This window comes from Hydra viridissima, unplaced genomic scaffold (genome assembly GCF_058129835.1).
Source record: "Hydra viridissima isolate aposymbiotic clone 2 unplaced genomic scaffold, HvirCarnegie_v1 scaffold_5, whole genome shotgun sequence".
In the NCBI taxonomy this organism is placed as follows: domain Eukaryota; kingdom Metazoa; phylum Cnidaria; class Hydrozoa; order Anthoathecata; family Hydridae; genus Hydra; species Hydra viridissima.
Genome location: NW_028324304.1, coordinates 3,324,508 through 3,389,068, shown reverse-complemented (window position 1 = coordinate 3,389,068; position 64,561 = coordinate 3,324,508). Strand labels below are relative to the sequence as shown.

Sequence of the window (64,561 nt, the reverse complement as noted above, 5' to 3'; positions counted from 1 at the left end):
TTATTAGGTAAAGAAAATATTTATATTTATCAACCATTGTTTAGATTTTACCAAATTCAAGGAATGGCAGGATGTATAGAAGCAATTGGTGGAACACATAACCCTATAATAATTCCTTGTGGAGAAAGTGCAGAAATATATCGAAACAAAAATGGATTTTCTTCTTTGAATTGCCAGGTCATTGCAGGTGCTTCAAAAGAAATTTTATCTGCTTGTGTTCAATGGCCTGGAAGTGTTTAGGATTCATGTGTTTTTGCTAACTCAGCTATTAAACAAGTTTTAGAAGCTCGCCAACATTTTCATGTTTTAGGTGATTCTGGCTATCTTTGTAAACAATATTTAATGACACCTTTTTTTAACCCAAAAATGAAAATAAAATCAAATACAGTGACAGCTTGAGAAGTACACAGATATTGAATGTTGTTGTTGAATATTGTTTTGGCATATCAAAACAACAATACCCTTGTCTTAACAATCCCTTAGGAACAAAACTGCAAAATTCCATAGATACAATAGTATCCTGTTTTGTGCTTTACAACATTGTTCTTCTACAAAATGATTGTTTTGAAGGCAATTAAATGCAAAATACCAATAAAGAATATGATGCTGAAACATTCACTAAAGATATTTTTGCAGAATCAAAGTAAAAGTCAAATTTCAAGCTGATTTTTTTTTAAAAAAATTTGTGTCTGAATATGGATATAGGGTCTATTAACAAAAAGATTATTTTCAAATATTTTTACTACATATTATTTCAAAAGAATTGCATTTTATATTTCAAAGTAAAATTATATATGAAAAAAACTATTTTACTAAAAAATAAAGTGATAAATTAAAACTTTCCAAAAGAATTTTGGATCTGATATTGCTTGAAAGTAATAATCCTCACATAGAATAATTCTGTTTTGTTGCTTTTTTAAAACCTTGTGAAACTTTTAACTATGAAAATTTTTACAAACCTCTGTTTATATTGTTACTTTTTCTGGAGTGAGTATTTTTTTTATATCATCTAATTTCTATTTGTTTTTGCATTAGTTCTTTATTAAGATCATGAACTTAATTATATTGCTTTTTTGCATTTTTTTTTATTAAGAGATTTTTCTTTAACGTTAAATTTTGTTCTTTTTCATGTGTTAATGTGCAAGATACTATCAATGGTTTCTTAAAAATTTTCTTTTCTGTTTTTTATAAGTGGCCCAATAATTTCAGAAAACCTGTCTCCATATGTGATCTCTATTGACTTACATATGTAAATGTACTGGAATACTTACATATGTAAATGGTATATATGTGTGTAGTTATACATTTTTGTAGATGTATATATATATATATATATATATATATATATATATATATATATATATATATATATATATATATATATATATATATATATATATATATATATATATATATATATATATATATATATATATATATATATATAGAGAGAGAGAGAGAGAGAGAGAGAGAGAGAGAGAGAGAGAGTGGTGGCCGAAAGTCTTGGAACAAAACATTTAACGACCAAAAAAATTTATTTTTGATCTAAAGTATAAATTTTGAAGGTTTGAAGTATATTTTTAAAGAGAATGTTGTTTAAAAAAATACTGAGAACTTATTTATTTTTTTATTTATTTTACTGTTATCGTTTATTATTTTTGGTATAAAAATTTATCAGCTATATTATGCCAAAACTTTCATCTAAAAAAAGAGGAATTATTGCCGCATTATATGAACAAGGTTTAGTTCAAAGAGAAATATCGCAAAAGCTTGGTTGTTCATTATCAACTGTAAGTAGAACTTTAAAAATGCATAAAGAAGAGCCCCAATTAAATTTTACTTCAAAGATGAGATCAGGCAGGCACAGAGCAACCACCTCAAGAACTGACAAACTTATTGGCCGGATCAGCCATGCAAATCCACGGCCAACTGCACATTAGTTTTCAAAAGAAATTTTTATTGAGAAAAAAGTAAGTGACCGAACAGTTAGAAGAAGGCTTTTGGTTGATTTCAAAATGAAGGCATGCAAGCCAGCAAAAAAACGTTTTTAACATTAAAAAACCTAAAAGATTGAAAAACATTTTGTCAGCGCTACAAAAATTGGACTGGAGAAAATTGGTCTAAAGTTCTTTTTTCTGATGAAACATGTATTAAACAATTTAATGTTACAAACAACTTTGTAAGAAGACCAAAAAACTGTAGATATATGCCAAAGTATACAGTTAGCAGTGTCAAGGCTCCTGTGTATTGTATGGTTTGGGGTGCTATTTTTGCCAAAGGACGTGGGCCATTATGGAAAATGCTCAAGAATACCACAATAAATAGCAAAGTCTATTTGGATGTTATGAAGGAGAGGTTGCCACCTTTCATGCAGATCTTGAACTGCACTTATTTCCAACAGGATGGTGCACCATGCCACACAGAGAAAATTGTAAAGAAGTGGTTTGCTGATGAAGGAATTCAAACCCTTTGAAATTGGCCTGCGTCATCACCAGATCTTAATGTTATTGAAAATTGTTGGCATATTATGAAAGTAAAAGTTGCTGCCAAAAAGCCTAGATCCTATAATGATTTAGTTGAAGCAATCAAATCAGTGTGGAGCCATGAAATTACACCAGACTATTGTACAAAACTTGTTAACAGCATGCCAAAACGTATCCAAATGGTAATTGGCAATAACTATGCTTCCATTAAATATTGAACTTTAATCATGTATGTGCATGTACCTATCATCTTTGAAATTGTTATAAACACTTATTTTATTGAAAAAAATAAAAAAATGTACTAATAAATTGTTTTTCACACAAATATATTGATTTCAGAACATAAAATATGTTGTTCCAAGACTTTTGGCCACCACTGTATATATATATATATATACTACTGTGATCAAAAAGTAAGGTGAATTTTTAATTTAAACTTCCCGCCTTATTCGAATCGTCCAATCTTTTTTATTTTTAAGTTGGTAGGAATGTCATTAACATTTGCGCCAAATTACATGTCAAACTCATAATTATTTTTTTTTGTTTACGCTTGTTTCTGAAGTACCAAAAGTGCATTCGGCGATTTTCACGATGTCTAATTTTGTTGAGCAAAGAAGTGCTATTAAATTTTGTTTGCGGAATGATATTTCTGCTGCTGAAACGTATCGAATGTTGCAAAAGGCCTTCGGTGAAGAGACTATGTCTCAAAAAAATGTTTACAAGTGGTACAAAGACTTCAAAGAAGGCCGAGAACGTGTTGATGACTTGGAACGCTCCGGACGACCATCGACTTCGATTGATGATCGCCACATCAACAAAATCAAAGAATTGGTGCTTGCAAATCGTCGGTTAACCATTCGAGACCTTGTTGACATGGTTGGAATATCATTTGGGTCGGTGCAAGCGATTTTGAAGGATCATTTGGGCCTCAGAAGACTCAAATCACGTTTGGTGCCGAAATTTCTCAATTTCTTTGAAAAAGAGCGTCGCGTTAAAACGTGTGAAGCAATGCTTTCTGACTATCAAGACGTCTACAAACAAATTATTACTGGCGATGAGACTTGGGTCTACGCATACAACCCTGAAACAACCGACCAATCGAGTGAATACCGTGAAAAAGGCGAGCCGAGACCGAAGCAACCACGTCAAAGTCGCTCAAAAATCAAGATCATGTTGACTTTTTTCTTTGATTATTGTGGTGTCGTGCACTACGAATTCCTTCCAACTGGCCAAACTGTCAACAAGGAATATTATTTAAGCGTTATGCGACGTTTGCGTGAAGCTATTCGCAAAAAGAGACCGAAATTATGGGCCAATAACTCTTGGATTTTGCACCACGATAATGCGCCTTCGCACACAGCACTGGTTCTTCGTGAGTTTTTCGCCAAAAACTCTACCCATGTTGCTCCACAACCACTGTATTCGCCCGACATAGCACCGTGTGACTTCTGGCTGTTCCCAAATCTCAAGAGACCACTCCGGGGAAATCGTTTTGAGTCCATTGAAGAGATCCAACGTGAATCGGCACGCGCATTGAAGGCTATCCCTACCGAGGACTTTTCGGCATGCTTTGAAGACTGGAAAAAACGTTGGCAAAAGTGCATTGGGGCCGGGGGGGGATTATTTTGAGGGGGACGATACAGATTTGGAAGAATAAATAAAGATTTTTCATTTTATAAAAAAATTTACCTTACTTTTTGATCACAGTAGTATACATATATATATATATATATATATATATATATATATATATATATATGTATATATATATATATATATATATATATGTATATATATGTATGTATATATATATATATATATATATATATATATATATATATATATATATATATATATATATATATATATATATGTATAGATAGATAGATAGATAGATAGACAGATACATAGATAGATAGATAGATAGATAGATAGTACGTACGTACTTGCATACATACATACATACATACATACATACATACATACATACATACATACATACATACATACATACATACATACATACATACATACATACATACATACATACATACATACATACATACATACATACATACATACTTACATACACATATACACACATACAAAGTATTATGCTGTATTAGCATTGAGAAAACTAATTTTGTTTAAAATAGTTTTCTCAGTATTTGTAAAAGAAACAATAATATTTTCATTGAAATATTAGATAATGTACATTCTAATATAGTATCATCCCCAAAAGGCGTCAAAAAAGATTTTGTATTTTCTAGAACATTTCCATTTATTTTTATTCAAATGAATTCTGTAAAAATCGAGAAATCAAGAGATATTGTCTTGATCACTTAATTGGTACATATGACCAACCGTTGTTTACCTACAACTTAGGATTTGGAACTGAAAGTGCCAAGATGAATTTATTTTTCTGATGAAAAATACATAGCAAGACCGTTTTTTTTTTTTATTATTATTAACTTTTTATTTAATCGTATCTTATACAAATATCATTAAACGGAATTTGTTTCAGTAAAAGGTTTTTCCTGTAAAAAAAAATCCATTACCGTAATAGACCTTTTCATAAAGCATTCCGTGAAAACGAGGCAGTGTTTGTAACAACCAAAACGAATCAACGATATTTAAAAATGGCAATATCATCTGGGTTGCAATGTGCTTCATATTAATGTTTTTCATATAGCTATGATTTTGTAGATGGATTTAGAGTTCCAACAAGTATTAGTTTTTTCACATTTCCAGCCGAAACTGGAGATAAGGATATTTGGTGCAACTTGATAAAAAGACAAGATAATATAGATAATTTCAAAATAACAAAATATACTCGATTATGTCAAAAGCATTTCTGACAAGAAATGATCCATAGAACCCCTGGTGGTACACGGAAAAGGTGCTAGGCCGATATTGCACTCATAGAATAACTTTTCAGTAGCTGATACATCTAGAAAACCACCAAGTTTCAGTCAATATTTAAAGAAAATATGCAGGCCTCAACTTCAAAATGTCGATGACGATTCGTCTGCATCAACATTATTGTTACCGCCGCTAAATGAAGTAAATTCCTCTTTATGAACATCATTTTTAATGCTAGTAATAGAAGTAGATTCTTCTTTATTGCTCATATATGAACTGGAAAAGGAGAACCACATATTAAAGATTGATTTAGAAAGGAGTAATGAATTTCTAGGTGTACGTTGTATTTGTTTCACTGATCATATTATGGAAAATGATGAAAGTTGTAATCATTATACTGGTTTTCCATCATTAACATTTTAAAAGTTGTTTTAGAATTTTTAGACCCTGGTGAAAATGGAAGAAACATAATTTTATACAACAACCGAAAAACAAAAATAAGTTCGTCCACCAGACATCCAAGAGCATAAAAGCCACTTGATGCATTTATTTTAACATGGTCTCAAATACTGTAAATACATGGATAAATTTTATGTATTGGCTTGGATCAGTCTGCATATGGCCTAGTATGGAGCAAGTTACTAAAACAATGCTGCAATCAATGAAGGAAAAGTTCCCAACTGTGAAGTGTATCATTGATTGTGTAGAGTTTAAGGTGGAAACACCATCTAAATTATTTATGCACAAAATTATGTATTCAGATTACAAAAGTCACACAGCAGTTAAAGTTTTAGTAGGAATTGCATCTGGGGGAGGATTTAGATTTATTTCAAATGCCTACCCAGGGAGTATTTCTGATAAAGAAATTGTTATTAAAAGTGGATTTTTAAGTCAAGCATTATGGAATCCAGGTGAAAGTGTAATGAGTGACCATGGCTTTACATAAGCAGAATACCTCAGACTACTTGGTGCTAATCTTGTTTTACCATCATTTTTAAGGGGTAGAGAACAATTTACTATTGAGTAAACAGTTTTAAGTCAACAAATTGCAGATGAAAAAATCCATGTGGAGAGAATTATACATAGGTTAAAGTGTTATCATATATTTGATTATGTTATCCCTATGAGTATAATGGGTTCTTTAAATCAAATTGTTTCAGTAGCTGCTTTATTGTCAAATTTTCAAGATCCAATTATCAACAATTAAACTGAACAGCTAAGCTAATTTAAAAGCATTTAAAATTGTCACAGTTAAGTAAATCAAATATCTTTAACTCATATAACTCATATACTTTATTAAAGTCTAATATATATATATATATATATATATATATATATATATATATATATATATATATATATATATATATATATATATATATATACACACGCTACCGGCAATTAATTTGAGACCAGTGATGAGAAAACAGTAATTCTAGTAAAAATCAATCAAATCTATCAGTTATATTATCTCAGTGAATGAAGAAGCTACAAATTAGTTCATGAAATATACTTTATTTAGTTTTCTTCACAAATATTTCTAAACAAATAGAAAACTTAACAAACATGAAAAAGTTAAATTACAAGCTCTTTATTATTTCGCACAAGTTTCAAACTTTGCGTTCATCAAAATAACCACCACGTTTCTTCATTACTGCTTTACATATTCTTGGCATACGAAAGAATAATTTGTTTAAAGTTTCCATGGTAACAACTTTCCAATCCTTTTGCAGTAACTCCCATAAGTGTTCCTCAGATTTTAATTGGAATTTCTTCACATACCGGTCAATTTCATCCCAAAGAAGTTTAATGGGATTGATGTCTGGTGATTGCGCCGGCCAGTCTATAAAAGTAAGGGTTTTTTCTTGTACTAGTTGATTCAGATAATTTGTACAAAATTTAGATTTGTGCTTTGAGTCATTATCTTGCATAAAAACAGGCTGGCGTCGAACTACCATTCGATGAGCAGATGGAACGGCATGATTCTCCAAAATTTCTCTGTATTGCTCCTTTTTCATAATTCTACGAACTCTGATCAAATCTCCTATTTTGTGATCTACAAAACAACCCCATACCATTATTGAACCTCCTTCATGGTTAACAGTAGGCACAATGCACTGCAGAATGTAACGTTCATTCTGGTGTCGGCGTACAAATATTTTTCTCTTGTTGCTTAATAATTCAAACTTGGACTCATTGCTGCATACTACTGCTCTCCATTGACTTATTATCCAGTTGGCATGTTTGCGAGCCCATTGTAGTCGTTTTACCTTATTTGCTTTCCTTAGCAAAGGTTTGGCAGCTACACGCCCTCAAAGTCCAGCTTTCATCAATCGGTTTCTTATTGTCCCGACACAAACAAGTTTTTCAGCAGTTACATGTTATTCTCTCATTATTTGTGGAGCTGTTAATTTTCTGTTTGACATAGATAATCTCGTAATACGACGATCACCATGTTCATCTATCTTTCTAGGCTGTCCAGGTCGTGGTAAGTCACAATATTGACCAATTTCCTTCAAACGCTTGATTTTATTGTGAACTCCTGTCGTTGATATTTTTATTCTTTTTGTAATTTTTCTTTCTGAAACACCTTCTTCATCAAGTAAAACAATGCGAACTCTCTGTTCAAAGCTTAATTCTCGATCTGGAGCCATTTTAGTACAACAAAATAGAAACTAAAAAAAAATAAACAGCTCAAACAATACAATATTTGTATATTCATTTGCAAGTCATAATATACAATATTGGATCTACATAAAGTATCTACAAGAAACTACCAATGAGAAAAATTATATTTTCAATATCAATTACAAGTCATTAATCAAAATTAAGTAACAGTTAAAAATAATACTTGTATTGTCTTTTATGCTGGAAGAACTCAGCACATACACTTTTGTATACTTTTGTACATAAGCAAGTTTTTGGGTGCAAAAATGCCCATATCTTATTCTATCCGAATATTTATTGTGCTCTATTTATTTTTTATCCAAAAATAAAGAAGTGCAATTTTTTATAATCAGATATATTTATTTTTGAAATGTAAATACCGTTTTTAACCACTGGTCTCAAATTAATTGCCGGTAGTGTATATATACACATATATATAGGAAGTATAAGAGAGCTGACATGTAAAGTAAAGGGAAGAAACGTAAAGATGCTGCATACTACCTTTAGAGCGATTTTGCTAAGAATTTAGAAAAAAGAGAGTGTTTTTTACTTAATGTTACTTTAATAATTACCTTTTTATTTTGACTATATTAGTGTACTTTATTTTATATTTAAGTTTATCTTATATCTATTAAGAAATTTAAAAAAAAACATAAAAAACGAAAAAATTATTCCATAACTGCCTTAAGAAGAAAAGGAAAGAATCCAAAAATGGAGGGCTAACCTTAGGCAACAACATTAATACTATACATAAAGTGCCTCTCAAGAAAAGGAAAGAATCCAGAAATGGAGGGTTAACCTTAGACAATAACATAGTAAATGAAAATTAAATTTTAGAAACTAAATAGAGAAAACACCACCACTTATCACCTCTAAACCCTACAACATTTTTGGTAACAGATAAGTTTGTTTTGATTGTTACAAACACTGCCTCGCTTTGAGAAAACTCCATTCTCCGTCGCAGATATTTATGAAAAGGTCTATTGGTTGCGAAGTGTATTTTCCGATAAACGCGCTAAATTCAACGCCTCGACTATTTTTCAAGTTCGACTTTCTCAAGCGCGAACTTGAAATTTTCAAGTCTCATTTACGCATTCGCTCAAGTCAAATTTTCGAATCTGACTTGATAAAGTCGAGTTTGAGATTTCAAGTCGAACTTGACTTAAGTTCGGTTCTAGCATTCCACCCTTAGTTTTCTCCTAGTTAATTTCTTTTGAACATGATTTACTGAATGTGGGTTTTCGAGACAGATGATTAGGGGAGTTCAAAAAAATAAAATTTCGCAAAGGCGAATACACAATAAGCTAAATTTGGGGCAAATGTTAAAAAAATACAATTTCAAAAAAAAAATTCAAAAATATAGAGATTTACCTTGTACTCAAGCGTCAAAACCCCCCTAAATATTCCCAAAATAGTACCCTCGTAGCAATCCTTTGAGCACTAGGTAAATCTTTATATATATATATATATATATATATATATATATATATATATATATATATATATATATATATATATATATATATATATATATATATATATATATATTTAATGTGCTCATAATAATCTATACTTTTCCTTTAAATTGATGATTATCCGTGGTTTTTCTTAATAGTTCTTTTAATTGAAAACGATTTTATACAAAAAAACGAAAATATGCGCATTTAACAAAAGAATTCGCAATAATTCGTACTTATTTTATTTGTTTATATTCACATTGTTTGGTTTATTGATTATTAATGTTTCTTTTGTTAATTTGATTTGTGTACTTTGTTCGCATTTTTTTTTTGTTCTCACTCAATAAAGAATTTTATTACCTATCTAAAAAACTGGACAAAGAAGGACAAGAATAGATCAGACCTAGATAGAAAAGACGTCTTAGATTTTTTATACGACCAAGAACACAACAGAAAGTTATTTCTAGGGCCTGAAGACAAAAAATATTGCGAGAAGGTATTATATATTATAATATAAATCCATAATATAAACTTTTTTTTCCGAATTTAAAAACTCTCCTATAATTGCTCTTCTCCAATTTTTCATTGGTTTATATTTTGTGTACATTAATTTTTATTTTATAATGTATGCTGTTTAGATTTCGGAGAATACAAGATAGAGAAAACCATCTATAAAAAATGCTGCTATATTAATAGAAACAAGTTCAGAGTTAGATTTTGGTACGGACACCAGCGAAGATTTATCCTTTTATTCCGATTTTGAACTAGGATATTGGCGTTCTAAAGAGTCAAGTTGTCTTATAAAAGCTGAGATCCTAAAAGATATTATTTCTGGTAATGTTGCTCTAATTGCCACAATTACTGATATTTCTCCAAACATTTTGACAAAAGTTACTGCTGCAATCCTTGATAGCTCTGGATTTGATCTTACAAATGTAAATTGCAGTAGGTCATCAGCATCTAGAAAGATGAAACAAACAGCTCATGAAACGGCAGTTACTGCTAAAGAAGATGTCGAACTTAGCATCCAAACTTCTCCCTACCCACGCATTATACATTTTGACGGAAAGACACTTTTTGAAACTAATAATGGAAAAAAATTAAAGCATGATAGACTTGCTGTTCTGGCAACTTTTGATAATGAGCCCCATCTTCTCGGAGTTACGCCATTACCCTCTTCATCCGGAGAAGATCAGTACAATGGTGTAATGAAAGTCCTAAAAGAGTACAATCTCGAATCAAAAATTGGATTTTTTAAATTTGTTACCACATCAAGCAATACAGGAATACATAAAGGATCTTTAATGAGAATATCTACTGAGTTAAATAAAGATCTAATTCTTTTAGCTTGCAGACATCATGTTTCTGAGTTGAGAATCACACACTCTTGTGAGGCTATAACAAATGAAAAAACTATGGCCCTCGATAACCCTTTGTTTAAACATTTCAAAAACTTGTTTGAGCAGCCTAATTTTAAGAACAACCCATCTATGTAAGTAAAATTTGGTTGGGAAGAAGTTAAAGGAACTGTTGTTGAAAAAGCTGCTACAGAATCTCTTGAGTATTTTAGATCTTACTTATTGAGAAATAATATTGTAAGGGAAGATAGAAAAGAACTTGCAGAGCTAGTGATCAGCTATATTTCTCCTTCTATCATTAAAATTCGAAAAACTGGAGCGGTTCATCATGCAAGATTTCTTGGGAAATCTATATATTATTTAAAAATGCAAACTCTTTCACCTCAAATTGATTTTATTCAAAAAAATTGAGAACATATTAAGGTAATAACTGAATTTATAGCTTGTTTTAATGCAAAGTGTTACCTGCAATCAAATGATTCAATCAAAGCTTCTTTTATGGATGTAACTGCTATTCATCAAATGCATCAGTATAAAGCAGTATGTGCAGAACCATTTGCTGTTGATGCTGTGTTGAATTCTTTATTTAAACATACATGGTATATTGACTCAACTCTGATTCCTTTAGCCTTGTTAAATGATGGTGTTGCACTCAAAGAAAAGAAAATAATTGCTGCTGCTATATTATTATTTCCAAAACCTAAGTCATGTTACTTTAAAACTGAAAATAAGCAAAAAAAAGAGATATAAAAATTATTGAAAACTGAACTTAACATTCATCAGCAAATTCCTAGCTTAGTTTCTTCGGTTGATGAGTTCTCCTGGTTAGTTTTTGATATGATCGGAATAAAAGCTCAACGAATTGATGATTGACTGACCTTGCCACCTTATTATTGGCACACGCAATCAACATATAAATTGTTCTTAAAATTTGCAAAAAGTATTGTTATTGTAAACGACCACGCCGAAAGGACAATCGGAATGATGCAATAATTTGTTCACCGCAGAGACGAGCAAGAAATATAAAATAGGCTTATTGCTATGGACAAACTGTGGTAAATTTTTAAGGCATCATGCAGTGAATCTTTATTAACCAAGAAGCATAATAACAAAGTTATATGCAAGAAAAGAATTGCAAAGGGACTACTTAGCTTACGCTCCAAAACTCAGAAGATAGCTTGAACTTTAGTATTTATAATAAAAAAAAATATTTTTTAAAGATACAAGTTCCACGTAATTTAAGTTTGTATCATTCAATCAATCTATAAAAAAATTTTTTTCTAAAAAGCTAAATACAAATAAAATGAAAACAAAACAATATGAATATAAACAAATAAAATAAGTACGAATTATTGCGAATTCTTTCGTTAAATGCGCATATTTTCGTTTTTTGCATAAAATCGTTTTCAATTAAAAGAACTATTAAGAAAAATCATGGATAGGGGAGATGGGGGCGCATTGATCGCCGGGGCAGTATGATCTTTTGGCTTTTACTCGTTCATTTTTGCCTTACTAGAAGTGAGGTTGCAATTTAATTAACCATTATGCTTCCCTAATTGATTATTCGTAATATTTTTTCATAAGGTTATCAGCGTCAAAAAAAATAAAGAAAATATTGTTTTTCGTCATAAAAAGTGATTTTTTTAAATCGTACTATAATTCAAATATATTTTTATTTAGATGTCTGTATGGGTTAACAACAATTTTATTTTAAATTTGTAAGTGTTAGGTGTATAATATAATATATAATTTTTATTTGGCTGCAATTTATACAGTAGATATTGCTATCAATATGTTACCTATAACTATTGGGGTACATTGATCTTTGACTTTGCCCATTGATCGGAGGATCAAAGTGCCCCATAGAAGACGAAGTGCCCCATGTTTTTGTTTATAAGCAATACAGTTAAACGAATGGAATTGTATTTATAATTTTAAAAAAAACTATATATAAACAAACAATAGCTTTTAGCATTTCATTTTTTAAATCTACTTATGTTATAAGCTAGTAATAATAATACTATTATTTTATAATATCAAAAGAATAATATTTAACATAATAATTAAAAAATATTTAACATAATATTGTTATGTTAAATATTAGCATTTATTAAAAACATATGTTTTTATTGATATATTTTTTTACAGATCTTAAAATGGTTAGAAATAGAATTAAAAAAACAAATAAAGTTGCTATACCAAGTGAAACAATGAAAGTAGCTGTTAATAAAGTTTTAGAAGGAACACAACTGAATGTTGTAGCATGTCAGTTTAACATAGATAGAATGACTTTAAAAAGATATTTTCGTAAAAAGAGGCTTAATCCAAATGAAGCTTTCAAGCCTAACTACAACAATAGACAAGTTTTTACAGCAGAAGATGAAAAAAGTTTATCAAGTTATTTACTAATTGCATCAAAAATGAACTATGGCCTTTCAACTAGGTCAACGCGATTATTGGCATATGAATTTGCTTTAAAAAACAATAAGATATGCCCATCATCATGGATCAAAAATAAAATTGCAGGCATTGATTGGTTGCAAGGTTTTATGAAAAGACAACCAGAGTTGTCTCTACGAACACCTGAAGCAACGAGCTTCGCTCGATCAACAGCTTTTAACAAACACACTGTAAGAGAGTTTTTTTCAAAATCTTAAAACGGTAAGAAATCGATATAAATATAATCCTAACTGTATATATAATGTTGATGAAACTGGTTTAACAACCGTTCAAAAGCCGGTAAAGGTTTTAGCTGGTAGAGGAAGCAAACAAGTTGGAAGAATCACATCTGCAGAACGAGGAACATTGGTAACTGCATGTTGTGCCTCTAATGCTATTGGAAATTCCATTCCCCCATTATTTATTTTTCCTAGGGTAAAGTTTCATGATTACATGATTAAGGAAGGACCTCCTGGATGTGTGGGATTTGCAAATCCTTCTGGTTGGATGAACTCAGAAATTTTCATAGAATGGATTAAACATTTTGTTAAATATTCAAACTGTTCTCAGGAATCTCCAGTTTTGTTACTTCTCGACAGTCATGAAAGTCATATTTCTGTTAAAGGCTTGGAGCTTGCAATTCAACACGGAATTACAATGATAGGTTTTCCTCCCCATTGCAGCCATAAATTGCAGCCATTAGATAGAACTGTTTTTGGACCATTGAAAAGGTTTTACAATTCTGCATGTGATAATTGGATGGTTTCAAACCCAAGCCCAATGACCATTTATGATATTGTTTCAATAGTTCGAGAACCGTATACAAAAGCTTTCTCACCATCTAATATACAGACAGGATTTAGAGTAGCTGGCATTGAGCCATTCAATTCTGAAATTTTCAAAGATGACGAATATTTACCATCATCAGTTACAGATAGAGCTGCTCCAGATACAGTTACTATCACTCCTGTCAACAACATGGAATCTGAAATGATACCAGCACATGTTAATCACATAGAGTCTGAAATAACTATAGTAAATATTGAAACAAGTATTTTAAACAAAGTGTCAACAAGTGTTGCTTCTATAATCTCACCTGAGGTTTTAAAACCTTACCCAAAAGCATCTGCCAGAAAAAAAAAAGTTAAAAGTAGGCAGTTAAAAACAAGGATCTTGACTGATACTCCTGTCAGAAATGAAATTCGTTTGTCAAAAGAAAAGAAAATTTTGAAGCAAACCAAAAATCAACAAAAAGTCTCCACAAAAGATAAGAAAGAAACTAAGAATTACTTGCTTAGGAATAAAAAACAATGTAAACCAAAAGCTGCTTCACAACTTCACTTTCACAAATGATGAAATATTCTTAATCAAAATATTGTACTTTTAACAAGTTTTGTAAACGTAAAAGTTGTATTCTTATTTCAGTCTTTATATTTCAGTTCTTATAAATTTCAAGTTGGTGTAAAGTTTTAAACGTATATAAAGCGGGTAGCTTATAGCTGCTGTGATTTATACATTTTTTAATTAAAAATTAGACTAGTGGGTTTAACTGCTATATTTAAAAAATAATTAAAAAATTTAGATGTATTATATGTTATACAATATTACCCTTTGACTAAATTATTTACAAGATTTAGTTATAGAAGTGTTAAACGTTTAGATAATATTACGCATATAAGATCAATGTGCCCCAAGTCGGAGATCATAGTACCCCATAGTTTGGGGTACATTGATCTTTTGAGACGGTTGTTTAAAAGTTAAAATTATTCATGTTTATCAATTTATAAAATCAAAATATTTATATATTCCAAAAGCCAGATAGTTCTACATGCGTTTCGTAGTTAATAAGTTTTTACATCTCTTTCAGGTTCTGCGCAATTTTCAAAACACTGCTACGGCGATCAATGCGCCCCCATCTCCCCTACTCGTCAATTTTTAAAAAAAGTATAAATTATTATGAGCACATTAAAAATAAAAAATAAAAAATAAAAATGTTAAGATTTACCTTGTGCTTAAAGCCTTGCTACGAGGGTAATATTTGGGGCATTTTTAGGGGGTTTTGACACTTGAGCACAAGGTAAATCTCAATATTTTTTTTTTTTTTTTTTTGAAATCGTATTTTTTTTGTATTTGCCCCAAATTTAGCTTGTTTTGTATTCGCGTTTTCGAAATTTTTTTTTTTTGAACACCCCTACTGATGATGTTTGCCCTTGTTTAAGCTTTTTTGATGTTGTTGGGTTCGAGTTCTAATTTGTAACTTCCTTTTGCCGACGTATTTTTTTTTTATACAGTTACATTCAATAAAGTAAGTTTCAGGTTGGGTTTTGCGTTGTAAATTGGATTTATTTTTATACGTTAGCAATGATCTAAAACTTGGATTAGATATAAAAACTGCTCTAAACCCAGCTTTTCTAAATATTTTTATTAATTTAGGGGACAGTGATGGTATCCATGGTAATGATACTGTATGGAAAGTGTCATACTCGGATTAAATTTCATTTTTTCTGTATGGACCATTTTTAAATAATTTGGTTTGCAAGACTTATTAGTTGGCTTATGTCATAACCATTTTCGTTATATATGTGAGTTAGAAAATGAAATAAAATTTCATTTTGTAAATGTTAATCACATAGAGAGTAAGCTCTGTGAACCTAACCTTTAAATACTGCGCTTAAAATTTTTAGGTCGTGATTTGAGTGAGGTTTAACTTGAAGATTCGTAATGGCTTCCTTCCTGTAAACTTTAAACTCGTAATTACTTTTGGTGTTATTTATTACCATTACACTGAGAAAGTTTTATTTTCGCTTTCGATTTAGAATTATGAATTCGTAATGATAAATCGTGAAAATCTTTACTTAATATATATGCATTTTTAAACACCCAGGAGTGTATCATAAACATTGCAATTAATCTATGACGCACCCAAAACGTTCGTTCTGACGTAACACAATAATAGTTTATACATAAAGCAATTATTTACACTAATTACAACACCTCTTGATCTCTAGATCACAAAGTCCGCATATTTACTCGGAAACTTCCGCACTCGCGTCGATCTCCAGAGATTCGGGTTATCCGCGATGGGTTCTTCCGATTCTCTAGTAGACAAGTCAGCTTTAATGGGAGTAGGGGTCACTACTTTAAAACTCATACCGATCGAAATTCACGACCATTTCATCTCAAACCCGCTGAAATGAGCGGATTGCTACTATAAACATATTTTTCGGAATTTCCGCTAATTAAGCGTAAAAACCCGATAAAAAATTACGCGATCTTTGTGTAGAGGAAATCGTTATTCCGATTATTTGAGCCAGCTTTTTTTTAAAGAGTATCTTATTTTGAAAATAAAAGCAGAAATCAAACTTAATCTCTAATATTTTTCATCGACAAATTTTGAACAATAAGGTCAACATTTCATTTTTCATTGTCTTCCTCGACAATAGATAATCACCAGTTCGTTAAAAATTTTAAATATGAACTTGGACACGAATAAATTTCTTACTTTTTTCAGACCAAACTCTATTTTTACATAAATTTCTCCACAAATATCAAACACCAAGTAAATCATTAAATGTTATTTGCAAAAAAAGAGACTATTAAGGTTAGTGTCACTTTTATTTTGGTTTATTTTGTATTGTAGTAGAACACACTGAATTAGATTATAAAAACTCAGAATTTAATTCTAAATTAGTTAAACAACATTCTGTTGAACTATTTGAGTATAATGTCAAAAACAATCTCATCCAGTGGTATTAGCTTTTAACTTCCCACACCACTTTTGTTATAATCTGTCGCCTTCTTTATAGTTGATTGTTTGATGTTGTCCTGGAAGTTCTACATATTTAAATAATACATTTTAAATATCTAGCATTTTACAACATTAATGATATCCTATACTATATTGCATTACTCCAGTATATTGCACCATCTGTATTAGGAACCATTTACACCATGGGCAATAGGTCACTTTTACTATTAGCCAAATTCATTAGACGCGGTCAGCACACTTATGTTTACGAAGTGGGAAAGAAAATAAAATTGGTAGCTTTTAGTTCTATAAGAAACCAAACACGAAACACTTCGTCTTAATAATTTAATCACTTTCGTAGATATTTAAAATAGTAAGATGGTATTGCACTTTTATGCTTTAATAACTTTAAACCAAAAGATTCAAATGGTCTTTTTATTACATAGTATCGTTAACCGAGATCAGAAAGTGTGCAAAAAATCTATATGAAATTGTTTAAAACAAGTGGTATGAACTGGGAAAAATAAAAAACACATATGTGGAGCTCATTGGAGCAAGAAAGAGAGAGAAAATCCTAACGATTTTCCAGACATTATTATACCAGATGACCAATTTGAAAAAATATGCTAAAAACACTCACTTGCTAAAATAAATTTTGATTCATACAAAAATCCAAGTGATATGTTGATATAAATTAGCAAAGAGAATGTTTGAACAAGCCACACATAAAAAAACAGCGTTTCTGAAAATTTGTTGCGTAGCTCTCCAATATGAGATACTACAACTCCAATTATTTACAAAAAAAAAGCTTTATCTGAATTAGTATTGAATAAAAAGCTCAACTCCACTGAAGCTCAAATGCATGACATAAATATTGAACTTGAAGAAGCAAAGGAAAAAGTTAAACAATTGAAAAAAGCCTTCCATATAAAAAATATTGAACTGTCGAAGCTGAAATCTGCTAGCATTACTTACCAAAACAATATAAACAGTCTGAAAATGAAATTCAACAATCCTCTCAAAAACAATTTCAATTTAAGTTTTTAAAAGAACAGCCTACAATGTTTCAATACTTATATGGTTTATCAATAAAACAATTTCAAAATATTTTAGAATGTGTTACTCATTATACTCATTTAATACCATATACAGAAAGTGAAGTTAATGCACTGAGCCGTACAACAACTGATAAAGCAAGAGAATTATTATCTGTTCTAATCATATGTAGGCATGGGCTACATTAAGGGGTAATGGCCTATATAATAGATAAGTCAAAGTCAACAATGCAAGGAATTTTTATTGAATGGGTAATATTTTTAGCTACTACATTTAATGAGATTTGAAACTTGCATCTCGATTTTTGCTTTAAAAAATGCCCAAAAGTTTCATTGAAACAGGACATGGTCTGACAGACCTTGTAGTAGATGCAACAGAGTTCAAATTTCTAAGTGCATCAAGTTTCGAATTAAATTCTCTGATGTTTTCTAATTAAAAAAGTATTCAAACTAGCAAAGCTTTGATTAGCATTTCTCCTCTTGGTGGAGTTTTATTCAGTGAAATTTACCCAGGATCAATCTCAGACTCAGAAATTACTGAAAAATCAATTGTTACTTTATATGTTGAAGAAGAACACGAAATAATGAGTGATTGTGGATTTTTAATTCAAGATTTTTGTGCCAAGAAAAGCATCTTGTTAAATAGACCAATTCAAAAAGATAGCAGTCAATTTTCTGAACAAGATATTGCTAAAAGTTTTGATATTGCCTCAACAGGCATTTACGTTAAACGTTTTATAGGAAGAATACGTAACTGTGGTATCATGAACACTGTTTGGCCAATAAATTAAATTGATGTTTTATCATCTACATCGCAAATGTTAGGCCATATTTTTATTTTAACGATGGAACCAATAAGTCCGAAAGAATAATTAATTGATTTCTCATGTATATATAGTTTATTTATTAAAATAAACCTTATTACAAGTGAAAAAACTAAACTGTGGAAATGTTAAAATTGTTTTCATGTCTAAAATTTATGAAGGGCACAAACTTTGATAACTTTTTTATAAATTTTCTAAATGGTTTTAATACAACAAAATCAGGTACATAACCAATTATATTTTTTCCAAAACTGAGTTGATCCTTAAATTCAAGATGATTCCAAGTTTTTATTTTCTTCCTTTCATATATTGCATTTACTATTTCTTTAATAATTAATAAGAAGAAGCTATTTCGCTCAACTAAATAACATTTTGATATCTTGGTCTCAGGATGGAAAGATTGTAAAACACAAAACTCTGCACCTGTACACTTATATTGTAGCTGACACTGAACATAATATAGAGGGAAATTTGCAAATGTTGTTATTGGCCCAACACAACCTGCTGCTCGAGTTTTCACTTCTAATAAAATGCCTGACGGACTTTATCCATTGAGACTGCAACCATATTTATTGTCAATTAAACTATCAAAGTATCCACATTTTTCAATTTTTGCTTTTGAAAGAAATTTGAAATTTTTAGTTGCTGCATTTTCTAATAATCTACCTCTTTTAATATTTTTTAAATAACCGAGGTCTGGTATTGATATCCCATCTTTAATAACTTCTCAATATAATATAAATTTAGGTTTTCCTAAAATCCCCAGTAAAAAAGTTAATCGAGTAGCTGTAATTTTATGTTTTCTGTATTCGTGCCACTCCCTAGTGTTTTGTAAGAAGTTTATGTAATTAACACCTGATGATTTTGGAGTCACACGGTAACTGATGTCAATATCTGCAAAACCATTAGCAATTTGCTCTCTAATGATAGTATAAAGTGTATTGTCTTTTAGGCCATCAAAAACTCCACGTACATTAGTAATTTCAATATAATTTGAGAAGATACTAGTGAGATTTTTTTTTTTTTTACTTTAATCAATTTTTTTCCTGAAGTGTTATCATTTGAATTATTAGTGAGTTTACAAACGATTTTAATTTTAGTGTTATCAATGTGATTTTTATTTTGATCAAATAATGGGGTTTTGATATAAACGTGGTCTGATAAAGCCAATGGAGTTTTTTGTGTGAATTTATAGTATAAGTGTTAACCCACAGATGACTTGCGTCCATATTGTGATTTCATTAATATAGATTAAACATGTTCCTCTACAGGCATTTCTTCTTTTAACTGTTCTTTCAAATTTTCAATAACTAATGGGACATTTATTTTAAAATAAGTTCGATCTGGATCTGGTGGTGATTTTACTGTATTGCCATCTTTTTTTTTTCTATTTTGCAAAATTTGGTTTAATTTTATTCAAAGGGACCATTGGAATAGATCTTTTTTTCGATCAACGGTATCACTTTTGTAACTGTTCTATGCAGGATAAGGCCAAAATCTTTACTTTTGTGTCTTTATTGTGTTTCAAAAACAATAAAAGTGCAAAAATGTGGTAACGCAAACCACTTGGACCAACTGGACAACCACAATGCCCTTATTCAGGATTAAACCCATTAAAAGGTAAAACAGCTGGTCTCAAATCTTTGTCATATGATTTTTCAATCATTGCTTTAACGTATATAAAATTTTCATATATTAATGTTTTAACAAAAGCTATTTTGAGACGTTGTAGCATTCTAAATGCTTTTTCTTGTTGTCCGCGGCTACCATACTTTTTATAGTCACAGTGTACGTAAAATATATCTTTATTAGCAATAGGGCATAACATCTCGGTTGATGACCATTTAGCTGTAATTATAGGTATTTCAAGCCGATCAAGACTGCATTTAAAACGATAATATATGTTTGCTTTTGCATTCAGTTTATTTGTTAGCTTTGGGTAACGTAAATACATTTTGATTTTGTTTCGTAGTTCCTCTGAAGTTCCTCCTGCAAATTATCCTATTTCTTTTAACCATTTAACGCATCGCTCTTTATTAAAACTTTCTACATTTTCAGACATGATAAATAAGGAAATAATAGAAGCAGTGGCAGTAGTGTTTTGCTAAAGTTTCTTATAAACAAAGTTACCATCTCTACTTTTTTTCCTCCATCAAATTAATTTCGAGACCAGGCCTCTGAAACGAATTTGGCTAATATTGAAATATTGTCAGGTAACTAAAGCTGGTACCTGGCAATTTTTATTTTAGTAAAAATGACACAAATTTGCAAACTCAACAACTGCCAACACACATTGCTTTATTATCATCACCTGTCTATGTTGATCTAAGGGTCAACAAAGACAGGTGATGATAATAAAGCATTATTTTTTATAATGTAAAATTATCAAGGATAACCACTGACTTTCTCTCTCTCTCTCTCCATATCTCCTTCTCTCTCTCTCTCTTAAATTTACACTAAATGATTAAAAAGAGAACCAAATCTTTCGGGAGACAACAAACAATTTTTAGATTGGTCAGAGCAAGGTTGATAATTACTCTAATTTTTGCTAAAAATGTCCGACATGTGTTTCGGCAATTCATTGATTTCTACCAAACTCCTTGTCCTTCATCTGAGACTCTTCCTCAGTTCCATTTGCTCTAACATTTTAAGTCAGGTGGTTTTTTATATACTTCTTGCCCTTGTGTATAGTTGTGGAGAACTTCCTCGTTATATTTGGCAGAAATTGTGAGCGGTTTGCACTCATATGAAAATATAGCTTCGAAGGGGACGATGTTTCTTCGCCATTTTTTCTGGGAGTCACGTTTTACCAATATACCAATTTTAACGGATTTTTGCCACTTCTGGCTTGCATATACTGGATTGTGCGATGATGATATTCAACAATTCCATTTCCAGCTGGCCTGTAAGCGCAACGAAAGAGGATGGACACTCCTCATTCCGCGCATAATTCACCAACGAGTTTTGAGTGAAAAGTCTTGCTGTTGTCAAATAGAACATGCCACAGAGGTCCTCTTTCTCGGAATTATTCTTCTAAATGGAAACACACTGTTGTTTCTTTCTCCTATATGCAAACTTGCTCCCTTTGCCACAGTCAATAATAGACAAATAAATCTCTGATTTATAGTTGGTTTTGTCAATAGCTAAACTGTATCAGCTCTTTTCAACTTCAAGATTTCCTTTTTCCCATCTAAATTTCCCATCTAAACAATCTTTTGCAACTTTTCACAACTGACTCAACGTCTTTTCTATAAACTTTCTCCTTCGGATATGTCTGTTTCATCAAATAAAGGGTTCGATTGACTCCAAAGTGATGAAGATTATGAAACGACTTCAGATCAGGCCGTACAACATTTGCTGTCATTGCAGAATGGTTTGAATGCAGCTATTTTGTGGTACCCTCATAAGAGCATCGGCTTTATTTTATGCAAACTTTACCAGGAAAATTTTTAATTTTATACCGCAGTCCATCACAACGTCTTCAATTAACGACAACCGGCGACGGATAAGTGGTTCTCCAAGACCGTGTACTCGAACGGGTTAGTCACCGTTAATTTAGGAGTTCAACAAGCCGATAATAGTAGCCGAGTCACACTTTTTGGTAATACATTTGAATCCCCATTTTGTTACAATATTGATTCCATTATCACAGCTTCTAACTGTGCAAGATTAATGTGAGCCGTATCATCTTGCTTCCTCAGCCACAAACAGTCTTCTATTATTTCCACAGCCACTTCCAAAACTATGCCAACAGCTAAACTGCTTGCATCGCACCACACTATTGCTTCAGAAGTGTTTTTGACGTTCAATGACCCATGAACGGGATCTTCCTTTGTAAGTCTTTCATTTAAACTGCTTACTAATTTGACAACACGTTCTTTAACAGCAGAGTTCCATCCACAAGTACTCAAAACTCTTTTTAGATAGCTACACGAAGGGCGCAACCAATTTGCTATTGGAAAATGTTCGGTTAGCTGTCCGTAACAAGAAAAGATTTGCCAACATGTCATTTTTCCTTGAGGAACTTTGGGTATGTTGTCACGTTTCCAACGGGCTTGGTTGCATTGTTTGTACACTCGCAATCCAAGCACACGATCATCGACAAGTTTTTCTGGCAGTTTAGAATCCAAGCCATATATTTTTAAGGTTTCTGGAACTCTGCAACTTGACACTATGTTATTATTGACAATCATATCATCAATAAATGAATCCTTCCCAAAATCGACAATTTTGTCTAAGGATAATACCTTTTTTAAGATTTTAGTCATTATTTTGGGCGCCATATTTAAACCAAAACCCAATCTTGTTAGACAGTAACGCTGCCCTTCATACTCCACAACTTGATATTTCCATGATGCTTCGTCGACACGAATCTGCAGGTACGCTCTCTTTAAATCGAGTATCTCAAGATTTTCTCCCAACTTTCTCCACTTGCGAAATTAGGCACTGCAAACATCGCCATCTACAGTATGACTGGATACAAATTCATTCAGGTTCCGGTAGTTCATCACCGGATGTGCATTTCATTTGTTTCTCTGAATTACTGCCATCAACGGAATGATGCCATTACATCACTGTTCAAATGGTTTAAGCCATCCTGGTTCTATCCATTCACTTATTTCAATTGCGTGCTCACTTTTAGCATCCTCAGAGGTATGATAGTTTGGAATTTTGTTGTTTAAAGTTAGTGGTTCCATCAGCCATTTCCAAGACACGCTCCAACTGCCATTTTTGAATTCTGCTACAAAGTCTTTACCAACTAGCTTTTGAATAGTAGGCGAGGATACTTCATTTGTTTTTTCTTGAGAGACTGCAGTTGCACCAATAGTTATTTGTTCCATATCGAAGTTTATGGTTTCGCCGTCTCTCCCAACTTGGACTCCTCCAAGTAGTCGCATTGCCTCCATACCAAGTAGCATTTGATAATTGGGAATAATGTCGGCAACCAGGCATTCCAAATCGTTTGCTGATGTCGTTTATTGAAAGATCAACAATAATCTGGTGTTTTTCTGTAATTGACTTTCCATTCATCACAACAACCTTTTCTGTTGCGTTTTTGAAAATTTTTGCGTTTACATAATCCTGACTTATAATTGATTTGGAGTATCCAGTATCCAACAATGCTTTTATTTTTCTTTCATTGACATATAAGCAGAGAGTTCGCGGTTTTAAATTTTGGAGGAAGTCGCTCGCTTAAAAACAAGTAGCTTCCCTTCCACGTTTTTTGAGTTCCTACACTTTTTATAGCAATGCAGGCCCAGATGATTGTCCATTCCACACACAATGCACCTCTCAATTTCTTTGCTGCAGTTTCGACTAATATGTTCATCCTCGCCGCAACGTTTGCTCGTTATGGTCTTTTTTCCGCGTGCTTGAAAAACCTATCTTGAAAAAATGGCAACAGGATTTACGCGATTAGCAAAACACGATTCTTTACCACGCAAGATTACCAAACTTCTTGATTTTTCAGCGATCTAGCACAGCGACATTGTTGATATTGAGCATGCTGTTTGAAGCGGTTTTCGTAAGGTAATCCGAGAATAAATGCGCACCTTATACACTCTTCGCTTACGTCAGATGATATTAGCCTGCTCAGCCTTGTTAATTCTGCGAGATAAAGGTCAGCGGACTCGTTCTCTTTAAGACCGCGACTTACGAACTCTTCGTATACTGTTAGCGGAGGAGCAGAGAAGGCAGTAGTCAGTGCATTTTTCACTTCTTTGTAGTCTTCTTTTATCTCAAACACCCTGCCTTAAAGAAATAAGGGGAACACCACATGCAGCTTGTCAACTTTTTAAAGTTTTACTGCCAGTTCCGATTTCTGTATCCATTCTGAAAATTCACCCGGACCAACGTACTGCGACACTAAATCCGCGAACTTTATCACGAAACTCATTGCCGAAATAGCTGGTAATAATAAATCTATTTTTGTTACTTTCTTAATAACTTCGTGAATATCTTTAATCAATATATATACATTTGCAAATACCCCCGAGGGTATAATTAACATTACAAACTATCTATAACGCACCCACAACGTTCCTTCTGACGCAACACAATAATAGTTTACATGCAATGCAATTATTTCACTAACTACAGTATTGTATTGCAGGGTGTTGTTAATTCAAAATAAGTTGGAATTGCTCTGCTTCCTTAATTTTTGAAAATCTAGCATGGCTATCATCAACATATCTTAGATAAGATTTTAAGTGATAGGATATTAAATTGTAAAAATATAATGTAAAAACAAGCCCCGTGTAATATAACAGATATGGGTAAAGACAGCTTTTATTTTATCACTATATGCAGTACTGTGAATAAGTTTTGCCCACCATAGTTTTAAAATTATTTTTGATTTTATCATAAAAATATAAAGGACTTATGAAATTAAAAAAATCAAGTTTACAGACATTACATATCGACTGTATAGAGCACAAACGTAATTTGTCCAAAAACCAAAATATGGAGAAAAACGGATTTCAATTTTCAAAACCATTTGTAAAATATAGCAAAGTATTATGTGGGGGCATTTTATCAATGATTACATACTATCATGTATCTAATGTAGGATAGTGAACATCTTAAGTGGTGTTGTTGATTCCAAATGACTTTAAATGTTGAAATTTGTTAAGAGGATGAACAAAAATGGACATGCAACATTTGTGCTCTATAAAAAAGTAAAGAAAAGTCTTATTACGCCTTATTATTTGTGCAATAAAATAATTCGAACACAATTGTTGATCAATGTAATTTAATCCTTAATAAAAATACATTTTATAATCCTTACATTATCATAGTAATAAATTTAATAATCATGGATCAGGGAAAACTATGAATACTGATTATATATAATAAAAAAAAATATAATTGAATTAAATGAAATAAATTTGATAATCTTGAATTTATCATGAAATAATCATAGAACAGATAACATTAACATGTATGAATGCTTTAGCACAATACTTCATGATTACTGTAACCCTAACCCTAATTAAACAAAATAATTTAGTTTTAACTTTTAAACGTCATCATCAGTCTCTTCAGTGGCATCTGGTTGTGGAAGGCGGTCTCTGCATTTTGAATTGCTTGGCAGATCATGGTAGAAGGGTGCATGTTCCTGAGGGATGATGCCTGATTCTATAAGTGATATCAGGTCATTCTTTTTTGGCACCGAGATTGACAGGCGGCGATTGTAGGCAGGCGCCAATGACAGATTTGCAAGCAAAGTTGGTCGACCGCGTGCTATTACAGTATTAAGTTCCATAAATGAGTCACTTTTTATGGAGCATTTGTATTGAATAATGTATGGGCGACTCTTTTCAAATCGCATCCATTTTATTTTCATCCACTGCACTGCTTCATTAAGAGTATTTTTTGATCGATTTTTGACGAATCTTGATAAGGCTTTCAGATCATGTACATCATTATGGTACCTTCTTTTGACAAAAAAGAGTGGATTCTGCTTTCTAGCAAAACCAATTGAAGACCGTTTTTTCAAAAGGGATATAAGTCACATTTTAAATATTTTGAAAAAACTAAAAAAAATTAATAATCTATTTAAACTTTCAACAAATAAAAATTTTTCTTTTTGTAAGCGGTAGTTTATTGTGATTTTCATAAAGATAATTTTACAATTAAAATTTTCTTTTTTTGAAGTATACTTATAACGGGTTAAAATGTAAGAAGTTTTTCAAAAAGGGCATAAGTCCACATTTTTTTAGAGAAAAATAAGTATTTGTGACAAAATTATGTTTTAAATTGTTTGCGAATTAAGTTTATTTGGATGGACTTACAAATTTGTAACGTAAGTTCTTAAAACACACCTAATATTTTTACCACCTCATCCCTTGTTACATGATAAGTAAGACCCTCTCTGTGATTTTTCTTTTTTTGTAAAAATTTAAAATTCATACGTACGCTGTTTAAAAAATAAAAAACTTTTGTTTTATGCCAGAAATATGTTTAATGGAGATTTGAAAAGCGAAAATATTTTAAACGTTTTTCGATGGTTTTCAGCCATACCAGTTCAAAGCATGCTGCAGATCAGTTTTTTTATTTTCATAAAAATACTAAATTGAGTTAATCAAACATTGGTTAAAGAGTTTTTAAGGAATTCAAGATGCCTATGATATAATTAAATTGTTTAATTAAACATTTTTGTTTTAATTCAAAATTTTACCAATAATTACCATCTGAATTAATTTACTGATACTCCCTTCAGCAGAGACGTCATTAGTACCCCTTTCAGCAGAGACGTTATTAATCTATGAACCCTTAATGTTTGGGACAAAAAATTATTTGAATGGATTTAATATTATATTCTTTTAGTACATATTTTTAGACAATCTCTTTTTAAGACAACAATAGAGAACATTTTTTAATACAAAAAAACAAAACAAAAGTTTAGTAAAATTATTTTATTAAGTTTAAACAAACGGTTCATTTTCATCAAACTCATCAACATCATTCTGCATTACTCCCTCAATACCATCAAGAATACAGGCATAGAAGTCCTTTGCATCATATGGTACCTCAAAGAAAGCCATTAACTTTTTTACATCTGCTTTCTTTTCCTTTTTGACTTTGTTTTCTAATGGTCTTGGTATTGCTTCAGTCATTTTTGCAAATAACTGTCCTTTTTTTAATAAAGAACTAACTAGACAAGGCTCTGCAGAATATGCACTTTGCACTTCGATTTTCTTTTGAGAGTAAATTATAATTTTCTGATCTCTCATTGGAAATGGCTTTTTTTTTTTAAGAATCTGTTTAGCCATTTTTTGGTAATCTTTAAGAAACCAATCTTCTCCTAGTTTTTGCACTGCTCCATGCTCTGAAAATATTTTGTAATATTCCAGAGGAGAAAGAATGGTTTCTTTTTTGCGTACCACTTTTTCTATACGCCCAAAAACTTGATCAGGAGGTAAAAAACTATGACCCCTGATTGGAAAAAAATGTTTAACAGCATTAAACATAACACTCGTTTCCACAAAATTTTTCAAACAACACAAAACAACAAAGTTTTTGTTCTGTGATGAACAAGCATCAGAAAATAAATGTAGATCTAATTTCACTTTAGCTCCTCTTTCTGTAATTAAATCTTTTTCCAACTTAGACAAATAGTGAACCAGGGCTGAAGAAACTTCATTAGATCCTCTACCACTCTGAGTTTCCAACCAGGTATAAATAAAAATGTTATCTTTGTTTTGTACTATTTGATCATGTCGAACAAATGTTAAATTATAGAGCCAAATTTGTCGAGCATAAAATACTTCACTAACACTTAATTTAGGAAATGGTTGGTTTTGTTGCATGTCAAAGCACACTTTAATGACATTTTCATTTTTCTCTTTCATAAGAGAGTAGAATTTTTTTGCTCTTAATTTGTGCAGACGATATTTAGCAAACTCTTCTCCCTTTAACTTTGTATCAAATGTTTTTCTTATCAACTTCTTTTGTGCTTCACAAAAAGAACAGATATCTGTTCTTGGGTTTCCAAATCCAACATTAAACTTTGTGTAAAAAATGTTTTTAAATTTAGAAAGTGATGAAATACCCATATTTTCTTGGTTTCTATGAAGTTTCCAGTTTCTCCATAACTTTACAACATTTAATTCAGGTGAAAGGTACACTCTAACACTTTTCCCTCTCCCATAGTGTGAAACACAACCTTTATATTGACTTATAAAATTCACTATTGAATTGGTGATTTCTTTATCACCTATCGTTTGTCTAAATCCTCCGCGTTTTTCAGGTCTCAGACACCCATTTTTAGAGTAATATTTTATAAGATTATGCAATCTTTTTATTCCAACACATGTTATGGAAAGAAATGTTTTTTTACAAACTGGAACTGTTTTACAACTTCTGTCAGCAATACTGTAGTTTATTGAATGTTTTCTCAAACAAAAATATTCATTCTTTGGCCTGTGTCTTTTAACTTGAGTTAATTTAACAAACTTCAGAAGAAAATTATCCTGTTTAACTTTTAATTCTTCATTGTACAGCTTCTGGAAAAAACCTAAAAAAAATTTTGGTATGTCAAGATTGATATAATAAAGAATTATTTGTATTTTAAATTCATAGTATAGATTGAAACTCATAGCTAACTATAATAATTCTGAACTAACAAAAGTGGCTAGTGTAATACAACTGAGCTCACCAACAATATCCAGGTTGCCAAGATTGCCTGCTTTACATCTTTTGTTGTTGTGCCTACAAGCTATGACAGGTAATTTTCCAAGAGATGAATATCTCTGGCGTTTTTTCTCTCCTGTTTTGCTTATTTTCGATCTTTTCCGACCATGTCCAGGGGTTAGAGAGTAAGAAAATATTTCCAGTTCTGAATCTATTATTTTAGATACCATTTTTAGATAAAATTTGTTACGGAAGTTGCTACTGCGCAAGCGTGAACTTAAGTTTTTGCTATACTTTTTTCTAATGCTGGGACTTATGCCCTTTTGAAAAAACTTGGTGATTTTAATATTGAAAGTAAAGTGGATAAATAATTTTCTATCCATGTTATTATAGTTAGATTTGTTCCATTTACACTATAGAATCCAAAAGTAAAAAAAACTCGATTTCAGCAAAAATGGACTTATATCCCTTTTGAAAAAACGCTCTTCAATTATGAGCTCCCACTCTCTGGTTGTGTAGACTTTTTTGTGCCGGAATGCTTTCTCAATAGTCGCATGCATTGAGTCTGCCTCCAGATAACTATGATCTGATTCCATAAACTTCAAGTCAATAATTTCAATATTTTTTAAGTTCTGGACAGCATACAGCATTGCTGATGCAACATAGAGATTCCTGTTTTGACCGCTACAGGTATCTGAAAATGTAGTAACGTGTTTCACAGTAGAAGGAAGATTCCCTAAATAATCTAGAAGAGCAGATCCTATTTCATTGGCGCCTCTTCCACCTTCGGTTTCATCCCACAAGTAGCAGTACCCTTGGTGTGATGCTGTCTCAAACAATGTAAAATTGTACACAGCCAGCTTTCTTTTGTAGTATATCTCAGCATCCCCCGCATGCGGTGTCACCAAAACAGCTTCCAGGTCAAAGGTAACTGCAAGAAAAGATTTGTCATCATGAGCACGTTGTTTATCAATGTATTTTTCTTCCATTGATTCCTTTTCTCTTTGTTTATGTTGATCCCATGCAACTTTCAATGTCAACTTCCTTGCTTCATCTGCATCACTGTAAGCATTGCAAACAGAGCACTGATCTTTTTTTGGCTTGAAACATCTGAGATAGAAATCATTGTTAAAGATCTGTCTATATTTGTGCTCTTTTACCGGTGGTAAGTTCAGGCGCACGCATTAGTCATCTCTGTAAAGTCTGTACATTTGTTTTATGTTCAGGTCAGGTGACAAGTACTGTTTGTTAGAATTTTTTCTACAGTAATGTCGGAGAACTTTTGGAAAAGTGTTTATATAATTGTGGACGTGTTTAACAATGTCCTCCGAAATTTTGTGGTGTGCTGCTCCCCCTTTTCTTTTATCAGTTCCCACAAATGCCCCAGAATCACCTTTTCCCGCTAATGCCAAATCAACACATCTGAAAGAAAATGAAAAGGTTTTGCAGAAAAAAACCTGACAAACTATTTTCTTTAAACCATCATTTGAGAATAAATAATATGCACAACTTTTTGTTTTCTTTTTCTTAGGATCTGGCGCTGCACACCTGGAACGCTGTCGATTGATAGGCTCTTCATTAACAAGACTGCACAAAAACTGTTTTTTAACATTATAATCTTGAAGACTATAATATTCCTGGCAATTGTTGACTCGATCTTCCTCAGATATTACAGAGTTGCATGTAAATCTGCATTTGTTAAAATCAACTGGTATGGGATTTTTAGCAGGAACTGTTTTGCCTTTTCTGGTAACATACAACAAACCATTATTGCGTGCCTTTTGCCTAATACTCCGTATCCATTTTTCAGGTTCTCTTTTTCTTTTTCTCCCTTGTTTGTCTTTTTCAAGATCAGGAACATGCACATGTTGGTCCAAGATTGGTGAAGAGAAATTAAAAGTATTCCCAATTTGATGATCATTATTGTCAAACCCATAGCCATCCGTATCACTATCAGAATTAGGCAAGTTGAGTTCATTGGAACTAGCGATTATATGTTGATTTGTACCAGTCGAAGGCACTTCAATTTGTTTTTCTACTTGATTATCCAAGCTAGCCACATGGAGGATTTGATTAGAGCTACTGACAACAACATAAGATAAGCCTGTTGTTAAATCATATAAACTATTAGTCGCATTAACCTTTAAAAGCACTTGGACAAGTTGATCCGAACTAACCGTTTCAACTAGTTGATCAGAGTCTTAGCTAACTGTTTGGACAAGTTGATCAGAGCTAACTGTAGGCCTATCAATGAGTTGATCTAAAGTAAATATTTCATTGAATTGATCTGGACTAACTGTTTGGATGAGTTGATCAGAGCTACCTAAAACACAAACAATAATGTGACAGTTAATAATTTTGGCTTAAATATTTAAATAATAAAATCATAATATAAAATTGTCAAAAAGGAATAATAATATAATTATCTATAAAAATGGTTAGTTGGTTTTACTTTCTAAAGATGTAATTTATATTTCACAGTTTAACATCTTTATTTATTATTATTATTATTATTATTATTATTATTATTATTATTATTATTATTATTATTATTATTATTATTATTATTATTATTATTATTATTATTATTATTATTATTATTATTATTATTATTATTATTATTATTACTATTATTATTATTATTATTATTGTTATTATTATTATTATTGTTATTATTATTATCATTATTGTTATTATTATCATCATCATCATTATTATTATTATTATTATTATTATTAGGAAAACTATCTTGATACTAAGTGGAATTGCCGTAAGTTAGTGGTTCTTGCAAAATATTAAAAAACTCTTCCTGTTTTAGTTAATACATCATTAATAAAGCAGTTTTACACAAGAAATACAAAGAAAAAAATGTATATATACTCTTTTTCAGCTTAAAACAGTGAAAAATCCATGATTTTAATATTGGTAAATTTCTACATTCCGAATATTATTTTCTATTTATACTTTGAATATTAGATTGTTATAAAAAAACCCTACTAAAAAATCTAGAAATTGTGAAAATCCATTCAATACATTGGTTTTTCTTCACATATTAAAACCTCCTTATTATTTCCACTTATTATTACGGCCATTTTTTTTTTTTTTTTTTGCTTTGCGGAACGGAAGTTAAAACGAACCACAAGATAAAGTTACGTAATAAAGTTGCGTAAGTGAAAGGTTACGTTAAAAAAAAATTATTTTTCTGCAGATTTTATCTTTTGTAGAAATGAGACATTGAGAATATATGAACTGTTACACGAAAAAAGTTTCTGCAAAAATTTTATTAAACCAGCAAAAACGACAATTTTTCATGCAATAGTATTTCATTATTAGTTAAACCATTTTAGATTATAACACAATTTTGCGGAAAGCTGCTCATTATCCTCTTCTTCTAAGAATCAGCACTATTAAAAGTTGTGAACGAAGCATCAAAGAGTAAAGGAATGTTATTATTTGATATTGCGTTCGCAAAATTTAAAAAAAAAAAAATTAAATAATGATCCTCGATAGGCGACTCTCCTATATAGCTTTACTCTAAATTGCTTAAAGTAAGGCTTGAACTATTAACGGGGTTAAGTGGAGCTATTTTTTTAGACCAGTGATAACTTTGTGTTTCATCTTGAACTAAAAATTTGTAGTTTTTTTTAGAGCATCCCGCCATGGGAAATTGCGTAAATGCGTAAATTCCGATGTGAGAAATAGTTTATAAAGGTGACTCCTATGTAAAATATCGTACAATAATGCGTAAATCTCGAAACATATCGGAGAGTGCGTGAAATTCTCCCCATCGGCCTCGGACTACATCGCACCTCCGATGTGATACCATTCCTCACCATCGCATCACATCAGAGTCACCTTTATAAACTATTTCTCACATCGGAATTTACGCATTTACGCAATTTCCGATGGCGGGATGCTCTTTTGAAAAATCGCCAAATATACACTCAGATTCTTAAAGTAATCTAAAATTGGGAATTGGCAATATGTGAGCTGTTAAATTGCCAATTCTTTTTACCAAAAGTCTTCTTTATTTATCGGAAGGTTAACCTTGTGTTACTATTTTAGATCTATTATAATTTTCCTACTGATTAAATAGCAGCTCTTCGTCTGCTTCAAATTTATTAAGCTCTTCATTAACGTAGGTTTTTAAAATCTCTGATTTAAATAGTTTATGCAACGATTAACCATGCAATCTTTATTCAGTCAAGTCTTTGCAATCAAGTCCTTGTACGGAACATCCCATTTAACTTAACACTTAGCAGCAATATTGTATTCTGATGATGAATATATTTACAAACGGAATAAATACTTTATGATTATTCCACCATTTGGATCTCAAAACTTCGGAAAACTAGTTTTTACCACCGGGTTTTTCTCCTTAAAGCAGTTGTACATTTCGTGCAAAGTTTATTAAAACAATCTTTTTCGTTGGTATACCCTCTCTTTAAGATAATTATAAAGTAAAACCACTGTAATTTTTTCTGGGATTAACCTAAAATGCTGTTTGTCATAGCAGCATGAATGAGTAATTAACTTAGTAATTACTCATTCATGCTGCCATGATAAACTTAAACTGTCTATTTGAAACCAATGATAAAATTGGTTGTTTCACAAGTTTGCGAGCCTTTTTTAACAAGTAGTTTGATACTTCAAGGTTTTCCAAAGCAAATTTTCTTAACCAAAGACTCAGATGTCAAAGTTCAATCAGCACGTTATTGCCTAAGTTCGGGAAAATAAGGATTCAAGTTGTATTTTGGTGTTTAATTATCATGACAAACGAAATTGTTTCATTTGGCTTCATGAGCGTTTATTTATTTTTATTATTCTATTACCTCTTCCTGATATTCTTTAAAGACCTCGGCCACCTTTTCTTCTAGTTCGTTTAATGCTGTTAATAATAAGTCAAGATTAAATATCGAAGAACTAAACATAACCTTGTTTGACAAAATATGAGACTGTTCTCTCGTTAGTTTTTTTGTGTGAATTTTTTGTATCAAGGATGACTTTGGATACAGCAGTTCTCAAAAATTAATAATTATCTTGCTATTTACCTAATGCTTATTATCCGCTATTTAGTTGTTTGGCTTTTTGCTTTTTGACTTAATTCTTTGAATCTTAACATTTAAATCTTCTTAAGTCTCATATGAATTCCTTCAACATGCTTTTTTATCAAAAGTTAACAAACTAACATTGTTTAAAAAAAAATTGGGAACCTGAATAAGTTTCCACTGTTTACTATTAGATATTATAATTATTATCATTTTTATGCTTTTAAAATTAAATTAAAATCAAATCAAATTACAGTGTTTATGAAAGAACTATAAACAAGAATTTAGATTTAATATACTATACTACAAATAGTTCATTGGATTACAATAGCTTGTTTCAATGTATCAAAGATGAAATTTGTGGGAATTTTCCCTTTTACCCTTTGAAATTTTTAACTCATTAATTTCATTTAAAGAAGTGTAGGTCAAAGTAATTGTTTTCTTGTGGACATTTATGGTGGTATTGCTAAGACCAAATGAAGTCGTAGATAACCATCTAGAAAAGACGTTCTGATGAAACAAAAAGTGATATGAAAACGAAGAGTTGGAAGAATGTGTAGGCGAGTATCCGTGTGAAACAATTAATGACTTGTTAAAATATTATTACTAGTTGTAATATTATAATGCTTGAAAGCAATGGGAATTATTCAAAATCACATGATTTGAAGAAAAAAGACAATGAGAAGCTTTTAACCATACTTTAGTTATTTTTTCAAAGGCAAAGAAGGAATCCATTTTTCACAGAATTGTGATTAAAGATGAAAAATGAATTCATAACCTAAAAGTAAGAAATTGGGTGACAGCCCAGCTAACCATTACAACTGTGTCCCAGCTAGGACCCTATTGGGCTAAATAACTGTATCCAAACTGGGGTTCCACCCGGATCCCATCGTGATTCTGTCAGCGGGATAGAACTGGGTCCTAACTGGGTTTTTTAAGGGTTTTAATTGGGCAATCCCATCTTAGTACCAGAATTTTCTTTCTTATCCTCCTATTTTCTTAATTAATTGAAAAATGTTTTTCACAAACGGGAGTAGATTTTTTTTAATTAAAAAGATGCGATTTCTTGCGTGTTTTTTATCAAAAAAGTGGTTCATCTTTTCATTTAATATCGGTAAAGTTATTAGATATTTTTTGCAAAATTCGCTGTTTTACAACATTATTTTAAGGGGGAAAGTCCCTCAAAATTTAAGAATTTTATGATTTTTTTTTTTTTTTGCTAATATGAAAGTAAAATTATTAAGAAATTGAATGGTGAAAACAGTTTTTAAAAAGCAAAACTTTTTGTTAAATAAATTACATTTTTGTATGGTCATCTATGTGTCATTTTTCCCTAGCAACGTCCCTGGTTACAGGAAAAATATCAATAAAACCCCTTTTTTTGCATTATTTTTTTTCAGTTTTGTTAGAAACGCAAGCTACAAGTCATATTTCAAAACCTCATATTTGAAAATTCCTCATTTTAAGTCATCTTTTCAAGTTACAAATCTGTAATTGAGTAAAAATGAACAAATCTAAAATAGCAAATTGTGATGAAAGTGTTACTGATAGAGTAAAGTTTTCAACTAAACGTCTTAGAAAACGTAAACGTTCTTTTTATTGAATAAGAAAGCAAGAAAAAACTGTAAATATTGGTTTAAATAGTGTCAATAGTAATGATGTAAATATAACAAACTATGTAAATACTGAAAGTCAATATGTATATGAAAGTGCATCAAAAAGAAAAGTTAAGCCAGTAATGGTACAAAGTAGAAACTCAGACTCTGTTAGTGGCTACAGATTTATTGACATGGAAATTCTTGCCTCCATATTTATGAAACTTGCACGTCCTGAATGTTTGCAACCATCTCTGTTATTGTTAAGCGAGAATGAAAAGTCTTGCAAAGGATTTGCATCCAATTTATTATTAAGCTGCATTTGTGGTTTTAAATTAGTTTTTGAAACATCAAAAAATGTAGCAGGTTATGATATCAATAAAAGAGTGGTATATGCAATGAGAACACTCGGTCAAGGCTTATCTGAATTACTTGAACCAGAGAAGAGTCAGCATGTCAGTATATAAAAACAAAGACACGATCCAGAAACGAAGAATGATTTTAAGAGGCCGCAAACATAAAAAATCTGACAAATTTGAGCAGAAAGAAGGAAGTTTGTATGGGGCTGGTGTTTATGATTAAAAACTAATAATAATATGCTTTTTTATATTATATTTCTTTTATAACTGTTAGTTTATAATGCTTTTCATTTTAATTTTCTCTTATTTGTCATTTTTCTCAGAACGCAGGTTTTTAACCTCCCGGCAGAAGTATCTTGAAAACCGTTTGACCGATTTATATTAAATTTTCAAAAAGTGTTCCTCTCATAAAGATGTATACAATAAGCAGACAACTTTTTTAAAATGTTTTTTAAACAGAAAAAAATTTAGAAAACATTTATAATTTTCGTGCTTAAAATGATAGCAAAAATTAAACATGGCTACCACCTGACAGGAAAGTTCTTAACAAAAACTGTCTGTTTATTGCATAGATCTATCTTTCATCAATAAACTGGGAAAAAATTAGCTATTAATGACTTTCTGATCGACTGCAATCTTTGCCAGGGTGAAGGAACTAATTTCCCTTTTTTTCCTTAGTTACCAGGTTACCATGGCAACATGGTGCTGTACTTTATGATAGAACTTTTTGATTTTTAATATAGTTTTATTTAAAACATATAACAACTTTGTAAATGCTTTGCTTTAAAAAATAATTTTTTGAGGGACATTCCCCTTAAGGGTAATAAGATGTATTAGGCGTATGATTATTTGGTCTGATTTTTAATTTTTATGAATCAGCTTAAAAAACAGGTTTGAATTTCAAAATATTTTTAAGAAACAAAAAACTATTACTATACAATATTCGATTGAAAACCATTCGACATTTGTGCTATTCTGCTATTCATATCAGATTGCCACCATGATCGCGCAATAGAATTCTGCTTCAATTTGTATCGTTTGCTTCTGTAGTGGTTGCATCCATTTTAGCACTACTTTTACAAAATAAAAAAGATATGGATAACATAATATTATAATTTATAGCAAATATGCTTGTAAATAAATGTAGATCATAAATATCTATAATACTAATTCGAACTTTTCAATATATCCTCTTTCTTTTTTTATACCTTATATATAATGCTGTAAATATAATGCCCCCTTACATCTTCCATAATATTGGGTATATAGAAACTATTTTATTTATTTCATCATACTCAGTAAAGCTAATTGATTATGATGTTAAAAATCAGGTAAATTTTCCTTCAATGTGTAAACCTACCAGATTTAGACAATTTATTTAATGAAAAACTTAGCATCATTGTCGACATTATTGCCATTGTTTTAATAACATTTTCTAAATTAATTTGTGTTTTCTGTTGCTACACATTAACCACCCAAAACCAACTCTAAAAACAAAATTCTAATACTATTAACTCACTTAAACAAAAAATAGCTAACAAAAACTATAATACAAAAAAAAAATGTTGGAAAACTTACAGCCTCAATATAATTATGAATAATTTCGAGAACACATTTATCTAATCCAATTGTTGATCAAACATTTGAAAAACTAGAATCTTTCACAACACCAATGAAGGGGTGCTGGTTTAAGTATAACCTGCAAACAAGACCATCTAAAAATTTTTTTTTTTTTCAACATTTCCTCTTTTTTTAGACTTGGGATATTCTTTGTTAAATGAATGTCTAAATATTGCAATCAACATATTTATACTTTTTTGCTATAGATTAAAGACCAATAAATGATTTCTTTAAACAGTTACATTAAATTAAGTAAGTTCCAGGTTGGCTATTGTTTAAAGAAATACGTTGGCGAAACGAAATTACAAATTAGAACTCGAACCCAACAACATCAAAAAAGCTTAAACGAGGGCAAGCATCATCAATCTGCAATACCCAAACATAGTGAATCATGTCAAGAAAAAATTAATTGGGAGAGAACTAAAACCCTTAAAGTAGAGACAAAAACATTTGATAGGAAGGTCCGTGAGGCTCTTGAAATACAGAGGCACCAATGTTCTCCTATAAATGTCGGGATTAATCTTGAAAATGGGCAATTTGTAAAAACTAAATTTTGGACACCATTTTTTACGTTTTTACGTAAGAATAATAAAGATAGAAGCCATTCAACTGCTGACGTCAGTTAATTTTAATCGTTTTTTGTAACTAATAATAATTTTACGAGCTGATGATGCTGGTAACCATAATCCAGCGAAAATTTCTCATAAGAAATTAATATTTTTATTTAGAGAATTCGTATTATTTGATGTTTATTATTAATATATATATATATATATATATATATATATATATATATATATATATATATATATATATATATATATATATATATATATATATATGTTAATAAAAAACATCAAATAATACGAATTCTCTAAATACAAATATTAATTTATGATGAAATTTTCGCTGGATTATGGTTACCAGCATCATCAGCTCGATAAATTATTTTAAATTACAAAAAACGGTTAAAATTAACTGACGTCAGCAGTTGAATGGCTTCTTTCTTTTTTTTTTTATATCCTTACGTAAAAACGTAAAAAATGGTGTCCAAAATTTAGTTTTAACAAATTGCCCATTATCCAGATTAATCCCGCCATTTAGAGGGGAACATTGGTGTCTCTGTATCTCAAGAGCCTCACGGACCTTCCGATCAAACTTTTTTGTCTCTACTTTAAGAGTTTTAGTTCTCTCCCAATTAATTTCTTCTGAACATGATTTATCATGTGTGGCTATTGCAGACTGATGATACTTGCCCTCATTTAAGAATTTTTGATGTTGTTGGGTTCGAGTTCTAATTTGTAATTTCGTTTCGCCAACGTATTTCTTTAAACAGTTACATTCAATTAAGTAAGTTCCAGGTTGGCTATTGCGTGGTAATTTAGATTTGTTTTTACACGTTAGCAGTGATCTTAAATTGGGATTCGATTTAAAAACTACCCTATATCCAACTTTTCTAAATATTTTTCTTAATTTTGGGGAGAGTGATGGTATCCACGGTAATGAAACTGTATGGAGGGTGTCACACTCGGATTGATATTTGTTTTTATTTATAGACCGATTTTTTCTAATTTGGTTTGCAATACTTACCAGTTGACTTTTGTCGTAACCATTTTCGTTGAACATTTGAATTAGAAAATTTATCTCGTTTTGTAAATGTAAATCACTGCATATGGAGTAAGCTCTGTGAACGTAACCTTTAAATATTGCGCCTAAAATTTTGGGGTCGTGATTTGAGTGAGGTTTAATTTGAATATTCGTAATGGCTTCTTTTCTGTAAACTTTAAACTCGTAATTACCATTAGTGTTATTTATTATCGTTACATCGAGGAAGTTTAAAGTTTTATTTTCGCTTTCAATTTCAATTGTGTATTGTATTGCAGGGTGTTGTTTATTCAAAATAAGTTGGAATTGCTCTGCCTCCTGAATTTTTGAAAATCTAGCATGACTATCGTCAACATATCTTAGATAGGATTTTAAATCAAGAGGAGGGTTTAATGTTTTTGCAATATTAAAAGCATTTTCTTCGTGGTATTGTAGAAAAGATTCCGCCAGTATGACCATGAACGAAAGGCCAATAGGACCGGAATTCTCCAACTCATGAATTTCTTCGTTCCACAAGAAATAACATCGATGTAAACAAAGATCTATCAGCTTTTTAGTTTCCAATATAGTAAGTTTAGTAGAAGATTTGTAGGAATCATCTTTATTTAGTTGATCCAAAAGAATGAAAGTAGCTTCTTTAAGTGGAATTGATGGATAGAGGTTTACTACATCAAATGAAACTTGAACCTCATTTTTTTCTATATTCCATGAGTTTGCTTTGTTAATAAAGTCAAAAGAGTTTTTTAAACGTGTTTTGTTTTTGTTCAAGACAGGTTGTATTGTCTTTACTAAGTAATTTGATATTCCATAGTTAGGCGTGCCGATTGTTGATACTACTATTCTCATAGGATAGGATTTTTCAGGTTTGTGAGCTTTAATTAGACCATACATACGAGGTGGGATGGGGTCACTTGGATATATATTATCATATTCAGTTTTTGAAAATCGTTGCTTTTTGTTAAGTTGTGAGAGATAGGTTCTGATCTTAGTCGCGTAACTATAAGTAGGATCTTCACTCAGAACTTTTGTTGGACCAATCTGTTCGCGAATTTTTTCTAAAGCTTTTTCGTGTTCTATTCTAACAAAACCATTACCTTTATCAAACGGATATATATCGACAAGTTTGCTTTCTTTAATTTCTTTAAGTGCTTTTCTTTGTTCTCTTGTTAAATTTTGGCTTAATTTTTTGCCCATTTTAAGTTCTTTTAAGACATTTTTCCTCAAATCCTGTGCATTTTCAATCTTGTTGTTATATTCCAGCTTTAAAGCAAAAGACTCTGTTATTGCAATAATGTCCATATAAGGGATATCTCTCAAAGAAGGTACAAAGTGTGGGCCAAGATTAAGAAGATCGTTTTGGTGTTTTGGAATCTCGGTACTGCATAGATTTAAAACAGCGTTCTTTGTATACGTGGTTAACTTGCAGCTGTTATTACCGTGGTTACTTTTAAATTCGTTTAGAAGAACGTTAAACTTTTTGAATAATCTTTCTTTTGACTTTTTGAACATTATTTCACGGGCTTTCTCAGTGACTTGTTCGACTTTTTTATAGTCTATTTCATCAAGAGTAACCTTAAGAATTTGCTGGAGGTTTTTAGTTTCATTTATAAGGAAAAAATATCGTTTTCTAGCATCGTTTTTGATACAAATCAAAATTTTTAATCTAAATTGAAAAACTATACTCTTTGCTCTCTTTGTACTTACAGGGCTGTTGATACGTAACGATTTCGGAATAAGTTTGTGCCTTTCACATTTTTGCAAAAAAATATACTGGTTCTTAGATTTAGCTACCGACTTCTTTAGTAACTGTAACTGTTCAGTTCGTTTGTAAATATCAGCTCCGTATTTAGCTGTTATATATGATTTGAATGTTGACATCTTGTATAAGAGTGTATGTTATGTTAATAAAAAACATCAAATAATACGAATTCTCTAAATACAAATATTAATTTATGATGAAATTTTCGCTGGATTATGGTTACCAGCATCATCAGCTCGATAAATTATTTTAAATTACAAAAAACGGTTAAAATTAACTGACGTCAGCAGTTGAATGGCTTCTTTCTTTTTTTATATCCTTACGTAAAAACGTAAAAAATGGTGTCCAAAATTTAGTTTTAACAAATTGCCCATTATCCAGATTAATCCCGCCATTTAGAGGGGAACATTATTAAAGGTTACGTTCACAGAGCTTACTCCATATGCAGTGATTTACATTTACAAAACGAGATAAATTTTCTAATTCAAATGTTCAACGAAAATGGTTACGACAAAAGTCAACTGGTAAGTATTGCAAACCAAATTAGAAAAAATCGGTCTATAAATAAAAACAAATATCAATCCGAGTGTGACACCCTCCATACAGTTTCATTACCGTGGATACCATCACTCTCCCCAAAATTAAGAAAAATATTTAGAAAAGTTGGATATAGGGTAGTTTTTAAATCGAATCCCAATTTAAGATCACTGCTAACGTGTAAAAACAAATCTAAATTACCACGCAAAAGCCAACCTGGAACTTACTTAATTGAATGTAACTGTTTAAAGAAATACGTTGGCGAAACGAAATTACAAATTAGAACTCGAACCCAACAACATCAAAAATTCTTAAATGAGGGCAAGTATCATCAGTCTGCAATAGCCACACATGATAAATCATGTTCAGAAGAAATTAATTGGGAGAGAACTAAAACTCTTAAAGTAGAGACAAAAAAGTTTGATCGGAAGGTCCGTGAGGCTCTTGAGATACAGAGACACCAATGTTCCCCTCTAAATGGCGGGATTAATCTGGATAATGGGCAATTTGTTAAAACTAAATTTTGGACACCATTTTTTACGTTTTTACGTAAGGATATAAAAAAAGAAAGAAGCCATTCAACTGCTGACGTCAGTTAATTTTAACCGTTTTTTGTAATTTAAAATAATTTATCGAGCTGATGATGCTGGTAACCATAATCCAGCGAAAATTTCATCATAAATTAATATTTGTATTTAGAGAATTCGTATTATTTGATGTTTTTTATTAACATAACATACACTCTTATACAAGATGTCAACATTCAATTCAAAATATATATATATATATATATATATATATATATATATATATATATATATATATATATATATATATATATATATATATATATATATATATATATCAATTGATGTGCAATTGTTTTTAATCCAGTTTGACAGAAGTAAAAAAGAATACAGAAATAAACTTTGGGACTAGGGGATTGCCGTTAAATTTGGTGTGGAGAGTATATAATATTTTTCTATTACAATAGATTTATTTAAGTGTGTCACAGATTCTGGATATTCTTAAACTAGTTCACTTGGTTTTCATATTGCCTGCCATTTGTAGTAGGCTAATATGATTTTGGGTCTTTCTGCACATGGTGGCACCCATACTGGTTTATATTGCGAAAGAAAAAAGACTGGATGCAGAACTTTGGGAATTTAAACCAACATTTTCTTAAGTTTCTAGCAGGAATGGCAAAAAAACAGACTTGATAAAGTTCAGTCAGTCAGTTTTGTTACCAAAATTCCTCCACCATCACTATATATGATTATGGATTTTTTTTATGTTCTAAATCTCAATTTTTTTGTTTTCTGACCTAACTATGGCTGTCATAAAAAATCATTTCTAGATATAGCTATCATGGAATAGTTTAATAGAGTAAATTGAAGAAAGATAGTGCACAATATCGAAGTTCTAGAAAGCAGATTTTTAAAAGAGTGCTCACAGCTGCTGTCTGTTATTATGTGTTTCAAAGATGTGAAGTATATGATTTTCTTGATCATATTAGCATATAACCGATTGCGAAATTTAAATACTCGTATCTCTACTTGAATTTGTTAAACAGTAGGTTTACTTGGAAATATATAAAGTCCTTATCATGATACTCCACGTTTTTCGATTTTGTGAAGAGAATGGATGATCAAAAAATTTTAATTATGGCCATGCAAAATTTGTTCATCAAACTGGAACGCATATTATTCTTAAATACAGTATGCTCATTGGTGCAAAAATGCTGTTGGATGTTTAAAAGGCATAAAACAAAACTCGTCTATTAAGTAATAACGAAATGTTAATCACTAACGCATATTCATATGCGTTTGTTCATGTATATGTACTTACATGACCATGCAGAATATTCTCTGAGAACAATATATTTCAGAGCTGTAAGATCAGCCAAAGACTTACAAATAGAAAACAAAAATGATCAAAATAAAAATATAAATTTAGTAAATCAAAATACACAGTCGATAACGTAATTATCAAGTTAAGATACACATTAAAATTATTAATATTGACTTCAACACAAATAGTCTAGTCTCTAAATCCATACAATCATGTAGAAGATCCGCTCAGAACTATCATCTAAATTTCGCCATTAATACACTGCACCAAAAAAAAAAAAAACTTTGATCGATTTATCAGCTCAAATAAGCTAAACCATTTATAAACCGAACTAAAAAAAATTATTAAAAAGAAAAAGCAATAACATATACCGATTCTAAGTTTAGTTTGACATTAGTTGAAAAAAATTTGTATAAAAACATTTCACTTGTTCTTAAAGAAACATGAAGAAACAAAAAGAAGAAAATTAAATTATTAACTTCTTAGCAAATGATAGTTCTAATTAATCCAATTGAAACTACCATTCTAAATTTACCTTTAAAAAACATAGTCATAGTACTTTGATAATTTTACCTTTAAAATGCATACATAGTCACCGTGCTTTGCGAAACTGTACAAATAATAGTTTTAGAGAAAGAACCGTTACATTTACAAAATGGTTAGCTATGCTACAACTTCGAAGTAAGATTAGAAACAGCACTTACCTGTATCATATTTTTCTATAAGTTCAATATTATGTGTTTGGTTTTTTTACCTTATTCGCCTTGGCTATTAGTTTATGATTAAAAGAGATATTTTAGTAAATCATAGTTAACAGTGAGCACCACGTGAAGGTTAGCCATAGGACTTTGCTCACCACATTCAATAATTCAATTTCAGTCTTTCTACCCAGCTCAATTATTAAAAATAAAAATTAAACTTTAATCAAACGTTTACTCTGAGATTTGATTAAAATTTGAAACATTCATTAAACAACAAAACTTAAATAATGTTAAAACCAGTAAAACTGCTGCTTGATATGATCAGTCTTATATTCTTTTATAACTTAGTTTTTAAACAGGATGATTAAATTATTAGACAAATCTCCAAGGAGAAGAATAATTTCGTTGAAGGCTTTTCAATCAATCAGTTGCATGATTGAGGTTTTTAGTTTCAGTGGGTTGAAGCTCATCTTCTGACTTTATCTAGGGGAATGCAGAATTTAAATATGTGAAATAGATTAAATAAAAACTTTCTCATATAAATTTTTATAAAAAATTGCAAAATTTGCAAAAACTGTAAAAGCCCAAAGAAAAACTTACTTTCATAGTGATGCGTTGTTTTTTTCTCTCATAACCAATTCTAGTTCTTAACTGACACCAGTTATATGTTGTATTTAATTTTGATTCCTTGATTGCATCCTCTATTCTTTGTTGATTTAGAGGTCCCCCTTTAATAAGATCACCACAAGTAGAATGGAGTAACAATATATCTTGTTTCCGGAACAGTTTTTCTCGCTTTGGTGTAACATTGGTCTATAAAAATTTTTATTTATTGCTAATATTGAGTTAATGAGAGTAAACAAATAAGAGATTGAGACTATTTAAAAATATCAAAGCAACATTTTTTAGGTATTACCTAAAAAATGTTGCTTTGATATTTTTTTAAGTCCTATGTACCTTGAGAGCTGGAGATCTACAAATACTTCTCAGTTTATCATATATTTTTTTAGGCGTGGTTTCAATACCTATCAAGGGCATTTTCTCAACAACATCATTCACACTTGGACATTCATTGGGAAAATTTTTTTTTAAAATATTTTCTTCTAATTTAGTCCATTTCTTTCTTTTCGTGTTGAAATCAGCAACTGAATTAAAACTATTTGTTAAGCATTTTTTTGGAGTTGATGGAGTTGAAATAACATCTTGATTAAGAAAATAAGATCTTACAGCTTTACCAGCACTTGCAGCTGTTTCTCTTTTACAACGAGTGTAATAATGTTTTTCTGCAGTTGCAAGAGAGTGTCCCATTAGGTCAGCAACTTCTTGTGAATCCCCTATTTTAAATTTACGCACACCTGTTGATGCTCCTTTACGGAAAAGGGTTGCACAAACATTGCGCTTACCAGATTCAACTTCGAAAATTCCTGCCTTTTTCCACAATGAACCAAGTTGCATACTTATAGCACCAGAACTCATCGGAAGACCTGACCAAGATATAAAAATATTTCTACAATTACTTGATATCTGGGACCTTATCTTAGTAACAAATGTAGCCAACCACTTAAACTTTTCAAGTTCCAACGTAATGTGTGCATGGCCATATGTATCAAATGTTTTATGCTTTTCTACAGAAATGATATATGAACCATCTGCAGTAAGTTGATGGCTTTTAAATTCCTCTATGGTAACATTAGCAGAAACACCTGAGCGATGTGCATTTCCAATATGTATTTCTACTAACAAATGGTCCCTCATTGTTGTGTATTCTGCTTGAGTGACAGGCCTTTGGTTTAAATAAAAAAAGTTAAAAAGTGTGCAAGCATCTTTTGCATTATTTGAATCAAAGTATCTTGAGACTTGCGATGGTGTTATCATTGACTCATGATCACGTTCCTGTCGTAACCAAAAATTTCGGCGATCTGCTCGGTTAAATGTTTTTCTCCAATTATTTATTTTTAAGCTCATGTCAGATAACTCTGATGCTTTACATCCAGATATTCTTAAAGCTGTTTTATCTAATATTAAAAAAGTACAAAAATCTTTTAAGGAAAACAAATATTTTTTTATAGTTCCAGCTTTTAGCTCTTTGATCTGAAGTTTTGAAAGGTAACTTTCTCGGACAGTTTCAATATTTAAAACTGTAACAATATCTTCATTGGTGCCAACTATTTGAAAAAATCTTCGAACGTCGCTTACAGTTCTGCTTGCTGAAGCTCCTTCTCTAAGATTATCAGGACCAATCAAATAACTATGAAACATTTCAAGTAAAGTTTGAATATTTTTGTTGAGGGGCAAAGAAAAACAATCTTCAGGAATAAATAAATCATCACTTTCATCTTCACTTTCAGTAATGCTTATTTCTTCATCATTTTCAGAGAAACAAGAATCATGGATATCCAGATCACTGTGGCTTTCCTCAAAATGTTTCTCAACTGTAGAGGGCGCAATCATAGGGATAGGTGACGAGTTAATACTTTTTGTTAAAGTATTCTTCTTTATAAACTTTTTTGGTGAAAAAGTGTTTTGCTGAACATCACTTGGTATAAATTTACCTGAAGTTTTAACTATTCTTTTAAAATCTTGATCAGAAGGTTTTAAACTATGAACCTTTTTAATATGGTCATCAATCCTTCTTACAATCGACATGCAAGATGGAAATAAGCAATGGGTTAAAACTGGTATATCTGAAGACCTTTTACGTAAATTAAAATATGACATGGCTTTCTGTGAACTTTCCTTTGACCAAAGATGAGATTTACCTTGCAGGTGCCGTGAAAGATTTACAATTTCTTTTGAACATCCTTCTACAGGGCATTTTACAGTTCTACGTTTTCCTAAACTAAAGAACAAACACAAAAGATACATAAAAAAACTACTTTCTGACTTAGTGAAGCTTTCAAGATACAGAGAACTGGTTAATAAAATATGGATTAAAAAATTGGAGTAATTTGTATCCATATAATATTGCTTTTAAAAGAATACTTTTTTTATGTGGAGTAAAAAAGTGGGCTTATTTAACCGATCAATAGAATATATCGATCAAATGCAAAGTTTAAAGTTGAAAGTTAAACCTTCCTGTTTAATCAGCACATTTTATCCTAAAAACCTCTTGTCAAAGTCAATAAGTGCTTAATTCTTGCATTTGCAGGCTGACTTCTGCATTCACCAAAGAAAAAACAGAGCTATAACCTATTACCTTAATTGCCAAAGCTAAAAACCAAGTTTATTTAACGTACAGTTACATAGAGTGACAAAGTTTTATGTGTTATACAATTTAATAAATGTAGAAAATAAATAGAAAAGGCTCAGAAGTTTAACTAAAAAAAAACTCCATAAAAAAAGAAAATATTCTTACGAAATCTTCAGGTTTTGTGATGAACCATTCTAAGGACAAAGTCAAATTGAGTTATTAAAAAAGAAGAATATTAGTAAAACAAAGTCATTGAGTTGATCAACTTTCCACTGGAAGATAGCTTAACACATTTTTTATCAGTTTACTTAACCTATTACTCATTCCTTTCCTTTGAGCAACTTAAAAATTATTAGTTTTTAATAATTGATATATATAAGTGATTAACAACAGTCAGAGTAAGAACTAATACCTAGTTTTCAATAACTTTTTTTATGTAAAAACAATACTTGTATTAATCTTTGGTTTTCAAATTTAATGAAACATGAAGGAACTTAGCTAAATTTAGTTTAAAAGAATATACTGAAAGAAAGTCAAGTGAAACTTAATTCACTAAAAATTTTCCTATCAAAAAGAATTCAAGTATAAGGCTATCTATATTTGCAATTCCCTGCTTAATATCAATCTGAATTTCTACATAAAAATAAACAAAAGCTATTAATAGTTTTCTCTTCTTGTCATATTTTGAATATTTAATTTTTAACTTAATTTTTAAGGATTTGATTAAAATGAACTGAAAATCTAATTAGATTTTGACTTTTAAAGAAGAAATAATACATTTAAGAGATTGCAAGATTACTTTTCTTTTCTTTTTTTTTTACTAATTTTATTTTTAAATAATACACTTACTAGCACAAGACTATTTTTGATTTCCTTCTCACATGTTGATGTACATTCAATATCCTTAAAATTCCCCTCTATACTTTCAGAGGCTTTCAACAGGATGTTGTTGGTGGATGTTGTTGGTAGTACTCTCTAAAATATTTTCAATAAAAAAACAGTAATTTCATATGGATATAATTGATATTGTGCAATCAGAAAAATCAAGGATTATTACCCAGATATAAATTTATTTAATTTTATTAAAGGGACAACAGTTAAAAAAAATTAAAATTTCTGACAAAAACAATTAAACAATTAAAAATTCTGACAAAGCAAGACTTTTTATTTGACATGAGAGAATATAAGATATATTAAACATACACCATGCTTGATCAACCACACTTTAAGTTAAAGAAATTGAGATAATTTAAAATAATGAATAATTTGTAAAAGTTATTTTTTGAAAGTTACTTTTTCAAAAACTTGATAATGTAATTTTCAAAGACATTTAATATAGATGCTGAAATATACATGTGCAGTCATGCTGCATTATAAACATTAGTAACTTTGGGCAAAAAAACGCTACCTTATTAACATTAATTGAGTTACTGAAAAAATCCATTTCATCTTCATCCTTAAAGTTAAAAAGTAAAGTGACATGAAGAAATATGGCATTTTAAAATAAAAACAACAGAGGTTCATCACAAAATATAAAAAGTAAATAAAAATAAGAATTAATTAAACTAATTATAATCATTGTTTGAATAATGAAAAATTTGAAAGAGCTGAGATGGGAAGAGATGCCAGAACCAATCTCTTGCAAATAACATATACTTCAATGATCTGAGAGATCTTAATGACCTAGACATTGATATGATTCAAATATACAAGTAGCTAAACGTATGGGGAAAAATTTGACAAATTGCAAAAATCTTACAAAAGAATAATACTTGAGGTAGGTAGTTGGTATCTGAGTAAAAAAAAACTACTATACCTGATTATCAGTGATTGAGTTAAGAAAAAAATGCATATCTTCTTCCTCCTGGGTATTCAAAATAAAACAAGAGTGTGAAGTGATTTTTCAATAAGAAATATGTACTTCATAGAAACAATTAGATGAATAAAAGACTAGCTGAATTACTCTAACAAAAATTGACTTGGTAAATCTACTTAATTCAACGTTGTTTTATATAGTTTAGATTGAACAAACTGGTGTAACTTTTAAAGTAATAAATGATGTGAAAGCTAAGCTCTTTCAAAGACTAAAAATATCTTATTATCAGTAATTGAGTTGATGAAAGAATGCATGTCATCATCCTTAAATTTAAAAATAAAATAAGAGCCATAAAGAAATATAGCATAATAAAAACAAAAGAAGTTTAATAAAATATACCAAACAACCTAAATACATGTTACTTATTACTAGGCCCCTGGAAATCAATGAATTCTACATTAAATCTCCATATGAATTATCTATAGATTTAAAAACAAATTGATTCATGTATTGCGTTTTTACAATCACATAATTCTTTTTTTACTGAACTTCCTAATAAGCTTTTCAAAGTGCATTTATCACTTCTACTTTAACTCTAACTAGTATGTTACATATTAGAGGCCATTTCAAAGATGCCTATATTTTATAACTTAATTTAAAGCCATTTATAACTTAATTTAAAGTCATTTAAGGGAAAAACTTAAGTTTAATATAACTATGTGTAAAATAATTATAAATAATTTTTCTCTTAAATTCCAGGTACTGATATATCTGATTGGTTGATAAAACATAAGTATCATAAAATGTTTAATTTAAATATACAAATGTATTTACATATACTTAATTTCAGCCTTCTACAAATGATAAACCATGTTGGCACACTATTACTTTAGTGAATGAGTAGCCAGCTAATACAAAGTAATATTTACGCATTGAAACATTTATTCTAAAGTGATTCTGCAAGTTAGCTAACAAGCAGCACCCTGTATTTTGGATTAATATTTATTTATGTAATTTAATTTCACTTGAGTTCAACAAGCTAAATCACCTCATAAAACAAAATGTTTACTTCTATATAGCCCAGCACAGCCATCATTTTGTATAAAATATAGGCCTCTTAGAAATGGCGTCTTAAATATATCATAAATGGCCTTGAAATAAAATAGACCATATACCACTCTATACAACAGAAAAGCAGGAACTACTTAGTATACACCATTTTTTGTTTTTTTTAATGCACGTTGTTAGAATTTCAGTGCTGTTAGCGTTATTTATACAGCTAGTGTAATGCAGAACATATACTTCTGAATAACAATAATAGGGTACTTGCTCTATTTACCTAGTAAACCTACTTAATAAAGAATAAACACAATAATGCAAAATTATTTCTCTTTTGAAAAGGAAAACTTACTTTGATTATAAATTGAAACTTATTTCTATTTTACAATTGAACTTACTAGTGCAAGACTACTTTTGCTTTCCTTTCCACTAGCTGATGCAGCTGCAACATCCTTAGAGGTTTCCTCTAGACTTTCAGAGGTTTTAGAATAGATTTTATTGGTAGATGTGGTTAAAACTTTCTAAAAAATAATTAAAAAGAAATTAGTAATTTGATTAACTTGATATAGTGTAATTATAAAAAGTCAAGAAGTATTACCCAGAAATTAATTTTTTCAATTGCATTAAATAACTAATAATATTTATAAAAGATTAAAGACATCAAGTTACTGCTGATTTTTTTTCTTGTAAGGGCTGTTATAATTTTAAAAAATTTCAGTAGCATTTAATTTCAATGGACAGGAGAATAAAATAAAACATTCACTAACACATGCATTGCATACATTAGTCAATCAGCATTACCCTGACTTTCACATTCTGTTTAAATTTATACCTGATCATCAGTGACTGAATTTATGAAAAAATGGATCTCATTGTCTTCCTTGAAGTTAAATTCAAATAAGAGAAATGAAAGAACTTACTTTATATAAATAAAAAACAAAAAATTCATAAGATAACCATAATTTCACTCAGATATACTATGTAATCAGAAGAATCAGCAATTTTTTCCAGAAATACTTTTGTTTAATTACAGTAAATGCAAGATAATATTTGTAAAAGATTTTAGCTTACTATTGATGTTTCTTCTTGTAAAGGCTGTCATGATAAAACAAAATAAAAAGAGAATTAGAAGCATTTCAAAATTGTTAAAAAAAGAAAGAAACTAAAATTTGCAACTCAATGTTGTAAAAGCAAGAACTTAAGGTAAGAAATTATCTAACTAAAAATCTGATACAAACCAACTACACTTTGAGTTAGAGAAACTGAGGTACCAATAACAACCAAAAACTTCGTTTTTTTTACTGTTTAATAATGCCAAATTACTGCAGAGCATTATTAAATTTCCTAAAACTGGTTTGAAAATGAACTTAAAATGTTTGTTGAAGAAACAGTCCTGAAATGACCTTTTGTCATCTTGGTGATTTCTGAACATCTCATTGAAATTAATATGAAAGAGAGTGATTGGTGAGTTATGATTAATAGCATGATTTTTTATAATAAGTCTAAATTTGTATTGTCTTTTTCATTGTGGAGAAAATAGTTGTTTTTAGTTTTCACTTTATCTAAAACTAATCTTCTAAGCAATAACCAGTTTTCAAAGCAAGATTTCTTCACTGTTTTAACTTATCAAGACAGTCTAAAAGAAAACGTTAATAAACTAATATTATGCTTACTTAAAATACAAAAATTAAATAATTTAATAGAAATTTTAAGCTGAAAAACTATACTATTTAATAAAAAATTAGAAAACTGTACTAAAAACTGCAGTACATTAAACATACTAAAACAATATCCTTTTTATTTCTCATTAAGTCTTCTAACTTTACAGAGAAGATTTTAGCCTCTCAGATATTTAAAGTCACAAATTTAATCAATCACAAAATAAAAACATTAAAAAAACATGAAATGAATAATAAATTAAACTTTCATGCAACTTACTATTTTTTCTGTTTGTGCATGTGGATCCACCTCCAAAAGGGTAATTCATTTATAAGATGGCTATATATGAACTTTTGTATTAGTTTATAATTTGGATGAAGAAACTGTTTTAAGAAATAATGATAAATCAGTTGAAAATTAGAGTTTTGAGTAGTTTTCAAGCATCAACAAAACCAAGTAAAACAAAAGCTAGGTACAAAAAAGCAATTATAAAATATGTAATTTTTCTTAGCTTTCCTGTAAAAACAGCAGAATGAAATAAACTTATATTAAATATTACCGTCCACAGATCAGAACCATTATTAATGGGACAAACAGATGATAGTATCTATTTTTGAAAAATATAATTATTTTTAAGATATGAAAACTATTTTTTAAAACTTTGTTAATAACTTTACTAAACCTTTATTAACTAGTGCGCTCACCTCAGATGCCTTTAGGAAGACCTTTTTTTTCAGAGGCTAAAGATGAATCAAATTATAGGAGTCAATTTTTAAAAGGGTATAAAACAAAATTGCAAATCAAAATACACCATAATACCTGTCCACATAGTGAATCCATCACCTCATCCACTGTAAAGGGTTTTAAATAGTCCTTCTAAATAAGGTAAAAAACATGGTAATATAATTATACACACACATACACACAAACGCACACATATATAAACTCACTGATTCTCTCCATGTTTGATTTGACCTGTCACCATAGTCATACCGCAACTCAGTATGAGCTGGTATAAATGCTTTTGCCAAAAAAAATAGGTGGTACTTTCCATTTAAATAGAAAACTTTAGGCCTACAATTGGCAAATTTTTCTGGGGAATCATTAATAAAACGCCCATATGAATTTGAAAAAGTTGCATCAATGCTATAATAAAATTAATTATAAGTATAAGGTAAATCAACAGTTAACAGCAAGCAAACAAAAAAGAAAACTAAAAAATCACTCATATTTTTGTAAGAAAAAACTATACAACTTTTGAAAATTTAACTAAAAAACTTTCTTTAAAAAAATTGAAACATGTATCTGAAATATTATATCAATATTGTAGCCTTTTACTGCCTTTATTGTATGTATACCTTATCTTCTCATTCCCAAAACCAACATCATAAATGAAGCAACCTAGCCCTTTTTTAAAGTACCTCTCGTGCCTTTTTGTTGCCTCTGACCATGATATCAACTCTCCTTTATATTCTAAGAGAACTTCATTTGATTGAAATTCTCTTCGAGTAAATATTCCATAACCTAATATTAAAATAATATGTATGCAAAAGGCAAATTTTTATGAATGAAAGTCAAGTTGGTATTTATGCAAAAAGTCAAATTAAACAGTTCTTTTATAGTAAAGAAATCCTCTTTCCTGCTGATGTTAAAGGAAGAAAAATTTGACAACTGGTAATAAGTAAATAATTCTTGCTTATTTGTCAAACATTATACAAAAACTTACTAAATTCACTATGAAGTATTAAATTTGCAGATTTATTTAGCAGTTTTTGTATTTTTGTGTGTAAAACTTTTTTAAAAATTTTTTTTCTATTTTATATCAAGGAGAAATTATGAACCATTAGAGAGCTTATTCAATCAATTTCCATAGTTAATTAAGTATATACTCTGCAGTAGTATGTGACATTTTCAGTTGAAACCTACTAGTTTATATAATCACTCCTGACTTAAGTGCATACTAAGAGACTCTTGGATATCCTACATAAGTAATAAGCACTTAAACAGAGAACTAACTGTTTCAATACAAAAAAGAAATATTATTAGGTGGAACAAACCAATATGTTTATCCATAAACAATTTTTTAAAATTGACCGACTCATCTTGATTAGATGCTTCAGCACACTTTTGCTCTATGGACTTTTCTAACTTTCGCTGAAATAAAAAATATATAACACATTAAAAACACCCCAGCATATTTGTATATGTATGCATGTATGTATGTATACATGTATGTATACATGTATGCATGTATGCATGTATGTATGTATGTATGTATGTATGTATGTATGTATGTATGTATGTATGTATGTATGTATGTATGTATGTATGTATGTATGTATGTATGTATGTATGTATGTATGTATGTATGTATGTATTTATATATATATATACACACACACACACATATATATATATGTGTATATATATATATGTATATATATATATATAAATATATATATATATATATATATATATATATATATATATATATATATATATATATATATATATATATATATATATATATATATATATATATATATATATATATATATATATATATATATATATATATATAGATAGATAGATAGATAGATAGATAGATAGATAGATAGATAGATAGATAGACAGATAGACAGATAGATAGATAGATGGATAGATGGATAGATTGATAGATTGATAGATTGATAGATAGATAGATAGATAGATAGAGATATAGCTAAATGTTTTATATTAAGGATAAATAATATAAATATACATGTATACATTACTTATATAAAATTATAACATTATCTGCTTACTTTTCCATAACATTTTACTACTTTACTCATGATTTTTATTTGTTAGATAAAAAAAATATTTTAATGTGATTTCTCCGCTTCGTATTTTTTTAAAATGGCGGTGAAAAATTACAGGCATTTGGAAGAAGAACGCAAATATGTAGCTAAAGCGCAACTTTGTAGCAAAAGCGCAACTTTGTAGCAAAAGCGCAAAAATTGAATGTAGCAAAAGCGCAACTTTGTAGCAAAAGCGCAAAAATTGAATGTAGCAAAAGCGCAACTAGTAGCAAAAACGCAAGTTAGTAGCTAAAGCGCAAAAAGAAAACGTAGCAAAAGCGCAAACACGTAGCGAAAGCGCAAACTTGTCGCAAAAGCGCAAAATACATTGTAGCAAGAGCGCAGATAGAGATCATTATTATTATTATTATTATTATTATTATTATTATTATTATTATTATTATTATTATTATTATTATTGTTATTATTATTATCATTATTGTTATTATTATCATTATTATTATTATTATTATTATTATTATTATTATTATTATTATTATTATTATTATTATTATTATTATTATTATTATTATTATTATTATTATTATCATTATCATTGTTATTATTATTATTATTATTATTATTATTGTTATTATTATTATTATTATTATTATTATTATTATTATTATTATTATTATTATTATTATTATTATTATTATTATTATTATTATTATTATTATTATTATTATTATTATTATTATTATTATTATTATTATTATTATTATTATATAGACATTCTAGATTTAGTTAAATAATGCCTCGAAGTCCAAAGTGGCTAAAGTACATGCTTTCTAAACTTTATACTAAGGGCCTAATTCAGCATCTGCTTTTTAATACTTTTAATTTCAATCATGGCCTGATAATAATCAATCATATAGAGGCTATGAGTATGACGCCTATGAGTCAAGTATGAGTATGGTTATTGCAGTTTGGTACTACTAGTCTAGTAATGATGTGCCAGTACACTATTAATAAGTAGTAGTCTACTTACTACTAAGTCTACTAGATCTAGTACGTGTACTACTACTGTTAGTGAACAGTTATAATTGTAATAATAGAACTAGACTATACTCCTCTAGTCTACTCTGACTCTACTAAAGTACTATCTAGCCTCCTCACTAGACTAGGTCTAGGGAACTAGAACGGCTAGATTATGTTGTAGGGCATATAATTTAATATTTTGATAATTATTAATCAAGTTAATATGATAATATTCTTCAACATACCTTCTTTAAAATCATCCTCTTCATCATGGAGCTTTAATACTTCTTGAGCATTGCGAAAAAATTTAATGTTATTTGGTGGCCATCTTGTTTTGTAATATGTCCGGCAAAAACGAAACAAACCAAATAGTTGTCAGGGAACAAATGTTGTATGTCCAATACTACATTTGTGCTCTGTTGATTTTGCTAAAATCAAGATATTACACTTGTGTTTTGTTTTATATCTAATGATGGATATCACTTGTGGACATATTACAAATGTCCTCTACAAGCTTATGTTACTGCCAATAAGAATATAGTAAAACATTGGTTTCATAAAAATGTGGACATACTACGTTTGTGCTCTATACAGTCGATATAGAAGTAACGTAATAAATATGATACAAAAGTAACGATATAGAAGTAATGTAATAAAATATGATACAAAAAGAAAAAACAATTGATAGTTACTATGTCCGCCTTTTGGATTGATCAGAGAAACAAATCTCCTCGAATTTGATTCATATAAGTATGTAATGAAATTTTGTAGAATATTGGCATACTCTCTTTTTAAAATTCGGAAACATTCTTCGACATTTTTGTGGTTATATCTAGCCTTTTTTTATCCAAATAATCCCAAACACATTCAGAAATGTTTAAATCTGGTCTTTGAGGAGGCCAGTTCCTTCCTTTGAGAACTCCCCCCTAACATATGTCCCGTAAATATTTTTTGGCCAATATGGAATAATGTTTTGGATCATTGTCTTGCTGTAGAATGAAATTATTACCAAATAGTCGTTCCAGATGGTGTTGCATGATGTCTTAAAATTTCTATATATTGTTCTCCTGTCAGTTTGCAATTAATTTTGATTAAATCACCTACTCCAGATGAGGAAATGTAACCCGAATCTAAAACAGAGCCTCCTCCATGCTTCATTGTTGAATGTAGACAATCAGAGTGATAAGCCTCTCCAACCCTTCTTCTTACACACTGTCGTCTTCTGCTACCGAACAATTCAAATTTTAATTTATCTGTGTATTGTACATGGTTTAACATTTCTTGCATCCAATTATTATGCTGTTTTGTATATTTAAGTCTTTTTTCTTTATTTCCACGACGTAATAAAGGCTTTCGAACTGTAAAACACCCACTTAACCATTCTTTTAGCAAATGTCATTGAATGCAAGATGACGAAGCTTTGGTCCTAGTCGCAGCTTAAATGTTTTGGGTAAAATCAGTAGAGATTTTTTTCCGATATCGCAGAGACACATTTTAAAAATACTTTATGTCATATTTTGCAAGCTTTGGTTGTCCTCCACTTCGAGTTTTATCCTTAACAGATCTCATGTTTTTAAATATTTTTATAATTTCTTTAATGGTTGTCCTTGATTATTTTGTTTTTTGGCTATTTGTGGTTGAGAATAAGCTTCTTAATAAAGGACGATTAGTTTTTTACGTTCCAGTAGTGGAATTTCACCCATTTTAGCGCTTTAATAGTAATAAACATAATACCAAGAAAAAAAAGAAAAAAAAGAAAAAAAGCTTCAACGAGAATGAGTTTTGCTACTAGAAAAATACAAAGTAGTATTAAACACCCACTTTCTATGAAATATCTTTGTAAACTATTTTATCATCTTATATGAAGCCTTATCAGCAATTAATAAACAAAAATGCAAGAGCAAACTAAAAACAAACGAGCTGATACAAACTGGGTTCAGATCAGCATGTAATAACGATAAACACGTTAGATATCTAAATACAAAAAAATGTTTAAAATTTTAGTAAACATTGCTTTTTTTATTTAAATAGTGTTTAGTACTGTTTGAATAAAGACATTTTATATTAAAAAATATTCAGAAGCTATTATTCAAAATATTAAAAAAAACAAACATAAATTTTAGTAAGTCGGCTAAAACTTATTCACGGCACTGAATATGAATGACAAATCTTTTTTAAAATAACTTATGCTCTTAACGAGTTTAACATATTTAAAAAGAACTCGACAAAGTTTAACAAAAAGGCTGGAATAGTCTCAGCTCCGACTTTCCCCTCCCAAAATAAAAACAAAAGTATTAACTAAAAATGTGGGTATGCCAATAATGATAAAACGTTCTAATAAAACACCAATATGCTTAACAGCTGGAGGAAAAAAATAAATACGTGACAAATACTATCCAAATCAGCAATGATAAAAATGTTTATTGAATTTAAAATCAATCTATACAAGAATAAAAGAGCTATTTTTATACATTTTAATATGTAGTTATTTGATTATCTTGAATTGGATTTTAAAAAAGGCATTTTTTCTAAATTACGCAACTGTGATCATATCAAACCATTTCTTTTATCCAAACCGCAGATTGACTCAACTGCTTCACTAACTATTATGACCGCTCTCTCACAACTTTGGGTATATAATGAGTATGGAGGGAGCTCCAAGGCGAAATTCTCAAAGCATAGAGTTGGGCTAATGACCAGCTTGTAGTGGAAACTTGTTCACTAGTGACCTCTTTTTTCCAATTAATAAGTTCAGTGAGGTCGCATATATCATTCTTTATTGTTTGTGGCCTCGCATCAGTGGAGTCATGTTCACTTCCAGCCCTGACTGCGAATATTATGTCAACGGCATATAACCTCTGTTTCAAGTTGTCACAACAGAGAAGTGCGACAAGTATATTCTTAGGATGGGCCCACTAGGATTCACTTTTTAGATAAAGTTTAGAGGCTTCATTGATCCTTAATCGATCCTTCATTGCTGTATTTCTATCTCAAAGAAAATTGGAAGATAAACCTGTGTCACCCAACTTGAAAGCAGCTTAAGATCTCTATATTCTCAGGCGTAAGACAATGCTTGCTCATATATAGAAACAAGCATCTCATGCTGCAAGTAAACCATTAACTGTGAGACAATTTACCTTATTTAAGAGCTCCTGCTTTTAAATCAAGCTTTCCTTTCAATATTGCATTCAAATACTTCTATGCGACTAAACTAGCATTGTTCATTTGCTTAACAAAACTCTAACTGATATTAACAAATGGCTCTACCTTGCTAACAATTAACGTTCAAGAAACGTTGTCCTAACGTTCGTTTAGGTTCGTTTAATGTTCGCTGCAAACGCTACGTGAACCAACTTTTGTGAACTCCGATTTACAGTTCCTGAACATTCGTATCAAACGTTCAATTAATAGATGGCGAACGTTATATTGACGTTCACTGCAAACGTTATTTTGACAGCTCTTGAATGTATATATATATATATATATATATATATATATATATATATATATATATATATATATATATATATATATATATATATATATATATATATATATATATATATATATATATATATATATATATATATATATTAGGGATATGACAATTTTGCAACCCTATATCCCCATACTAAATTTAGTGGAGATTTTGTGCAAAAATCAGAAAAATAACAAGCATTTTTACTATATGTCAAAAAAGTTCATCCCCCAATTAAAAAATATTTGTAAATTTTTTTTAAAAAATGTAGTTTTGCAACACATCTTCCACTACTTTATAGAAACCAATAAACATGTATAATTAAAATTTGTCTACTGTGTATTTGACAATAAGTATTTAATATTTAGTTTTTCTATGCTATGGCATAATGGCATTAAGTCTTGCATCACTTTCACAGCACGTTCTGCACATATATTTGAACGTTGTGTTGGTATTGGTGTTGGCTCAGTGGACCAAAACCTTTTCAATGATTTCAATGCTTTAGGATGCTCATTGCATGCTTCTAATAGATTAACAAAGTCTGCAGGATTGAAGTAGTGACCCCCAAACCATATATCACCCCATGAACCACAGATGAAGTCACATGCTGCTTGAGCTGATTCTGATTCTTGGTATTCTGGTACTAATATGTAAGCAAGTAGAATAAAAATGGCTCTCGAATTCCCTCTTGCATTGCTTATAGCAGGAAGTGATTTGGAAAGTTACCTGTGCTTTTAAACTTTCTGTAACATGCTATTAAGTGATTCAGGAAATCCATGTCATCTCTCCAGCGAGTTCGCTTCACTTTTGTCAAAGGATTTCCAATATTACTAAACAATAGCTTCAAGTTCTCGTAATCTTGCTGCAACCTTGTCACAAAAGGGTAATGGAGATATGGTGACATTGTCGATCCTTCAAAAAGATCATTCATGACATGTTTCAAAAGAGTATCTAGAATATGGTGTTGGCATCCAATAAAAACAGGCTTTTCTAATCCAATGGTTTTAAAATGTTTCTGTAACCGTGTAACTACACCATTTCTTAATCCTGTATTTGTAGATGTTGTGTCAGATACAATCATTTTTATGGCTGGCCACAGCTCATACTCATCTAGCACATGCTTTATCCCATTATATATTGTTTCACTTTTTCCATTCATCATTTCCAGAACAGCAAGCCTAACCTCACTATTTTCATTTTTCAAAACAACTACTTGATGTTCCAATTTCTTTATTTGTTTTCCATCAAAGTGCAAAGACCACTTTTCATTTTTTAGGTTTTCCATATAATTTGCTTTCAACTTTTCTCCTTCTTTCATAACACCTTTGTAGATACCACTTTGCATTGGAGTATGAATAGAAATACCACTTTCTGAAAGAGTTTTACAGACTTTATGTGGTTTTTTGGTACTAATCTTAGCAGAAATCACTAAATTTACTGCTGAATTTGTTTTTTGTTTTTTAGATGATGATGAAGGACCTTCAGCTTCAATATCACTGCTGGAACACTGTTCTTCACTTTCTGAAGGTTCTCCTTCACTAGCTGATTCAAAAAAATCTTGTCCTTGACTGATGGACATTTGTTTCTTTATCAACACTAATTTTCTTGGATGAATACCTTCAGCATCTTTAATTGTGGTACAATATCCAGCTCTTCCATTTGTTGACTTTAGAAGACAATAAAATTCTTTATCTTCCTGACACAACCATTCACCTTTCTCATCGGTTATGTCAAACAATCGTGTAAAATTTTGAGTTCCGGGTTTTCGACTATCTTTGTCAAGTTTTTTCAATACATTTTCTATTTTTCTTTCTGCTGCCGATTTCCCTTGTTGAATAGGAATATTTAGCTTTCTCCATAGCAATTTAGTTTCTTCAGCCACAATTGCAATTCTCTCCTTTCTACTTTTCACATTTGATGACAAACTTTTAAATCGATCAATGATACGCTGTTCTGTTGGCATCTTATTCATTTCACTAATACTTTTAACAACAGTAGTACATTTTCTGGAAGTTTTAGCTTTTTCAAACCTTACTAAATTTGATTCCCAAACTTTCTTATTCTTGTTTGAAGCAACTCTATTTTTGGACATAATGTTCAAAACACAAGATAACAGTTTGACAAAGTTAAAGAAGACAATTCCGGTTATATACAAAAAACCAATTATAAAATGCTGAAGCACTTCCGCGCGGTCCAACAGGGTTCAAATCGAAAATTGCAGTTATTAAAAGTTTCAGTTATCTCGTAAAGAAATCTGTAGAATTTATGATGTTTGTGATCACAGTCGTATATTGAGTAAGATTGGGTTCTCTATTATATTTCTAATTTATAACTCACTAAAAAGATAGGAAAAATTATTTTCAGCTTGAGGGGTGATCTTTTTTGACAATTTACATTAAAAAAATATATTTTATGTTTATCAATATAATTTCTCCACTCATGGTTACATGGGGAATAAAAAATTCTTAAATTATTTTTTTTAGTCATACCCCTAATATATATATATATAACATTATTATTACATAGTTAATCATTTTCAAACAAAGAATGATATAATGTCATTCGTGATGTTAATGCTTCTTTATTAACTAATTGCCCTAATACTTGGTGTTGTGGGGCAAACCTTTTGGTGAATTCTTGTCCTTAGACTCCAATCACTTTTTTATATTTGCAAATCTATCTCATTTGACATAAACATGAACATACTTAAGCTTATATGCCTAAAAGTGCCATATCTAAAACAAAATGTCCTGCAGCCACCCATGCAACATTTTAACACTATATTATTGCCTTCGATTTGCAAACAAATAGTTATTGATTTGTGCTCTTCTTAAAATACAAATTCGAATTTGGTTGGTTTGAGTTAATTCAGGTTGAACACCATGTACATCATCTTCACCATTGTTCTCAAAGTTAATGCCATCTGGAACTTCTAATCCGAAGGAAATGCAAAGGTTTTCCAGTAAAGTGCAAGTAAAAAATATTTTGCAGCAAGATGTAGGGGTGTACTGAAGTGTTCCATCACTTTTGTGCAAACACCTTTAACGGTTTTTGAGACGTCCGAAGGCTTGCTCCACATCACTACGTACCTGATGATGAACTTTATTAAACTATATTTCCTCTGGTGCAGTTGGCTGATTAAACCGTGAAGTCATGACTGGTGACAACCCATATCCTGAGTCTGCAAAAAGAAAGCCTGCATTTGGATCATATTCTATTGACTGTTTTAATGCAGAATTAGAAAAGATAAAGCATCATGGCACGATCCAAGCAACATCTCTAAACTTTCCATCAGCATCAATGACAACATGACAGTTCAAAGCACGATATTCTTTTCTAAAAAAAAGTAAAAAATCTTCAAAATGTTAAAGTATTTAAATATCCTGAGAGCAGCTACAACCTTTTTGAGAAACATTCATCTTGTTAGAATAACTGTTCACCTAGGCCGAAACAAAAGATTGTTTTTTTACATGATCTTTTATCATAAGCTGTATGACCTTGTAATATTGTTTTAAGTTTAGCACTTATGTTAAATAAATAGGTGTTTTCAAACTTCAAAGAGCAATCATGTGCTATTTAAAATATTCAAAAAAATTTGATTGTTGTAATAAACATGTTGCACTTTGTGAAATTGAAGTATTATCTCTTCATAAATGAAATATTTTTTTTTTACATATTATTAACAACATAAAGCTCTCCATAATAACTTAACAATCTGAAGTAAAATACAGAATAAAGAAGCATTAGCACCTAAAAAAATGGAAATAGAAAATAGTTTTCATTTTATAAAGAATAATAGAACAGATATATATATTTTTTGAATCTTGTATGCATTATATGCAAACATACATAGACGGAATAAATCTGTAAAACAAAAGCTTTTTTAAGTTTCTAATGTTAACTATGCCTGTGTAAGTGGACCAACCGGCCAAGCAAACTTTTTGACTAATGACCTAAAGCAATATAATCAAAACGATCAGGTATCAAATTAAAACGATGAGTTTACTTGCAAATATATGCTGGCTCATCAGTTATAGCATCTCCTTTGATTTGTACCAAAGTGATGATAGTGCTGAATAAAATATTTGCAAAAGTGGCGAAGTATGCAACTGCAGCTTGACTGGCTTACATGAGAGGTGTCACCTAAAACTATATGAGACAACATATGTACGAAATATGGATATTGGCTATTATGTTTTAATTAAACAAAGCAAGTTAGTTATCTGAGAGAAAAGTAAACTTTGACAAGGTTTAACTCCAAATAATTTGAAAATTACGGTTACCTTACCAAAAGTCTGGAAAAAATATAAAATTACAATTTAGGAACAGTAGAAAGGTGCAGTAGAAAAATTAATCTTTTGACATAATCTATCATGCTAAGTTAAAAAAATTAGGGTTTATTTGATTTTTCCTATAAAATAATGAAGCATCATATTTACATATAAAGAAAAAAAAAAAATTTAATTTATTTCTTAACAAATAATAAACTGAAAAATGGATAAAGTTATTTTCAAGTAAGCAAACATGATTAGTCTAAAAACAAGTTTGCCACCCCAATTTTAAAACTTTTTCCCTCAGTTTTCCATTTTTGACTAAATTTTTATACAGCTGTTAAAACAACGATATGAACTATGGTCATAATACTAAACAAGACATGTACCTTTTTAAAAAAATTGTGAAGAAGAAAATATATTTAATCATAAAAGTATATTTTTATAAGATGTTATATTACATTACAGGGACTGTTGCAGTTATAATTCTGTAAAGGGACTTATAACACAAATCCCCACATGTTATAATATCTTATAAAAATGTTTTACTATAATATATATATATATATATATATATATATATATATATATATATATATATATATATATATATATATATATATATATATATATATATATATATGTATGTATTGGTGGGTAATTATGATTTAAATGTTAAGTTGGGGCTGTGAAACATTATTAAAAAGTTGCATTACAGTTTACTTATAAAAAAAGCTAGTTTTGAAATAAAATAGAAGATTGTCTTGGATCCGCAACTTTAGGAATTAAAATTACTGTATAATCGTATAATGTAAATACACGCGCTATGTTCCATTAATCGACATCTTGTTACATTAAATTTAAAAATGTTAGCGGTTTTTAAAAGAGAAATAGTCAGAGTGCAGTAGGCAACACATAACAGTAATTTGTTTCAGTTATTTGCTATTTATTATGGGACAAGAAGTCAGATTTAGAGTCAATTTTCAGTAATTCTGCTCGAGATTCGCAACACTGCAAAATCGTTCCATGTTGTCATTTGTGCCCGAAAACTTTCATAGTTGTAGCTAAAATGTCTTTAATAGTACGTTCAACTGCCTGAGAATGGCATGGAATTTCACTCAAGGCATCAATATGGAACTGGAAATGTTCAAGATCATTAGAAACA

At 30.1% G+C, this 64,561-nt stretch overlaps 4 protein-coding genes and 1 pseudogene across 5 annotated transcripts; 1 reads left to right on the top strand and 4 right to left on the bottom strand.

Moving 5' to 3' along the window:
* Positions 1-18,264: 18,264 nt before the first annotated feature.
* On the top strand, positions 18,265-20,449 carry LOC149888009 (uncharacterized; annotated as a pseudogene).
* A 6,852-nt stretch (positions 20,450-27,301) lies between these two features.
* LOC149888008 (uncharacterized) lies at positions 27,302-29,505 on the bottom strand. The gene is made up of 2 exons (XM_090089317.1): positions 29,053-29,505; positions 27,302-28,911 (listed from the first exon to the last, which is right to left on the bottom strand). The coding sequence occupies exons 1-2, from the start codon at positions 29,408-29,410 to the stop codon at positions 27,320-27,322; spliced, it is 1,950 nt and encodes a 649-aa protein (XP_089945443.1). The 5' UTR covers positions 29,411-29,505; the 3' UTR covers positions 27,302-27,319.
* An 8,453-nt stretch (positions 29,506-37,958) lies between these two features.
* Positions 37,959-41,132, bottom strand: LOC149888007 (uncharacterized). The gene is made up of 2 exons (XM_090088982.1): positions 38,718-41,132; positions 37,959-38,015 (listed from the first exon to the last, which is right to left on the bottom strand). The coding sequence occupies exons 1-2, from the start codon at positions 41,130-41,132 to the stop codon at positions 37,959-37,961; spliced, it is 2,472 nt and encodes an 823-aa protein (XP_089945108.1).
* Positions 41,133-44,414: 3,282 nt separating this feature from the next.
* Positions 44,415-50,682, bottom strand: LOC145202259 (uncharacterized). Its single transcript, XM_090088274.1, has 8 exons — positions 50,566-50,682; positions 49,109-49,156; positions 48,701-48,748; positions 48,142-48,267; positions 47,458-47,486; positions 45,060-46,941; positions 44,703-44,915; positions 44,415-44,585 (listed from the first exon to the last, which is right to left on the bottom strand). Exons 2-8 carry the CDS (start codon positions 49,142-49,144, stop codon positions 44,523-44,525), a joined length of 2,397 nt encoding a protein of 798 aa, XP_089944400.1. The 5' UTR covers positions 49,145-49,156; positions 50,566-50,682; the 3' UTR covers positions 44,415-44,522.
* A 5-nt stretch (positions 50,683-50,687) lies between these two features.
* Positions 50,688-54,866, bottom strand: LOC149888006 (uncharacterized). Of its 2 annotated transcripts, XM_090088277.1 has the most exons (10): positions 54,631-54,866; positions 53,884-53,980; positions 53,185-53,350; positions 52,777-52,972; positions 52,646-52,702; positions 52,531-52,566; positions 52,386-52,433; positions 52,106-52,209; positions 51,239-51,262; positions 50,688-51,047 (listed from the first exon to the last, which is right to left on the bottom strand). In XM_090088277.1, coding segments are annotated over exons 1-10 (759 nt in total). In that variant the 5' UTR covers positions 54,661-54,866; the 3' UTR covers positions 50,688-51,046. The 2 variants fall into 2 exon arrangements, with proteins under 2 accessions (XP_089944403.1, XP_089944402.1); XM_090088276.1 differs by lacking the exon at positions 50,688-51,047 and having other exon boundaries at positions 51,125-51,262.
* Positions 54,867-64,561: the final 9,695 nt, after the last annotated feature.

Bases quoted from the DNA above. Each gene is read 5' to 3' on its own strand.
- LOC149888008 (XM_090089317.1), bottom strand. From the start codon at position 29,410: ATGGATAGAAAATTATTTATCCACTTTACTTTCAATATTAAAATCACC. The intron at 28,912-29,052 runs GTGAGCTCAGTT...AATTTTTTTTAG, and splicing joins TGGCAACCTGGATATTGTTG to GTTTTTTCCAGAAGCTGTAC.
- LOC149888007 (XM_090088982.1), bottom strand. From the start codon at position 41,132: ATGTCAACATTCAAATCATATATAACAGCTAAATACGGAGCTGATATT. The intron at 38,016-38,717 runs GTTAAAACTAAA...TGGGTATTGCAG, and splicing joins ATCTGGATAATGGGCAATTT to ATTGATGATGCTTGCCCTCG.
- LOC145202259 (XM_090088274.1), bottom strand. From the start codon at position 49,144: ATGCATTTTTTTCTTAACTCAATCACTGATAATCAG. The intron at 48,749-49,108 runs GTATAGTAGTTT...TTTAACTTTAAG, and splicing joins ACTCAATCACTGATAATCAG to GATGAAGATGAAATGGATTT. The intron at 46,942-47,457 runs GTAAGAATATTT...TTTGTTCTTTAG, and splicing joins TCACAAAACCTGAAGATTTC to TTTAGGAAAACGTAGAACTG.
- LOC149888006 (XM_090088277.1), bottom strand. From the start codon at position 54,660: ATGAGTAAAGTAGTAAAATGTTATGGAAAA. The intron at 52,210-52,385 runs GTAATATTTAAT...TTCTTAAAACAG, and splicing joins ATGGTTCTGATCTGTGGACG to TTTCTTCATCCAAATTATAA. The intron at 51,263-52,105 runs GTAAGTTGCATG...TTATCATGACAG, and splicing joins ATGCACAAACAGAAAAAATA to CCTTTACAAGAAGAAACATC.